At 43.1% G+C, this 72,089-nt stretch overlaps 3 protein-coding genes and 1 pseudogene across 6 annotated transcripts; 3 read left to right on the top strand and 1 right to left on the bottom strand.

The window, feature by feature from the left end:
* Positions 1 to 1,642: 1,642 nt before the first annotated feature.
* Positions 1,643 to 2,908, top strand: gjc2 (gap junction protein gamma 2). Its single transcript, XM_039003475.1, has one exon. The coding sequence runs from the start codon at positions 1,643 to 1,645 to the stop codon at positions 2,906 to 2,908; it is 1,266 nt and encodes a 421-aa protein (XP_038859403.1).
* Positions 2,909 to 23,034: 20,126 nt separating this feature from the next.
* iba57 (iron-sulfur cluster assembly factor IBA57) lies at positions 23,035 to 25,263 on the top strand. The gene is made up of 3 exons (XM_039004083.1): positions 23,035 to 23,546; positions 23,746 to 24,095; positions 24,525 to 25,263. Exons 1-3 carry the CDS (start codon positions 23,134 to 23,136, stop codon positions 24,914 to 24,916), a joined length of 1,155 nt encoding a protein of 384 aa, XP_038860011.1. The 5' UTR covers positions 23,035 to 23,133; the 3' UTR covers positions 24,917 to 25,263.
* Positions 25,264 to 25,942: 679 nt separating this feature from the next.
* LOC120055328 lies at positions 25,943 to 28,826 on the bottom strand (annotated as a pseudogene).
* Positions 28,827 to 29,001: 175 nt separating this feature from the next.
* Positions 29,002 to 35,294, top strand: LOC120055979 (synaptosomal-associated protein 47-like). 4 transcript variants are annotated; one of them, XM_039004081.1, is made up of 6 exons: positions 29,002 to 29,212; positions 29,708 to 30,236; positions 30,489 to 30,988; positions 31,642 to 31,766; positions 33,971 to 34,151; positions 34,614 to 35,294. In XM_039004081.1, exons 2-5 carry the CDS (start codon positions 29,731 to 29,733, stop codon positions 34,115 to 34,117), a joined length of 1,278 nt encoding a protein of 425 aa, XP_038860009.1. In that variant the 5' UTR covers positions 29,002 to 29,212; positions 29,708 to 29,730; the 3' UTR covers positions 34,118 to 34,151; positions 34,614 to 35,294. The 4 variants fall into 4 exon arrangements, with proteins under 4 accessions (XP_038860009.1, XP_038860010.1, XP_038860007.1 ...); XM_039004082.1 differs by having other exon boundaries at positions 31,645 to 31,766; positions 33,971 to 35,294; XM_039004079.1 differs by having other exon boundaries at positions 33,971 to 35,294.
* The last annotated feature ends 36,795 nt before the right edge of the window (positions 35,295 to 72,089 follow it).

Here is a 72,089-nt window from a genome sequence, read left to right as displayed (position 1 = left end):
GCTAGACAGACGAACAAGTCTCTCCTGTTCATTGTGTTCACTCAGATGGCAGCGAAGGGAGATCAGGGGAGATGGCATGTCCCACGCCAGGGAAAACAGTGCTGCTATATAGTCATGATACTATCAACTCACAAAGCGGGCAGTCAGCCTGCTCTGTGTGTGAGGGGAGTAGTAACACTAGTGGGACAACATCCTGGGGTATAGATGGTTTACTTTTGTTCAGCTAGAATTTGAATTTTTATTAGGATCCCATTAACTAACGCCATAGCGTCAGCTAGTATTCATGGGGTCCATAGAACTTAAAAGAGATTGCAAAAAATGACATTTACATTAAGACATTACAAACATTTAACAGGTCGACGTCTCTAGACTAAGATTCAGCAGTCGATCTGAGAGACCCAGGTCAACGTTCAAGGGAACCTATAGGGATTCTCTCTCAGAATACCGAGAGCAGCACACAGAGACACCTTCACATATGTGTTCTCTCTCTCCTCCTCCATATGCCTCCTATCTTCATATCACCCAGCTGCATCACTCAGTACACTCCTTTAACCTGGGGAGAATTAATCTAGTTATCCCTTCATTCAGTTATCAGAAGCTGCATCATTAAATAATATGAGAATAGTAGAAGCTTTTGAGTAATCTTTACAGTAAGTTAGGTACCCCTCACTATGTATGTATATGTTTGACTAGTCTAAGGTATAGCCTATGCAATGGATTACAATTTAAATGAGTTATATCATTGTCACACTGGTAGGAATTTGTGTGATATGTCATAAAACATTTTTGTGTTTTTAGCTAAATTGAATTGATCATTAACATTATTTAAAAAAGAATGCACTCCAATAGTTTTGTGCGTTTGATAATTATAGTGTATAAGAAAGGACATACAAGAAAGCCAAATTAGGACATAGTTTTTTTGCACATGGAAGTGAGTGGGAACAGTCTATTAATCATTTGATTAATTTCAAACTGGGCCCAGGGATTATCTTCATAGTTGTTGCTTTTAATTAACATTAGTCTGTTGTGTTGTGTCCCTCTGAGGTCTTGCATGTCCAACGCCTTGGTTGACACTGTAGTGTGAATTTAATTGGATTATCTTGACTGCTGATGGGCTGAGGATCATTAAATGCCTCAGCTTGCCTTACAAAGCAACTTTGGCATCATGTACTATTTATTATAGCAAAAGTTGTGTGAAAATATATAATTTTAATGCATTTATTTTGTGTTCATGTTGGGATTATCTCAATATCAAATAATTTCTGGGTAACCATGAATTACCTTACTATGATTGTTTTCAATTAAAATGCTTATAAAGAAACAACAATAGTTTCTTTGCAAAGAGCAATTTCTCAAGCAGAATTTTGCTATGACTGTCAGAGTGGAGTGAGTGGGGAGGGGAAAACCAAAAAATAGTTATTGGCAGAGAGCTTTGGAACCCTCTTTCTTATTGGTCTGTTAACTAATTGACCACCTGTTGACTTAACAGTATTATTCCAACTTCATAGTGTGAAAACATGTATAAAACACAGAAAATCACGTTTTTGACTGCACTGGGCCTTTAAAAGAAAAGCAGGTTTTAATGAACCAAACCCCTAATTATACTTATTCTGTGTTCCCAGATTCTAGTTGAAAAGCCTCTATGACCACCATGAGCTGGAGCTTTCTAACTCGTCTTCTGGAAGAGATCCACAACCATTCCACCTTTGTGGGGAAAGTGTGGCTCACAGTGCTCATCATCTTCCGCATCGTGCTGACTGCCGTGGGGGGCGAGTCCATCTACTCGGACGAGCAGACCAAGTTTACCTGCAACACCAAGCAGCCCGGCTGTGACAACGTGTGCTATGATGCCTTCGCCCCGCTTTCGCATGTCCGCTTCTGGGTCTTCCAGATCATCATGATCTCCACCCCCTCGGTCATGTACCTGGGCTACGCCATACACAAGATAGCCCGCGCTTCCGAGGTGGAGCGCCGGAAGTTCCACCACCGGAAGAAGCCCATTCAGGCCCACAGGTGGAGGGAGAGCCACCCGCTTGAGGAGGTGCTGGAGAATGAGGACGATGATGCAGAGCCCATGATCTACCAGGAGGACGTGGTGGAAGTCCAGGAGGTCAAGCTGGAGCCGGCCAAGCCTCAGAAACATGACGGCCGCCGGCGGATCATGCAAGAGGGCCTGATGAGGATCTACGTCCTGCAGCTTCTGTCCCGGGCCGTATTTGAGATTGGCTTCCTGGTGGGCCAGTATCTTCTCTATGGCTTCCGTGTTAATCCGTCCTATGTGTGCAATAAGGTGCCCTGTCCCCACAAGGTAGACTGCTTCATCTCTCGGCCCACAGAGAAGACCATATTCTTGCTCATCATGTACGTGGTCAGCTGCCTCTGCCTGCTCCTTAATGTTTGCGAGATGTTCCACTTGGGTATCGGAAAGTTCCGGGACACTCTCCGCAAGAGGAGGAACCAGGGGGGGAGACGGCCCTCGTACAGCTACCCGTATTCCCGTAACATCCCCACCTCTCCCCCCATGTACAACCTGGTCATGAAATCAGACAAGCCCAACAGGATCATCCCCAATAGTCTTATCACCCACCATGAGAAGAACATGGCCAACGATGCCCTGGAACATCACCAGGAGTGCACCAGTCCAGACGAGAACATCCCCTCGGACCTGGCCAGCCTGCACCGCCACCTACGGGTGGCCCAAGAGCAGCTTGACATGGCTTTCCAGACCTACAATACTAACAAGAACCAGCCCACCTCCAGGACAAGTAGTCCAGTGTCTGGGGGCACCATGGCAGAGCAGAACAGGGTCAACACAGCCCAGGAGAACCAAGGAGCCAGGCCAAAATCAGCTACTACAGAGAAAGCTGCGACCATTGTAAAAAACGGAAAGACTTCTGTATGGATTTAAGAATGATTAACTTCACGTGGTACAGTAATCATACTGAAAAGCCATTTTTCAATTTCCAGGACCATATTCTGCGGATACTGGAAGATGTGTGAGATGAGACAAGATATTAAAGGCTTTGGAGCATGAATCGATTGCACTGCCCGAATACACTGTAAAAAGTACAATTTCATTCAACATACAATTGTAAGGCAACCAGCTGCAATAGGATTGTGAGTTTGCTCAACAACATTTTCACACACAAATGTTTTGTTGTGAGTTTGCTCAACAACATGTTTGTTGAGCAAACTCACAATCCTACTGTACGTTGAATCAACATCTTTTTTTTTACAGTGTAGATTTAACTTTTGTCACCAGCAGAAACCAGCAGTGTGACATGTCGGATCAGGAGCACACAAAATAGGCACATCAGAACAATAGTAAACACTTTTTTTTAAACAAACAAACAAACAAACAAATACAGTAATATGGATCCTATTATTAGTATGTTATTGTGTGCTTTAAATGCCATAGCCTGAACATAATTAATATATGCATATGTTGCTTAGTCAAATTTTTATAATTTTAGCGATTTATAGGGAGATATAAAATAAACCATGCTGGCAATATAATTTTACCCTAGCTATTGAACTGGATTAATTTGACAAAATATATTTATAATGGCTTTAACTATAACAATTGTGGCCTCGTTAGCCTAGTTAAAAGCAATGCAGTGGTAAGCACTGTTTAATGGTACTATGCTTGAATCATGATGTTTGATAAATGGACAGTCAACCAAATGTGAAGATTTTTTTGTTGTTGAGAAATTCAGAACTGTTCAGATTTGCACTTGTAACTTTTTAACTCATTTTGAGTTGTATTATGACACTTAGAGAAATGATGCATGAATAATGTATTTGTTTAAGAAATTTTGGATGTAGTTAGTATAGGTTTTGTTGAAAGAAGAGATGTGACATGTTATAGGACAAATGGTGTTCCATCAGCAGCAAACATTTGAGCTACACTGTTCTCCATAAAGTCATATTTTAATTCACTCCACTTCTCAAAGCTTTGTCGTGTTAAGCATTGTCGGAATAAATTAGTTAAAGAAGAAAAAGGTAAGTTGTTGTATTGAAAACTTACCGTAAACCAATTTCTGATAATTTCTGATGTTTTTGTGGGGCATATAATGCATGCTTTAACTTTAAAACATTGCTACATTTTTACACATATGACATATACAATACAATGTACATAGTCAAAAATCTATCCTCATAAAGTTGACTCCATATTTTCCTATATTTAGGAATCTGTCTTGAATCAAGTAGTTTTCTGCATTGTTTTCATAGTAGATACATACTGTAATTCTGCCTTTAGCATTATGATACTCCAGTCCAAAGTGCCTCAAACGGTTAAGATTGTTCCTGTGTTTTATTCCCCCAAAAATAAACCTAGGTTATAATGATTGGTGTGTCTCTAATTATATGTCATTGTATATTGTATGTGAAAGGGAATACCTAGTCAAATCAAATGTTATTTGTCACATGCGCTGAATACAACAGGTGTAGTAGACCTTACAGTGAAATGTTTACTTACAAACCCTTAACCAACAATGCTTTAAGAAGTTAAGAAGAAAAACGTGTTAAGTAAAAAATGTTTAAGTAAAAAAATTAAAATAAAAGTAACAAATAATTAAATAGCAGCAGTAAAATAACAATAGCGAGGCTATATACAGGGGGTACCGGTACAGAGTCAATGTGCAGGGGCACCAGTTAGTCGAGGTAATTGCGGTAATATGTACATGTAGGTAGAGTTAAAGTGACCATGCATAGATAATAAACAGAGAGTAAATAATAAACAGATGAGTAGCAGCTTAAAAGAGGGGTCTGGGTAGCCCTTTGATTAGCTGTTCAGGAGTCTTATGGCTTGGGGGTAGAAGCTGTTAAGAAGCCTTTTGGACCTAGATTTGTCGCTCCGGTACCGCTTGCCGTGCGGTAGCAGAGAGAACAGTCTATGACTAGGGTGACTGGAGTCTTTGACAATTTTTAGGGCCTTCCTCTGACACCGCCTGGTATAGAGGTCCTGGATAGCAGGCAGCTTAGCAGCAGTGATGCCGAGGCCGAGCAGTTACCATACCAGGCAGTGATGCAACCAGTCAGGATGCTCTTGATGGTGTAGCTGTAGAACCTTTTGAGGATCTGAGGACCCATGCCAAATCCTTTTAGTTTCCTGAGGAGGAATAGGCGTTGTTGTGCCCTCTTCACTACTGTCTTGGTGTATTTGAACCATTCTAGTTTGTTGATGTGGACACCAAGGAACTTGAAGCTCTCAACCTGCTCCACTACAGCCCCACCGATGAGAATGGGGGCGTGCTTGGTCCTTCTTTTCCTGTAGTCCACAATCATCTCCTTTGTCTTGATTACGTTGAGGGATAGGTTGTTATTCTGGCACCATCCGGTCAGGTCTCTGACCACCTCCCAATAGGCTGTCTCGTTGTTGTCGGTGATCAGGACTACTACCACTGTTGTGTCGTCTGCAAACTTGATGATGGTGTTAGAGTCGTGCCTGGCCATGCAGTCGTGGGTGAACAGGGAGTACAGTAGGGGGCTGAGCATGCAGCCCTGAGGGGCCCCCGTGTTGAGGATCAGCGTGGCGGATGTGTTGTTACCTATCCTTACCACCTGGGGGCGGCCCGTCAGGAAGTCCAGTTAGTCCCAGGGTCCTTAGCTTAGTGATGAGCTTTGAGGGCACTATGGTGTTGAATGCTAAACTGTAGTCAATGAATAGCATTCTCACGTAGGTGTTCCTTTTGTCCAGGTGGGAAAGGGCAGTGTGGAGTGCAATAGAGATTGCATCATCTGTCGATCTGTTTTGGCGGTATGCAAATTGGAGATGGTCTAGGGTTTCTGGGATAATGGTGTTAATGTGAGCCATTACCAACCTTTCAAAGCACTTCATTGTAATTATTGTGATTATACTAGCAGAATAGCTTATTGAACATGTGACTAATGGCTGATAACATAATGGCACTGTAAAATTGTCTGAACACAGTTCAGCAACAATGGATAAGTCTGCCCTTCTTTCTCACCGGTACAGTTAGAAATATTAGTAGTATTATTGGGGACGAAGTGATACTCCTCCTCGGCTTCTCTCAGCTATGAAGACAGGTTATCAGTCAGAACTGCCTGTGAAAAAGCAGCTAAATTATGCAAAAAGTTTAACATGGGGGGAAACATAAAACAAATAATCAATAGCTAGGCTTCCATCCAATTTGCAACAAATTTTCATGCGAATATCGTAAAATCTGCATAAACAATACGTGCATTTTCCCACCAGAGATGTGTTTCCATCAAAATTACTTTTTGAGGGAAAAAGGTTGTGCGTGATGATGTTGTGCACATTGAAAAAAAGTTGACGTTAAATTCTCATGTACAAAATGAAAAATACAAGTGAAATGGGTTTCCATCACATTTTCAACTCTATTGATGGTGTTGTCCCAAAATATTTTGCATTATATAGCAAATGTGCCCACTCTGATCTTGACACATGCCTAGCCAACATCTTGCATATACAGTGCAGATAGGCTAACTACATTATGAGATTATTATGGATAAGAGCGATATTATTTGTATTTGTCAAACAGCAGCCAAGCATCGATCATCATATCACCAGAATAAGATCCTCAATATTTATTGGAAAGGAGCATCAACCTCATCACCACACAACATATCATCACGTGACTCCAAGTTTATTTCAATATGATGGTTATTATATCAATATTTGTGTATAAAGGTGTTTCCACCGTCATTTCTCAAATAATTAATTTTACCGACACACAAAGTTCCCACTATGTCAAACGAACAAATTGTCTGTCAGCATTTATAAAATTGTACTGGCATTTCATGTTTCCATCAGCCGGTTGTGACTTTTTTTCATGCATCAAATAATTAATCCACATGAAATGGTTTGATGGAAACATTGTTAATGTAAAAGGAACTAATAAGTGCACAAGTTACAATTCAATAACTCTTTTTTTATTGTTCACGATAACTACAGTGCATTCGGAAAGTATTCAGACCCTTTGACTTTTTACACATTTTGTTACATTACAGCCTTATTCTAAAATGGATTAAATAAATAAACATCCTCATCAATCTACACACAATAACCCCACAATGGTGAAGCAAAGTTTTTTTGATACTTCTGTGAATTTATAAAAAAAAAATATATATATAATTATTTACATAAGTATTCAGACCATTTGCTATGAGACTCGAAATTGAGCTCATGTGCATCCTGTTTCCATTGATCATCCTTAAGATGTATCTACAACGTGATTGGAGTCCACCTGTGGTAAATTCAATTGATTGAACATGATTTGGAAAGGCACACACCTGTCTATATAAGGTCCCACAGTTGACAGTGCATGTCAGAGCAAAAACCAAGCCACGAGGTCGAAGGAATTGTCCGTAGAGCTCCGAAACAGGATTGTGTCGAGGCACAGATCTGGGGAAGGGTACCAAAATATTTCTGCAGCATTGAAGGTCCACAAGAACACAGTGACCTCCATCATTCCCGAAACGGAAGAGGTTTGGAACCACCAAGACTCTTCGTAGAGCTGGCTGCCCGGCCAAACTGAGCAATCGGAGGAGAAGGGCCTTGGTCAGGGAGGTGACCAAGAAGCCAATGGTCATTCTGACAGAGCTCTAGAGTTACTCTGTGGAAATTGGGAGAACCTTCCAGAAGGACAACCCTATCTTCAGCACTCCACCAATCAGGCCTTTATGGTAGAGTGGCCAGACAGAAGCCAATCCTCAATAAAAGGCACATGACAGTCCGCTTGGAGTTTGCCAAAAAGCACCTAAAGACTCTCAGACCATGAGAAACAAGATTCTCTGGTCTGATGAAACCAAGATTGAACACTTTGGCCTGAATGCCAAGCGTCCCGTCTGGAGGAAACCTGGAATCATCCCTACGGTGAAGCATGGTGGTGGAAGCATCATGCTGTGGGGATGTTTTTCAGAGGCAGGGATTGGGAGACTAGTCAGGTTCGAGGCAAAGATGAAAGGAGCAAAGTACAGAGAGATCATTGATGAAAACCTGCTCCAGAGCACTCAGGACCTCAGCCAGCGGCGAAGGTTCACCTTCCAACAGGACAATGACCCTAAGCACACAGCCAAGACAACGCAGGATTGGCTTTGGGACAAGTCTCTGAATGTCCTTGAGTGGCCCAGCCAGAGCCCGGACTTGAACCCGATCGAACATCTCTGGAGAGACCTGAAAATAGCTGTGCAGCAACGCTCCCCATCCAATCTGACAGAGATTGAGAGGATCTGCAGAGAAGAATGGGAGAAACTACACAAATACAGGTGTATCAAGCTTTTAGCATCATACCCAAGAAGACTCGAGCCTGTAATTGCTGCCAAAGGTGATTCAACAAAGTACTGAGTAAAGGGTGTGAATACTTATGTAAATGTGATATTTCAGTTATTTATTTATAAATTTGCAAAAATGTCTAAACCTGTTTTGCTTTGTCATTATGGGGTATTGTGCGTAGATTGATGAGGGTAAAAAACGATTTAATCAATTTTACAATATGGCTATAACGGCTTGGGGGTAGAAGCTGTTCAGGGTCCTGTTGGTTCCAGACTTGGTGCATCAGTACCGCTTGCCATGCGGTAGCAGAGAGAACAGTCTATGACTTAGGTGGCTGGAGTCGGACAATTTTTAGGGCCTTCTCCTCTGACACAGCCTGGTATAGAGGTCCTGGATGACAGGGAGCTTGGCCCCAGTGATGTACTGGGCCGTACTCACTAACCCCTGTAGCGCCTTGCAGTCGGATGAAAAGTTGCTATACCCAGTGGTGATGCAGCCAGTCAAGATGCTCTCAATGCTGCAGCAGTAGAACTTTGAGGATCTGATGTCCGGTTGCAAATCTTTTCAGCCTCCTGAGGAGGAAGAGGCATTGCCGTGCCCTCTTCATGACTGTGACTGGACCATGATAGATCCTTAGTGATGTGGACACCGAGGAACTTGAAGCTCTCGACCCGCTACACTACAGCCCTGTCGACATGAATGGGGGAGTGCTCAGGCCTCCGTTTCCCATAGTCCACAATCAGCTCCTTTGTCTTGCTGACGTTGAGGTTGTTGTCCAGGCACCACACTGCCAGGTCTCTGACCTCTTCCCTATAGGCGGTCTCATCATCATCTGTGATAAGTCCAACCACTGTCGTGACGTCAGCAAACTTAATGATGGTGTGCGGCGACGCATTCATGGTTGAACAGGGAACTTAACACGCACTGCTGAGGGTCCCCCGTGTTGAGGGTCAGCGTGGCAGATGTGTTATTGCCTACACTCACCACCTGGGGACGGCCCGTCAGGAAGTCCAGGATCCAGTTGCAGAGGGAGGCGTTCAGTCCCAGGTTCTCAGGGTCCTTAGCTTAGTAATGAGCTTGGAGGGCACTATGGTGTGCTGTAGTCAATGAACAGCATCCTCACATAGGTGTTTCTCTTGTCTAGGTGGGAAAGGGCAGCATGGAGTGCAATAGATATTGAGTCATCTGTGGATCTGTTGGGGCAGCATGCGAATTGGAGTAGGTCCAGGTTGTCTGGGATAATGGTGTTGATGTGAGCCATGGCCAGCCTTTCAAAGCATGTCATGGCTACAGATGTGAGTGCTACGGGGCGATAGTCATTTAGACAGGTTACCTTGGCGTTCTTAGACACAGGGACTATGGTGGTCTGCTTGAAACATGTAGGCATTACAGACTGGATCAGGGAGAGGTTAAAAATGTCAGTGAAGACACGTGCCAGCTGGTCAGCACATTCTTTGAGTACAATTCCTGATAATCCTTCTTGCCTTGTAAATGTCAACCTGTTTATAGGTCTTTCTCACATCGGCTATGGAGAGCTTGATCACACAGTAATCTGGAACAGCTGGTGCTCTCATGCATGGTTCAGTGTTGCTTGCCTCGAAGCGAGCATTTAAGGCATTTAACTCGTCTGGTAGGCTTGTATCACTGGGCAGCTTGCGGCTGGGTTTCCCTTTGTAATCTGTGATGGTTTGCAAGCCCTGCCACATCTGACGAGCTTCAGAGCTGGTCTAGTAGAATGTGATCTTAGTTCTGTATTGATGTTTTGCCTGTTTGATTGTTCATTAGAGGGCATTGCGGGATTTCTTATTGGCACCCGGATTAGTGTCTTGCTCTTTGAAAGCGGCAGCTCTAGCCATCCATGGCTTCTTGTAATCCATGGGATATGTATGTATGGTCACTGAGGGGATGATGTCGTCGACGCACTTATTAATGAAGCCGGTGACTGACGTGGTAAACTCCTCAATGCCATCGGATGAATCCCGGAACAAATTCCAGTCTTTGCTAGCGAAACAGTCCTGTAGCTTAGCATGCACTTCATCAAACCAGTTCCTTATTGAGCGCGTCATTGGTACTTCCTGTTTGAGTTTTTGCTTGTAAGCAGGAATATGGAGGATAGAGTCATGGTGAGATTTCCCAAATTTGTGTGTGTGGAGTAAAGGAGTAAAGGCAACCTCCAGTTGCACAGGTAAAAAGCATAATATGTTCGGCGCTGAGGAGGGTGCGCATCTTTCCAGTTCCTGCTCGACTTAGATTTATTTTATTTTTTTTGCGTTATTGCTTTGTTAGCTCAGAATGTTCGTGCAATTATTTTCTATGACCGACAAACACTTCTGGATTTGTTCCCCGCGCAGCGGGCTTACCTGTTGCTCTTGGCCAAGATGACCTAAGGCAACGCCGGCAACGAAGAAGAGGAAGGAAAGGGGGACTCCAAGCTAGGCTATATGGCCTCCTCTTCTTAGTATCCTGATGGCCAATGTCCAATCGCTGGAAAATAAACTTTGTGAACTCAGAGAAAGGCTTCAATTGCAAAGGGACATTAGGTACTGATGTGTCTTTGTTTTTACTGAGACGTGGCTTACAGACAATATACTCGACTCTGCTATTCAACCAGATGGCTTCTCCATATTCCAAATGGATCGATCGGCGGCTCCTGGTAAGAGTCAGGGGGAGGGGTATGTTTCCTCATAAACAATTTCTGGTGTACTGAAGTTGAAAACATCGCAAGCTGTTCACCTGACCTGGAGTTTCTGATATTAAAATGCCGACCCCACTATATGCCGAGGGAATTCACTTGTGTTATTATCACAGCATCTACCGCCACAAGCAAACACCAAGGCGGAACTCGGTGAACTGTACAGGATCATTAGCCCACAAGAATCCTCTCACCCGGAAGCAGTCCTCATTGTCGCGGGTGGATTTAACCAAGCCTGTCTAAAACACATTTTCACAAAATATCACCAACATGTGTCCTTCCCCAGAAAAGGATCCGCTGTGCATGAACATGAATACACAAACATCTGTGATGCGTACAAGGCCATCCCCCGCCCCCACTTTTGCCAATCAGATTACATCTCTCTGTTCCTACTTCCCGCCTACAATCAGCAACTCAAGAGGGAGGCACCAACACAGAGAATAGTGAGGTGCTGGACAGAGGCAGACTCAATGCTGCAGGATTGTTTTGAGAATACTGATTGGAATATGTTCAAAGATTCAACCACCCTGGACTCATCCATAAACATTGAGTAATATACAGTGCCTTCAGAAAGTATTTACACCCGTTGACTTATTACCGTGTCTGAATTCTGGCTTTGGAAGGCCACCAAAAATTCTGAAATTTCCATCCCCAACTTCAACATTTTCCACCAAGATAGAACTGACAAAGGGGGTGGAGATGCAATCTACTGCAGAGATAGTCTGTAGAGTTCTGTCATGCTATCCAGGTCTGTGCCCAAACAGTGCGAGCTTCTACTTTTAAAAATCCACCTTTCCAGAAAAAAGTATCTCACTGTTGCCACTTGTTATATACCCCCCCCAGCCCCCAGCTGTGCCCTGGACACCATATGTGAATTAATTGCCCCCCATCTATCTTCAGAGTTCGTACTGTTAGGTGACCTAAACTGGGATATGCTGAACACACTACAATCTAAACTAGATGCCCTCAATCTCACACAAATTATCATGGAACCTACCAGGTAAAACCCTAAATCCGTAAACACGGGCACCCTCATAGATATCATCCTGACCAATTTGCCCTCCAAATACACTTCTGCTGTCTTCAACCAGGATCTCAGCGATCACTACCTCATTGCCTGCATCCGTAATGGGTCTGCGGTCAAACGACCACCCCTCACCACTGTCAAACGCTCCCTAAAACACTTCAGCGAGCAGGCCTTTCTAATTGACCTGGCCCGGGTATCCTGGAATGATATTGACCTCATTCCGTCAGTAGAGGATGCCTGGTTATTCTTTAAAAGTGCTTTCCTCACCATCTGAAATAAGCATGCCCCATTCAAAAAATGTAGAACTAAGAACAGATATAGCCCTTGGTTCACTTCAGACTTGTCTGCCCTTGACCAACACAAAAACATCTTGTGGCATACTGCATTAGCATCGAATAGCCCCCGCGATATGCAACTTTTCAGGGAAGTTAGGAACCAATATACACAGGCAGTTAGGAAAGCAGAGGCTAGCTTTTTCAAACAGAAATTTGCACCCTGTAGCACAAACTCCAAAAAGTTCTGGGACACTGTAAAGTCCATGAAGAATAAGAGCACCTCCTCCCAGCTGACCACTGCACAGAGGCTAGGAAACACCTTCACCACCGATAAATCTACAATAATCGAGAATTTAAATAAGCATTTTTCTACGGCTGGCCATGCTTTCCACCTGGCTACCACCACTACCACTACCACCTGGTCAACAGCTCTGCACCCCCCACAGCAACTTGCCCAAGCCTCCCCCACTTCTCCTTCACCCAAATCCAGATAGCTGATGTTCTGAAAGAGCTGCAAAATCTGGACCCCTACAAATCAGCTGGGATAAACAATCTGGACCCTCTCCTTCTAAAACTATCCACCGCAATTGTTGCAACCCCTATTACTAGCCTGTTCAACCTCTCTTTCGTATCGTCTGAGATCGCTAAAGATCGGAAAGCTGCCGCAGTCATCCCCCTCTTCAAAGGGGGAGACAGTCTAGACCCATACTGTTACAGACCTATATCTATCCTAACCTGCCTTTCTAAAGTCTTTGAAAGCCAAGTTAACTAACAGATTACCGACCATTTCAAATCCCACCGTACCTTTTCCGTTATGCAATCTGGTTTCCGAGCTGGTCATGGGAGTACCTCAGCTACGCTCAAGGTCGTAAACGATATCATAACCGCCATCGATAAAAGACAATAATGTGCAGCCGTCTTCATCGACCTGGCCAAGGCTTTCGACTCTGTCAATCACCGTATTCTTATCTGCAGACTCAATAGCCTTGGTTTCTCAAATGACTGCCTCGCCTGGTTCACCAACTACTTATCAGATAGAGTTCATTGTGTCAAATCGGAGGGCCTGTTGTCTGGACCTCTGGCAGTCTCTATGGGGGTGCCGCAGGGTTCAATTCTCGGGCTGACTCTTTTCTCTGATTACATGAATGACGTCGCTCTTGCTGCTGGTGATTCTCTGATCCACCGCTACGCAGACAACACCATTCTGTATACTTCTGGCCCTTCTTTGGACAGTGTTAACAAACCTCCAGATGAGCTTCAATGCCATACAACATTCCTTCCGTGGCCTCCAACTGCTCTTAAATGCAAGTAAAACTAAATGCATGCTCTTCAACCAATCGCTGCCCGCACCCACCCGCCCGTCTAGCATCACTACTGTGGATGGTTCTGACTTAGAATATGTGGACAACTACAAATACCTAGGTGTGTGGTTAGACTGTTAAATCTCCTTCCAGACTCACATAAACCATCTCCAATCCAACATTTATTCCAGAATCGGCTTCCTATTTCGCATCAAAGCATCCTTCCCTCATGCTGCCAAACACACCCTCATAAAACTGACTATCCTACCGATCCTTGACTTCGGCGATGTCATTTACAAAATAGCCTCCAACCCTCTACTCAGCAAATTGGATGTAGTCTATCAAAGTGCCATCCGTTTTGTTACCAAAGCCTAATATACTACAACCCACAACTGCGACCTGTATGCTCTTGTTGGCTGGCCCTCGCTACATATTCGTCGCCCACTGGCTCCAGGTCATCTATAAGTCTTTGCTAGGTAAAGCCCCGCCTTATCTCAGCTCACTGGTCACCATAGCAGCACCCACCCGTAGCACACGCTCCAGCAGGTATATTTCACTGGTCATCCCCAAAGCCAACTCCTCCTTTGGCTGTCTTTCCTTTCAGTTCTCTGCTGCCAATGACTGGAATGAATTGCAAAAATCACTGAAGCTGGTGTCTTATATCTCCCTCATTAACTTTAAGCATCAGGTGTCAGAGCAGATTACTGATCATTGCACCTGTACACAGCCCATCTGTAAATAGCCCACCCAACTACCTCATCCCCATATTGTTATTTATTTTTTGCTCCTTTGAACCCCAGTATCTCTACATGAACATTAATTTTCTACACATCTATCACATAAGTGTTTAATTGCTAAATTGTAATTATTTCGCCACTATGGCCTATTTATTGCCTTACCTCCCTAATCTTACTACATTTGCATACACTGTAGATATACTTTTCTATTGTGTTATTGACTGTACGTTTGCTTATTCCATGTGTAACTCTGTGTTGATGTTTGTGTCGCACTGTTTTGCTTATCTTGGCCAGGTCGCAGATGTAAATGAGAACTTGTTCTCAACTGGCCTACCTGGTTAAATAAAGGTGAAAATTTTATAAAAATTCATAAATTAATAAAAATTACACATTTTGTTGTGTTACAGCCTGCATTTAAAATGGATTGAATTGTCATTTTTGGCACTGGCCTACACACAATACCCCATAATGTCAAAGTGGACTTTTGTTTTTAGACATTTTTACAAATGAATGACAAGCTGAAATGTCTTGAGTCAATAACTATTCAACCCCTTTTGTTATGGCAAGCCTAAATAAGTTCAGGACTTCAAATGTACTTAACAAGTCACATAATAAGTTGCATGGACTCACTGTGTGCAACAATAGTGTTTAACATGATTTTTGAATGACTACTTCACAGAGTTGTGGACTCGAGTCACATGAATGAACCCCAATGACTCGTGATGTGTACAAGGAAAGCAGGTACGAGGTCCGCAAATCCATTAGGGACACAAAAAGACAATACAGACTCAAACTTGAATTGATGTTTGACAACTCAGACATGCATGTGATAAGGACTACAGACTATCACAGACTACAAAGCAAAATCCAGCTGTGCGGTGCCCGCCGAAGCCTCCCTCCCACACGAGCGTAACACATTCTATGCTTGCGTCAAGGCAGATAATACTGAGCCATCCTGGAACACGGTCGCTGCTCCGGATGACCAGGTGCTTTTGCTCTCTGAGGCTGACATGAGAAATCTCAAGAGTGAATACTCCCAAAGCCTCTGGCCCAGATTACATCCCTGGCACGTGCTCAGAGTGTGTTGACCAGCTGGCGGGCATCTTCTCAGACATCTTCAACCTGTCCCTCTCCCAGGCTGTAGCCCCCACCCCCACCTGCTTTAAGGAAACCACCATCGTTCCAGTACACAAGAAAAACAAGGTGACATGCCCAAATGACTATCGTCACGTCGCACTCACCTCAATCATCATGAAGCGCTGGTTTTAGCTCACATCAAGGCCAGCATGCCAGGCACACTGGGCCCATTCCAATTTGCCTAAAGCTCCAACAGATCCATGGAAGATGCCATTTCCATTGCTATTCACACGACCGTAACACATCTGGACAAGAGGAACACCTATGTGAGAATGTTGTTAACTGGCTACAGTTCAGCACTCCACTATTATTCCCTCCAAAATCGACACTAAGCTCAGAGCCCTTGGTCTGCACACGACCCTCTGCAACTGGATCCTGGACTTCCTGACGGGCAGACCACAGGCTGTGAGGATTGGCAACAATACCTCATCCACACTGACTCTTAACACAGGGCCCCCCTCTGGGGTGTTTCCTCAGTCCTCTGCTGTACTCCCTGTTCACCCACGACTGCGTGTCACAGTTTATGTGTTATTTGATTGTTGTTTCCTTAGGTTACCACTTCGAACTGCAGGCATCAACGTTTCCCACCGAGGGTTCCAGAGTGGCATACATTATCTCCTTGCTCTCAGGACGGTCTCTGGCCTGGGCCACGGCCATATGGGAGCAGCAATCAGAACGGACTCAGTGAGGTTCTCAAGGATGAACTGGCTTCCCCTGACACTCTGGATGAGCATATTGTTCTGGCCATCCGGATTGACAACCGGCTTCGGGAAGGTTGTCGTGAGAAGATGGAGGGGTTCTGAGTTGTTTCCAGTGTTTCGGGTTCAGCGGAGGGAGTCGGTTCTTTGTTTGTTCCACTGCCTTATGCTGTGTCTGCTTGTCCTGTACCCCGTCAGAATTCTCCTTCAGAGGAGCCGATGCAATTGGTACGCACAAGACTTTCCCCTCTGGAGAGAAGGTGCAGGATTAACAAGCAACGTTGTCTTTACTATGGACAGTCTGGACATTTCCGTGCCTCCTGTCCCGAGCTGATCGGAAACAGGATGACTCGTCAGTAGACGGGAGAATACTGGTGAGTCAGATACAGTCCCCAGCTGCCGACACGGTGTGCACCTTGCTTCTGGCCAACCTGCAGTGGGACAATGGGCAGTTGAACATTCCTGCTTTCATAGAATCTGGGGCTACTGGCTGTTTTCTGGATCGTTTTCTGGATACATTAGCTCGCCAACAGGGGCTGCCTCTCACTAAGCTGGACTTACCGTTGTCGGCCACTGTGTGCTGGATGGTCAACCCCTAAGGTCTGGGAAGGTGAAGCAACTCACCATGCCTATTCAGCTACGAGTTCTGGATTATCATGTGGAGTTTATCCAGTTACATTTGGTCTCCTGAGCTTCCCCTGGCTCTTGGACATCCGTGGCTTTCTATCCATAATCCTCAAATTGACTGGCCCTCGGGAAGAGTTCTGGGATGAAATCCTTGCCAGTCCACCCACCAGCAACTCTCTCCACACCTTTCCGGCCCTGCTTGTCTGGAGGCTTCCGATTCTCCTGTTCCCCCGGCTGGGGATGACAAGCCTGATCTTTCCCACGTACCTTGGGAGTACTGGGATCTGGGTCAGGTCTTTAGCAAACGAAGGGCCAGCGAACTGCCTCCTTACAGATCCTACAATTGTTCCATCGACATCCTGCCCGGCACCACCTCTCAGAGAGGAGGGCTGTATTCTCTCTCAGGTCCAGAGACTGCAGCCATGAACAGCTACAGTTGAAGTCGGAAGTTTACATACACTTAGGTTGGAGTTATTAAAACTTGTTTTTCAACCACTCCACAAATTTCTTGTTAACAATCTATAGTTTCTTGTTAACAATCTAAGTTTACATACACTTAGGTTGGAGTCATTAAAACTTGTTTTTCAACCACTCCACAAATTTCTTGTTAACAATCTATAGTTTAAAAAAAAATTTTTTTCCAACAATTGTTTACAGACAGATTATTTCACTTAAAATTCACTGTATCACAATTCCAGTGGGTGAGAAGTTTACATACACTAAGTTGACTGTGCCTTTAAACAGCTTGGAAAATTCCAGAAAATTATGTCATGGCTTTAGAAGCTTCTAATAGGCTAATTGACATCATTTGAGTCAATTGGAGGTGTACCTGTGGATGTATTTCAAAGCCTACCTTCAAACTCAGTGCCTCTTTGCTTGACATCATGGGAAAATCAAAAGAAATCAGCCAAGACCTCCGAAAAAAATTGTAGACCTCCACACGTCTGGTTCATCCTTGGGAGCAATTTCCAAACGCCTGAAGGTACCACATTTATCTGTACAAACACTAGTACGCAAGTATAAACACCATGGGACCACGCAGCCGTCATACCGCTCAGGAAGGGGATGCGTTCTGTCTCCTAGAGATGAACGTACTTTGGTGCGAAATGTGCAAATCAATCCCAGAACAACAGCAAAGGACATTGTGAAGATGCTGGAAGAAACAGGTACAAAAGTATCTATATCCACAGTAAAACGAGTCCTATATTGACTTAACCTGAAAAGCCACTGCTCCAAAACCACAATAAAAAAGCCAGACTACAGTTTGCAACTGCACATGGAAACAAAGATCGTACTTTTTGGAAATGTCCTCTGGTCTGATGAAACAAAAATAGAATTGTTTGGCCATAATGACCATCATTATGTTTGGAGGAAAAAGGGGGAGGCTTGCAAGCCAAAGAACACCATCCTAGCCGTGAAGCACAGGGGTGCTTTGCTGCAGAAGAGACTGGTGCACTTCACAAAATAGATGGCATCATGAGGGAGGAAAATTCTGTGTATATATTGAAGCAACATCTCAAGACATCAGTCAGGAAGTTAAAGCTTGGTCGCAAATGGGTCTTCCACATAGACAATGACCCCAGGCATACTTCCAAAGTTGTGGCAAAATGGCTTAAGGACAACAAAGACAAGGTATTGTAGTGGCCATCACAAAGCCCTGACCTCAATCCTATAGAACATTTATGGGCAGAACTGAAAAAGCGTGTGCGAGCAAGGAGGCCTTACAAACCTGACTCAGTTACACCAGCTCCGTCAGGATGAATGGGCCATAATTCACCTAACTTATTGTGGGAAGCTTGTGGAGGGCTACCCGAAACGTTAGACCCAAGTTAAACAATTTGAAGGCAATGCTAACAAATAGTAATTGAGCGTATTTAAACTTCTGACCCACTGGGAATGTGATGAAAGAAATTGAAGCTGAAATAAATCATTCTCTCTACTATTATTCGGACATTTCACATTCTTAAAATAAAGTGGTGATCCTAACTGACCTAAAACAGGGAATTTTTACTCTGATTAAATGTCAGGAATTTAGAAAAACTGAGTTTAAATGTATTTGGCTAAGGTGTTTGTAAACTTCTGACTTCAACTGTAAATTAACGAGGCGCTGGCGGCTGGATTTATTTAGCGGGTTTTTTCTTTGTTGGAAAGAGGCATGGGGGACTACGTCCCTGTATCGATTACCGGGGTTTAAATAACATTACCATCAAGAACCATTACCGTCTTCCTCTTATGTTGTCAGCCTTTGAGAGACTCCAGGGAACTACGGTTTTCTCAAAATTGGATTTACGGGAACGCATACAATCTGGTGCACATCAGACAGGGAGACGAGTGGAAGATAGCGTTCAACAACCCAAATGGACATTATGAGTACCGTGTCATGCCGTTTGGACTTACAAACGCTCCAGCCGTTTTCCAGGCCCTGGTTAATGATGTGCTGCGTGACTTCCTTCACCAGTTCGTGTTTGTGTACCTTGATGACATCCTCATCTTCTCCAGGTCCATGGTTGAACACATCCAACATGTTCGCCAAGTTCTTCAAAGACTCCTCTCTCACCAATTGTTTGTGAAGGCCGAAAAGGGTGAGTTTCACATTCCTCAGATCTCCTTCCTTGGGTACATCTTGTCTCAGGGCTGTGTACGGATTGACTCCCAAAAGGTAGAAGTGGTGGTCAACTGGCCGCAACTCAGCACAATCAAGAAAGTCCAGCGTTTTTGGGGTTTGCTAATTTCTACCGGAGATTTGTGAGAGACTTTACTTCGGTGGCTGCGTCATTGACAGCGCTCACCAAGGGCAATGCTGGGCATGTAAGCTGGACCCCTGTGGCTGAGAAGGCGTTCCAGAACCTGAAACGTTGGTTTTCTTCTGCACCCATTCTAGTTCATGCGGATCCTTCTCCTCCTTTTGTGGTAGAGGTGGATGCCTCTGCCGTTGGCGTGGTGGCGGTTCTGTCTCAGTGCTCGGCTAAAGATCAAAAGCTTCATTCCTGTGCCTTCTTCTCCAGGCGTCTCACTCCAGCAGAGAGGAACTATTATGTCAGCAATCAGGAGCTGTTTACAGTCAAAATGGCTTTGGAGGAGTGGCGGCACTGGTTGGAGGGTTTGGAACATCCATTTACGGTTTGGACTGACCACAAGAACCTGGCCTACATCCAGGAGGCTAAATGCCTCATTCCCCGACAGGCTCGTTGGGCTCTTTTCTTCACTCGGTTCAGATTCACGTTATCTTATTAATGTCCGGGGTCTAAGAACGTGAAGCCGGATGCCCTTTCTCGCCAGTTCTCCAGCTCCAGTGAGGATTGGCCGCTTGGATCCATCATCCCCAGGTCGCTCATCCTAGCGCCAGTGTCCTGGGGTATAGAGACTGTAGTGAGGGAGGCACAAGGTAGGGAGGCAGTTCCTGACGGCTGTCCATCTAACAAACTTTTTGTTCCTCTTGAGGCACAGTCCAAGGTACTTCAGTGGGCTAACTCATCGAGTCTCACCTCTCATCTGGGATGGCAGCGAACGCTAGAGTTAATGAGGAGGAGGTTTTGGTGGACCTCTGAGGAGGCGGAAACTCGGACCTTTGTGGCTGCCTGTCCGACATGCATCCGGAACAAGACTCCTCGTCAGCAGCCTCTGGGGCTTCTTCATCCGCTGACAACACCTCTTCGACCCTTCATCACGGGTTTTCCATCCTCAGAGGGCCACACTGTCATCCTGGTCATTGTGGACTGCTTTTCCAAGGCGGCACATTTAATTCCGCTGCCTAAGCTTCCATCTGCCCATGAGACTGATCAGCTACTTATTCAGCATGTTTTCCGCCTTCACAGACTTCCTCTGGACATCGTCTCCGACAGGGGCCCCCAGTTTGCCTCCAGATTCTGTAGGGCGTTCTGTACTCTTCTGGGGTCATCAGCCAGTTTGCCCTCGGGCTATCACCCTCAGTCCAACGGTCAAACGGAGCGGGAGAACCAGGATCTGGAGACCGCCTTACGGTGCCGTGTGTCTGCCAACCCCGCCACTTGGAGTCAGCATCTTCCCTGGGTGGAGTACGCACACAACACTTTCCAGTGTTCCTCCACCGGCCTGTCACCATTCCAGGTTTTGTTACGGATATCAGCCTTCTCTGTTTCCAGATCAGGAGATTGAAGGTGCGGTTCCATCCGCTCAATGTCTCATCTCTCGTTGCCGCCGGACCTGGCAGTGGCTAACCATATGATGGATTGCGGTCTCTCCTTTTCCATAAGAAACAAACATGTAAATATGTAATTAATTTGGGTGAACTATGCTATCCCTTTAAAATAGGACCATAGAAAATCCTGCCTCGAAGTAGCTCTCCAAGAGGGTTGGCTACCACTGATCTATGTTTACAAATACTGGGTGTTTCTACAAATTACTCCACATTCATGATAAGTCTAATGAATATCAATCTTCAGGTGGTTGAGACTGATTTGTAAAACATTTCCATCATCTTACTCTAGGCACTGGGCTATATTGTCATATTCTGTCAAAAGGAAGCATTCTGTGACTAATTCATTTATTGACAATTATGTGTACAAAACAGAGCTACAAGTTGCCTTACTACTCTTTTGACAGTTGAGTTCATCAACTTAGTTCAGAAGATAACAAACATGCCTGTCCAGTCTGCCAGTGGCTGTCTGCTTGACTCTAATCATGAGGGGTCTTTCATTACATTTATAAACTGGGTGGTTTGAGCCCTGAATGCTGATTTGCTGACAGCCATGGTATATCAGACTATATACCATGGGTATGACAAAACATGTATTTTTACTGCTCTGATTACATTGGTAACCAGTTTATAATAGCAATAAGGCACCTTGGGGGTTTGTGGTATATGGCAATATACCACGGCTGAGGGCTGTGTCCAGGCACTCCGCGATGTGTCGTGCATAAGAACAGCCCTTAGCCGTGGTATATTGGCCATATACCACACCCCCTCGTGCCTTATTACTTAAACGCGCACCTACTAAACCAAATCACAAGCTTCAATCTGTTGCTTTTCACAGTGCGGTGGCAGGAAAATGAATAAGAAAATAGAGGCAGTACTTTTTTCAATGCCTGAGAAATAAGAGGTGTGGTGTGTGAAGAGGGTCAAATGAGTGAGAGTTGGCAGCACTGAATCAATATTTCAGTTGTATGAAGGCTTAAAAATCCTTCTTCAGCCTATCTCCTCCCCATCATCTAAATTGATTGAAGTGGAAGTAAATGACATCAGTAAGGGATCATTGCATTCATCTGGATTCACCTGGTTAGTCTGCCATGGAAAAAACAGGTCTTCCTAATGCTTTGTACACTTTGTAGTAGACGGTCCATGAATCAGCGTACGTGAACGTGAGTGGATTACCTTGAAAACAACAGGTGGGCGGACATCTTGGAAGCAGTCTTATTAACGTAAACTCACTCACTTTTGTACATCGCCTTGGTCCATACAATTGACCTTATTTTAGCGCCCCAAAAACGTAATACTTCCAGATCAACTGTAATGTCAATACCATTGTAAAGCACAATTTCACCCCTTTCCAACAGAATCAATTACATGACCCCACGCTGCCCATTTCTGCATGATTCAAGAAGGCAATGAGCCCCGTCGGGTCTTTTTAAAAAATGGCCGGTGGGGAACGAAACTAATGCGTGATAGTGAGAAGGAGAGATGTTGTGTGGGAAAATGGCTTTTTTTCACTCGATCTGTCCAACTTATCACCTTATCGCCTCTAAAATGTAAATAAAACACTATAAAGTTTATATAATGTGTCATTACATACCTATTTGAAGGTTTGTGTCGAATTTGAATCGGGTTTTTAGGGCGGTGCTAAAGTGATCTTAGAATTAAACAGCGGCTTTGAGAATGATGATCGCAATGATGACGCAAAAAATGACTAGGTATCCATCCCCCTTACCCCCGTCACTGTCCATTTCTTGTTTTTAAAGGATGAGAGAAGTGCTACACCTGGTGGAGAGAGATTGTAAGACAGAAATATTTGCTTTATGCGTGCTGTACGTTATGACATGACACGTCATGATGTAACGGAGGGTCCGTTTTTTCAACTTTTCTCCAATACTATAGAGCCATTACCATGTTGATCAACGCTTGAATAGCAACGTAGTTCACACCGCTGATTTTGAAGTCAACACAGTCGCTACAGTCCCATTTGTTTTCTTTGGAGCCTCGTTTGAATGTTGCGGTTGCGCACATATGTACGGAATGGGGTGAGTTTACGGTTAACTCAGTGCTCTGAACACACGAATCTTCTGGAACGCACCCATCGTCGTGACGTAAACGCACGCAGTGCATTGTGGGATTCAAAATGGAGTTTGTTATCAAGATTTCAGCTGAAACGTCCCGTCTCGGACTTATTTAACGCATTTTATTTAAATGTACAGTTGCTGTTTTTCGCACACGTACCAAACAATGCACCGTATGGGATTGGTTTGTTTCGCTAGGGCCGCGGTTGGTCCAAACTCTTTACTTCGACTCTACTCACGCAATTTCAATGCTAGAAAATGTTCCGAACCCCGGTACCAGTGGACAGGTGCTTGGTGCCAAGCAGGATTGACCAACATCAATAATTACAGTCAGGAAGCACGTAAGAATGAATTGGGACAGTATGTTTGCTATCATCTTCCACACAGGACCTTACTGAAAGTTCAAGGGCAAGATACAAGATCGTTTCTTCAAGGTATTGTAACCAATGACATGGAGCTCTTTGCAAAAGAGGAACAGAACGTTTTGTATGCGCACATGCTGAACGTTCAAGGAAGGACACTGTATGACATTATCATATACAGGTAATGCCTTATTGTAACAGCTACATCTTGTTTACAGTCAGGCTAGCCATAACCTCCATTGTGGGCGTGGCTTGCTTATCTAACTACTAAGTTTCACAGTTAAGACCGTTTCAATTAGTTACTAGAAACCCAGGCATGATATACATTTGAAGCACTCCCACATGATGGCTGACATGTTCTTTATTTTATTGTTATTTAGGTTGAAAGTAGCAGAAGCGGGTTGTGGTGTTCTGGTCGAGTGTGACACCACCATAAAGGATGTAATTTTGAAACATTTGAAGGTGTACAAAATCCGCCGGCAGGTGAAGATCAGCACCTGTCCAGAGCTTTCTCTATGGGCTGTGTTGCCTCAGGGAACAGCCCCAGGCCACGAGAGGCCTAAGCCAGATCTCACTGCCCCAGAAAAAGCTCTGATGTGGGAGGAAGATCCGAGAACTGAAGCCATGGGCTGGAGGTTGGTGGTGGACAACAAAGTCGATCCTCTTGAAATGATTCCATGGTGTCAGCAAGGCGACTCAGAAGAGTACCACAGGCACCGCTATGCAATAGGTAGGATCAGCCAACTAGAGGTTTAAGTGGTGGAAATGGTTTGCTTGCCTCATCTAATACTATGTGGTGTAGCCAACTCTATGGTTGTATATTGTCAACTACTGGGTTGTTGTTATGCCATATACAATAGAACAGTTGGTTGCAGCATACGGTATGGGGTGGCAGGTAGCTTAGTGGTTAGAACGTTGGACTAGTAACCGAAAGGTTGCAAGATCAAGTCCCAGAGCTGACAAGGAAAACATCTGTCGTTCTGCCGCTGGACAAGGCAGTTAACCCACGGTTCCTAGGCCGTCATTGAAAGTACGAATTTGTTCGTAACTGACTTGCCTAGTTAAATAAAGGTAAAATAAAAAAATATGGCTAGCAGGGCTGTTGTATTGAAATTATTCCTGTAATCACCCTATGTTTCTATCTACCTGTTTCTCTTAGGACTTCCTGAGGGGGTGAAGGACCTTCCTCCCGGGGTGGCTCTTCCTCTGGAGTCCAACCTGGTCTACATGCAGGGCATCAGCTTCAGTAAAGGCTGTTACATTGGCCAGGAGTTGACCGCCAGGACTCATCACACCGGGGTGGTGCGGAAGCGTCTGATGCCTGTACGCATGTCAGCACCAGCCGAAGGCCTGGAGGAAGGAGTATCGCTACAGACCCAGTCTGGCAAGCCAGCCGGGAAGCACAGGGCCGGGGTTGGAGAGCTGGGCCTGAGCCTGATCCGCCTGGCTCACGCTAAAGAGCCACTGACACTCAAGGCGTCAGAGGACACCACAGTGACTCTAGAGGCCTCCGTGCCAGACTGGTGGCCCAAAGACACTAAAGCAAAATGAGGATAGAGGTATTTATTGACCCCAACAATATGAAACAATATGAATATGAAACAAACAATATGTTCAAAAGAGCCATATAATTTCTACATGGATAGGGTCCATAGTTACATCTTCTCATTCCAAATTAATCTAATACAGTATTTAACTGGTACCACTAGCAGCCATATCTGACAATAATTTTACTTTGTTTGCAGTATTGAAATTGCTTTAGATAGACTTTCTGAAATTATAATTTTCCTATCTTCCTTGAAACTATGCTGTTTGCCAGTTGTGCACCACCATTTACTAGCTATTGTCAGAAATATTACTATGCATCTCTGGTGTAATAAACATACAAGGACACAAAGTATGGATGTTTCTCATTTTCTCAACATCTCATTCACACAAAACATTCATAAACATATGTATTTAAAGACATCAGGCAAGTTATTTGGGCTACCTATCTCTGAAACCAAAGCCTTATCAACCAAATGTATTGATAAAGATGCTCAGAAAGGGATAGAGTGGCCTACTCCTGGTAAAGGGAGTGCTGCCCTCTAGTGGAGTGTATGGTTTCTTTAATCTGCTGCAGTAAAATTTCATTTATTTTATTATTATTTTTATTTCACCTTTATTTAACCAGGTAGGCTAGTTGAGAACAAGTTCTCATTTACAACTGCGACCTGGCCAAGATAAAGCAAAGCAGTTTGACACATACAACAACACAGAGCTACACATGGAATAAACAAAAATAGTCAATAATACAGTAGAAAAAGTCTATATACAGTGTGTGCAAATGAGGTAGGATAAGGGAGGTAAGGCAATAAATAGGCCATGGTGGCGAAGTAATTACAATATAGCAATTAAACACTGGAATGGTAGATGTGCAGAAGATGAATGTGCAAGTAGAGATACTGGGGTGCAAAGGAGCAAAATAAATAAATACAATATGGGGAGCTGTGAGCTGCTCTGACAGCTGGTGCTTAAAGCTAGTGAGGGAGATATGGGTCTCCAGCTTCAGTGATTTTTGCAGTTCGTTCCAATCATTGGCAGCAGAGAACTGGAAGGAAAGGCGGCCAAAGGAAGAATTGGCTTTGGGGGTGACCAGTGAGATATACCTGCTGGAGCGCGAGCTACGGGTGGGTGCTGTGTGAGCTCAGAGTTGAATGGTCCAGTTTCTTAGTCTTTGCAGAGCATGCATTCTAGAATGTGAGCCACCCTCTGCAGGTCACAGGCAGCACGGTCAGGGTATCTGAAAGATGCAGGGGGTAATTTGAGGAGGCGTTTCCAGAGCAAGAGCTCAAGAAAGACATGCGGTTGTCAGCGACGATCTTTAGGAAAGAGGCAAACTCCCTGTAGTCAATCCCAGAGAAAGACTTCATGATGACCTGGAAAACAAAAACAGTTACTACAGACCACACAGCTTTTTAAAAATAAATCTGCTTTTGACATACAGTATCTCCAAGTGTTACTCCACTATCTCCCTCTGGACAGCAGACAGCTCGTTCTGAAGAAACTGCCACATAATGTACACATTGCAGCCATTCAACCAGTTATGGTTGATAGAGATGGTGTCTTCCTGCAGGATTATGAAACAAAAATGGGGTTATTACAGTTCAAAATTAGCCAGATGAGCTTATATGTGCTTAACTGGCAATGATTTACAAATAAGCTCTTGCACCACATCCAAACAGCAGCACTTACCAAATTATAAACCTGATGGTGCCAACCACTGAGCACAAGAATGATCTCCCCCGGCTTCCTGAATGATCTCTAGTGGTTGGCAGGCCTCATCAGAGTGTGGGAACTGCCCCTTGTCTTGAAGCTCGGGGGCAGTGACGTCATAAGCAAGGTTGCCATGGCTGTCTCGTAGAAACTCTTCTTGGCCCGGGGGATATAGAAGGCATTTTTTCCTGCCACAGATATTCACTGACCAGCTGTAGGAGCGAAACGCATCAGTGTAGAATGGCGTCCTATAGTGATGAGAGAAACAAGCATATGATGTTAAGGGAGAGTGAGATAAGATGATATCCATATTAGGGTCTATAATGAAATATGTTTTGTTATACCATGAGTCTTTGGGTCCCATGTAGACGAAGCGGTAGTCGTCCACCTCCAAGGTATCCCAATACTCATTGAGCCAGTCAGAAGAAAAGAAGACTGGGGTGGTGTAAACGTGTTCAGGAAAATCCCTGTGGCAGAAAGGAAGGAACAGTTGAGCAATGTCTAAATCTAATCAAATTTAACATCAAATCAAATTTTATTGGTCACATACACATGGTTAGCAGATGTTAATGCGAGTGTAGCGAAATGCTTGTGCTTCTAGTTCCGACCATGCAGTAATATCTAACAAGTAATCTAACAATTTCACAACAACTACCTTATACACACAAGTGTAAAGGAATGAATAAGAATATGTACATATAAATATATGGATGAGCGATGGCCGAACGGCATAGGCAAGATGCAGTAGATGGTATAGAGTACAGTATATACAGTGGGGAGAACAAGTATTTGATACGCAAGGTCCCCCTGCTCAAGCCAGCGCATGTCCAGGCCCGTCTGAAGTTTGCCAATGACCATCTGGATGATCCAGAGGAGGAATGGGAGAAGGTCATGTGGTCTGATGAGACAAAAATAGAGCTTTTTGGTCTAAACTCCACTCGCCGTGTTTGGAAGAAGAAGAAGGATGAGTACAACCCCAAGAACACCATCCCAACCGTGAAGCATGGAGGTGGAAACATCATTCTTTCGGGATGCTTTTCTGCAAAGGGGACAGGACGACTGCACCATATTGAGGGGAGGATGGATGGGGCATTGAAGATGGGTCGTGGCTGGGTCTTCCAGCATGACAATGACCTGAAACACACAGCCAGGGCAACTAAGAAGTGGCTCCGTAAGAAGCATCTCAAGGTCCTGGAGTGGCCTAGCCAGTCTCCAGACCTGAACCCAATAGAAAATCTTTGGAGGGAGCTGAAAGTCCGTATTGCCCAGCGACAGCCCCGAAACCTGAAGGATCTGGAGAAGGTCTGTATGGAGGAGTGGGCCAAAATCCCTGCTGCAGTGTGTGCAAACCTGGTCAAGAACTACAGGAAACGTATGATCTCTGTAATTGCAAACAAAGGTTTCTGTACCAAAACAACTTATAAATGGGTTATTTGTTCATCATAACTGCAGCACAAATTATATCAGATAATTCCACAGACGATGACATATGGCTGTCAAATCACAGATCAGAACAGCCCTTGCATAGGTTAATCAAACTCGTTCATTTCACACCAACATTATGAATACAAAGTTACTGGGCATTGTAATAGATCTGTAACAACATTTATTTACCAAATTGCTGCAGCAGTTTCTGGAAGGTTGGTTTCCCCTCTTCAGTGACCCACTGTTTTCTGCATGTCCAGTCTAATGAATTTCCTCGAGAACATGCATGGGTGGTTGGAAAGTAAGTACTTTTTAAAGAATTTGGAATAGCTCAACTCCTTCTCTATGTAATCCACAAAGTGCGATGACCAGAATTGTTCATAGGATTGCCTTGGTATTTTGACAAGGCTGCAGCAGTTATAGTAAGACTCCTTTTCCATGATAGTCAATAATGTAAACAAATCCTGGATATAGCTAACTAGTTAGCAAGCAATTAAAACTGGCGACGTACCTACGATATAACTATATAATGTCATGATATGTCACGTCAATCCCTCTGCCACAATTTTTGGATTTGCATTACAAAGATATGTCGAAAATTTGGAGGGTCTGGTTCGTTTATTCGAACCTAAAAATAGCTTTCTATTTGACATGCTATGGCTATGATATTCAGTTTGCATTGCAGGGGAACACATGTATCGATGCACAAGCCCAATATTAATTACAAAGCTACATTTGTTAATTTTTTTTGCACCTTATTGTTTCCGTACATCTTGAACATTGTCTGCTAATTCAACGTTGTCTTAAAAATACAATTTATGTTGTACATATAAGCAACGAAATTAGACAATCATGTTAATCTACACATTTAAGGTAGCAGGATCATTGTTTCTAGACGGACTGTAAACATGTCTGTACTGAGAACCTGCAGTTGTTCCACTTCCTTAACAAATCAGTCGCCTTCAAACAGGTGTTTTTATTTAATTTTACGAATTATTAAACTGACAGATTGAAATATATATATTCACAGGACAACTGTACTCGAATAAAAATAACTTTTGCACAATCGATAATATTAGCGCCTTGCCCAACATTGCAGAATTGTTGCCATTGATTTCCTGGAATAGTCATAACCCTGCAGGAGCTCACGTGCCAGGTTTCTAAAAAGTAAACAAAAACATGAACGTTGAATGGTCGCTAGCTATTTTGTTTGGTTACAGCTATTCTTTAGTTTGCACACGAATGTAATTTAATGCAAAATACATTTTATTTTAATTTAGAGGTACGCTTATGATGATGACTGCTGGCTGGATAACTAGCTAACGTTAGATAGCTTCCTGGCGTATTATGATTATGCATGTTTTTCTTGCAAGCTAGCAATCTTAGCATATACACAGTGGCCCTAGCAAAGTAACGTTAACTAGTGCACGGTAACGTATGTTTCTAGCTGTAACGTTACTGCCCTACTGTAGGTCTAAATAGCTAGTCCAAAATTCATTGATTACCATGATGACATCTAGCTAGCTACTTGAAATACCTAGCTAGTAGTTCCAAAGGTTTAGGGTCTAATCTTTAATCTTGATTAACATCTTGACCTTGATTCAAATACTCTGTTATTTCTAATATGACATCTGAACTTATGTTCACCCCTCTTTACCTAAGTGAGCATCTGAAGCCAAGTCAAGATGACAAGCCCAAACCGAGACATCCCCATCCACAGCTGGCCAGGCTCCTACTACATCAACAGCGAGAAGCGCTGGGAGGCCGGGACCCTGTCCCTGACCCGCACCATATTGCGCTTCACCTCAGACCAGAGCAAAGAGAACCTGGTTGGCTTCCGCCTCACCAGGATCATGGAGATCAAGATGGAGTCGTCCAGCTTCATCTTCAGCACTCTGACTGTGTTGGAGCATGGGAATCTCAAGCATTGGTTCGGCTCACTGAGGCCCAACCGGTTGGTGGTCTACAATGTCCTGGAGCATTTCTGGAGGGAGAGGTTGTTGTCCCCCTCTACTGAGGTCCAGGGGGCCGAGGCACAGCCCACCAAGGGGAGGGGGCTGATTAATCTGGTGGCGGGGGCTCAAAGACGGCTAGAGGACACAGGGAATGTCCTCCACCACCAGGGAGAGCAGTTTGATAACGTCATGCAGGGCCTGGACAAGATCGACTCTGATATGGGCGTGGCAGACAAGTAAGGAGGATTTTGATATTGTATTCTACCTCTGGGCCTTGTCATGTAACTGTTTTATTGTTTTTATGTTTTCAAATATTGTAGCTTGCCATGGATATTGTCTGACGTTTTGATGCCTTTCTATTTACATATAGTAGTAAAGAATTGAGATTGGATAGCGATAATCCAGAAGATGTTTACCTTTTTTGATTTGTGTGAACCGTCACTGAATTAGATGGATTCCTCTAACTTCTGTCACCATTCACTCCGCAGGCTACTGTCTGAACTGCAGTCTCCCCCTTGGTGGCCTTTTGGCAAATTACCCTGGAAGAGTCAGCAGGATGCCAATGCTGAGCATGCTGCCAGAGAGGCCACTTGTAAGGGAAGAGCAACAGGCAAGCACAGAGTGATCACCAGCATACCAGCCATCGTTTCCAGAGGTGGAGACTCGGACCTGAAGCCTGGCTGCTTGATGGTGATGGTCTCCTCTTTAGAAGTCCGAGACACAAACTATGTGCTCCTCCACCGCTTTGAGAGGGACGAAGTGGATGACATCCGGGTGCACAACCCTTATGAGATCAGTGTGAGGCAGAGGTTCATTGGGAAGCCAGACATATGCTTCAGACTCCTGTCGGCTAAAATGCCGGAGGCCATGTCTGTGCTAGAGATGCAGTATAAGAAGAAGGTGGAGTACACGAGTGAGTACTCTGCCTTTAAGACGACCCCAGCCACAACCCCAGGTGACCAGGATCAAGGTTCAATATGGAATGCAGGTAAGAACTGTAGATTTCACCTCTGAAGTCACAGGCAGGTGTTCTTCTTTGTTTATTTTGTATTGCACATTGGTTTGTATTTGACCACCAAGTGGCAGTAAAGGTCTGTATTTTAGCATTAGTTTAATATACATCTTTGAAATTGCTTTAGGCTCTCTTGAGGCTCAAATGTCATGATACACTCTAGATCAGGGTTCCCGAATAGGCGGCCCGTGGGCCAAATTCGACCTGTGGTTGATTTTATTTGGCACCCCAAGTTTTCTGATTAAAAACATATATCATTTTTGTTGTTTGACATAAGACTGTAAAATCCCCAGGATATCAGCTCAAAGTGTATTTTAATTTCGGAAATCTGTTCCCAAGTGCTCCCACACATAACTGGTCGTATTCCAATGTAATCAAGGTTTTAAAGGATTCTGTGTTTGTCAAATACTATATCTGTTTGGGATTCTTGCAGTCAATTTTGCTGTATACAAATTATTTATAACTATGTTGACCCCTGCTCTAGATTATTGATTTATTACACAATTCTGCCTTTTATGTTATGAGCTTTCCCCCATACATTATCATGGGGATACTGTGACGCTCATAGGATGATAATTTGTTTGTTTGAGTTGCCTTCTCATTGTATCTCTGTCCCCCTTCCGGGGCAGCAGGCTTGCAGCAGTACCAGGAGACAGAGGTCCCCAGTACGGTCCCAGCAGGAGAGCTTTCCCAGGTGCATTTACATGTCCTTAAGCCAGAGGTTACTCAGGCTGAGGTTCAGGAGCTCCGACAGGTGAGAGATCTCTCCTTCTGTAACTAAAGCATGTGATCCTATGGAAGCCTAACCCTATAACAGTCTAAAGTTATACTGCCCTTACATTTTCTCTCTTTCTGCTTAATACCTGTCCTGTAGACACCTGTTTTGTATGTAGAGGAAATGCATAATTGAATAACCATGTTAAGATTCAGTAAAAGTATTCCATTTCAATAGCAGGTTTTAAAGAACAAGCATAACTTTGCCTATGGAAATCATGGGAAGATAAATGCTCTATTTCCATTCCAAACAGAGATTCACTGTAATGATTTAGATTTGTCAAATTATATTTTATATGTAAGTCGGTGAGACCACAAACCAAACTCCAATGGGTTTAAGAGAGAGAGAGGAGAGAGGGAAAGATACATGGCCAGCTATTTGGTCAACTTTTCTGGTCAGACAGTGTATAAAGTATTTCCATTCAAAGCCATAATGTTGAACAGGGTGAGCTCCATACATGGTCTATGGTCGCGAGACATAAACAGTGACGCAAATGCAGTCAATTATTTTTTATTTAACACATTATTATAAGTTGCTCAGAATGATGTATTCCATATTAAACCTCTTCAAAACACAACATTTTGTGTATATCTAAGACCACATATGTAATTGGTTGGTGAACCGTTACAGGTATGTTGTCATTTTCATAATCCTCCTGAAACATAGGCTACAGTCTCTCCAGACATGGATGTTTCTTACTGTCCCATAAGCAATTCTATAAAGCTGAATGAAGCTAAGATTGAATGAGCCTTTTGTGGAAACTGCGTTTACAACGGAATAGTTAGTTAGGTATTACAAGTTAAGTATTGAACACTTCAGAATGGTCTCAATACGATTGTATCTCAATATAGTTTTATATATAATCATTTTACAAACAAATCGATCATGTAAGTGACGTTTTTCTCAATTAGTCTGTGTACAATTCAGGGATGTGTATTCTTTCTCTATCAATGGATTATTATGTTGTGCTGATAAGTCTTAATGGTTCTTTTGAACTACAAAGCCTGCCACTTTCTCAAGTGATACAATAGTACACTTTTTGACACACCCAACGCTTCTCTTGAAGTCATTCATATCATGATTAGAACCTATAGTGAGAGCCCCTCGTTGAGAGCCACTTTCAACCTTATTTCCTACCCAAGTGTATAGCAAATAGACCCTTTTGTCAAAAGATATTTGATACAGATTATCAATAGGTTTATTGTTCAAATCAGTTAAATATTTACAGTTCTTTATGTCCTAAACAAATTCCTACGAGTCGAGTCACTTCACCTCACCTTTCATCAGTTTACTGAGGTTATTAGCCTGTTTTTTTTAAACTTGTGTGTATTTTACTAACATATCTGACTAAGTTAATACACCCAAACAAACCAAATTTTCAAGCAGTGGTGTGATGATATTGAACTTGAGCAGTAGGACTGAGTTAAAGGTCCTGTGCACATTGTTTCTGTGTCACTTACTGGCAGTTGAAAACGTACATAATGTCAATGGGTGTGTGTGTGAGCATGTGTAGGATAACATAATATTAGTTCAGAAACCACGATGGTGGGGTTTGGAGTGAATGTTTATTAGGTTTTGCTTGGCACAACGCAGTTTATTTTAGATGTTCCATTGACCATTACATACACAGTTGTTGGAGCTTGGAGATGGAGTTGCAGAATTCCCTGAACACATGGAAAGTTGAAATAACATTTAATTTGACTTGTTTGTTATCGATGACCAGAGGAGTACCTCGGTCAAACCACCATGTGCTTGAGTATCATATACTAGTCACATGAATATTGTTTCACATGGAGATTGTGTCTTCAACTAGCGATGTAAATTCAGTTATTATAGATTGTTTTCTTTCTGTCTCCTTGGCCCCGGCAGGCAGTGGAAGAAGAATTATGACTGAGAAGAAAGTGTTATTCCTCCTCTCTGCTCATCTCCCCCGTCTTTTCCACTGACTGACTCACTCCCTCTCCTCTCAGGACATAACGCCTAGACAAGACACTTTTCCCCCCACATCAAGAAACAGAATTACTCCCACAGACCTAGGTCAAATACATATGTCAAATACTTGAGCTGCACTTGATTTACTTTGCCCTGTAAAGTGAAACAGAAGAAATGGATCCAAAAGTGCGAACCACTAGCTAAATCAAGCGTGTGTGTGTGCCTATATGTTTCTCTCCCTGTTCTCTCAGATGCTAATGCAGCTGAAAAATCTTGCTCTGGAGGCTGAGACTGAGCTGGAGAGGCAAGACGAGGCCCTGGATGTTCTGACCACCTCTACGGACCAGGCCACCATGCACATAGACAAACACACCTGCCGCATGAAAAGGCTGCTGTAACTAACTCACTTACAACACAATGCAGAAATGCACTGTGAGCTTCTGTTGCCTTACGACAAATGTATTCCGTTAGAAAGTTGTTGTACTGTACCTCTATATTTGAGGTTCCATAACCATTGAAACCAGATTTTACCATCTGCTTCGTTGTAACACATCAAGTTATGTCTTAGCCTCAGGTGTAATCATACACCCTTACCTCATTGTAACATGTAAAATATAGAAATTGATGTTCCTCTCAATGTGGTAATTACTGACCAGTCCACTAGATGTTATTTACACCAAGGTGAGGAAGCATTCATTCTCATCAGCACTTTGTGGAGATATCGTCCTCTTAGCATTGACAAACCATGAATAGATCCAAATTTGGTTGTTGTTGACGGGAGGTTGGACAGACAGAATGGTCTCTGTCACACATGTAATCCATGGTTTCTGATGCTGTACTTAAATCACAGTGAGGAACGATTGTCACACGTGTTTTTTCCTTCTTCTTTTTCAGTTGCAGGTGTCAGTAAAGCCATCCCCCTCCCTCCATGCACATGGTTTCCCTCCAGCTCCAAGTGTTGCATGTTCCCATGTTTCTGCTGAGTAAAGCGATGCATCGAGTGGGATCTGTAGAACTGTAAGGTTTGCAGTGGGTATGTAACATGTAGCAACGTCCGTTGAAACTGTGTCCCTTGAAATACACGGAATACTGTACAGAGCCCCTACTCTAAGTCAATTCCTATTCCATAATGTTCCGTACTAGAGAAAGCAGGGAGTAACTCACAATAGGTTGTCTCTCTAACATTATCATTGGAATTAGGAATATCTGTATAATCTTGTGTATATGAATGACTTGCATATTTCTATGCTGTAGTATACTCGATGTTCTACTGAAATGTAATTATTGTCTCGCTATCATATGTGAACTTGTGATAAACTGTTATTTAAACTCAATATCTGGTAAGTAATGCTTTTCTCCGTAAAAATAATGCCCAAGGCTCCCCATGCTACTGTACTGTAGAGAGCAGAGGAAGTATGAGTGGCGTGTAATTATACAATAAAACACATTTACATAAAATACAGACGAATGGCTTTAAGTAGTACAGTACAACCCGCCCAGTTCATAAAAGGCAATTGACACTGAAACAAAATATAAATGCAACATGTTAACTGTTGGTTTCATGAGTTGAAATAAAAGATCCCATAAATATTCCATGCGCGCAAAAAGCTTATTTCTCTCAAATTTTGTTCACAAATTTGTTTACATCCCTGTTAGTGAGCATTTCTCCTTTTCCAAGATAATCCATCCACCTGGCAGGTGTGTTATATCAAGAAGATGATTAAACAGCGTGATCATTACACAGGTGCACTTTGTGCTGGGGACAATAAAAGGTCACTATAAAATGTGCAGTTTTGTCACACAACACAATGCCACAGATGTTTTGAGGGGGCGTGCAATTGGCATGCTGACTACAGGAATGTCCACCATAGCTGTTGCCAGAGAATTGAATGTTAATGTCTCTACCATAAGCCGCCTCCAACATCGTTTTAGAGAATTTGGCAGTACGTCTAACTGGTCTCACAACCGCAGACTAGGTGTATTCACGCCAGCCCAGGATCTCCACATCCGGCTTTTTCACCTGCGGTATTGTCTGAGAGAAGCCACCAGGGACAGCTGATGAAACTGTGGGTTTGCACAACCAAAGAATTTCTGCACAAACTGTCAGAAACCGTCTCGGGAAGCACATCTGCGCGCTCGTTGTCCTCACCAGGGTCTTGACCTGACTGCAGTTCGTCGTTGTAACTGACTTCAGTCGGCAAATGCTCAAACGCTTTTCACGGATGAATCACAGTTTCAACTGTACCGGGCAGATGGCAGACAGCGTAGCGTGTATGATGTCGCGTGGGCGAGCGGTTTGCTGATGTCAATGTTGTGAAGAGAGTGCCCCATGGTGGCTGTGGGGTTAAGGTATGGGCAAGCAAAAGCTACAGACAATGAGCACAATTGCATTTTATCAATGGCAATTTGAATGCACAGAGATACTGTGACAAGATCCTGAGGCCCATTGTCATGCCATTCATCCGCTGCCATCACCTCATGTTTCAGCATGATAATGCACGTCCCCATGTCGCAAGGATCTGTACACAATTTCTGGAAGCTGAAAATGTCCTAGTTCTTCCATGGTCTGCATACTCACCAGACATGTCACCCATTGAACATGTTTGAGATGCTCTATCTACGTGTACAACAGCGTGTTCCTGTTCCCGCCAATATCCAGCAACTTCGCACAGCCATTGAAGAGGAGTGGGACAACATTCCACAGGTCACAATCAACAGCCTGATCAACTCTATGTGAAGGAGATGTCTATGCGAATGAAATGTCGCACTGCACGAGGCAAATTATGGTTACACCAGATACTGACCGGCTTTCTGATCCACGCCCCTACTTAAAAAAAACTATAGTTTGTTAACAAGACATTTGTGGAGTGGTTGAAAAACGAGTTTTAATGACTCCAACCTAAGTGTATGTAAACTTCTGACTTCAACTGTAGGTTGGAGTCATTAAAACTCATTTTTCAACCACTCCACAAATTTCTTGTTAACAAACTAGTTTTGGCAAGTTGGTTAGGACATCTACTTTGTGCATGACACAAGTAATTTTTCCAACAATTGTTTACAGACAGATTATTTAACTTATAATTCACTGTATCACAATTCCAGTGGGTCAGAAGTTTACATACACTAAGTTGACTGTGCCTTTAAACAGCTTGAAAAATTCAAGAAAATTATGACATGGCTTCAGAAGCTTCTGATAGGCTAGTTGACATAATTTGAGTCAATTGGAGGTGTACCTGTGCATGTATTTTAAGGCCTACCTTCAAACTCAGTGCCTCTTTATGGGAAAATCAAAAGAAATCAGCCAAGTCCTCAGAAAAAAAATTGTAGACCTCCACAAGTCTGGTTCATCCTTGGGAGCAATTTCCAAATGCATGAAGGTACCACGTTCATCTGTACAAACAATAGTACGCAAGTATAAACACCATGGGACCACGCAGCCGTCATACCGCTCAGGAAGGAGATGCGTTCTGTCTCCTAGAGATGAACGTACTTTGGTGTGAAAAGTGCAAATCAATCCCAGAACAACAGCAAAGGACCTTGTGAAGATGCTGGATGAAACAAGTACAAAAGTATCTAAATCCACAGTAAAACGAGTCCTATATCGACATAACCTGAAAAGCCGCTCAGCAAGGAAGAAGCCACTGCTCCAAAACCACCATAAAAAAAGCCAGACTACGGTTTGCAACTGCGCATGGGGACAAAGATCGTACTTTTTGGAGAAATGTCCTCTGGTCTGATGAAACAAAAATAGAGCTGTTTGGCCATAATGACCATCGTTATGTTTGGAGGAAAAAGGGGGAGGCTTGAAAGCCGATGAACACAATCCCAACCGTGAATCACATGGGTGTAAGCATCATGTTGTGGAGGTGCTTTGCTGCAGGATGGAATGGTGCACAAAATAGATGGCATCATGAGGCAGGAAAATTATGTGGATATATTGAAGCAACATCTCAAGACATCAGTCAGGAAGTTAAAGCTTGGTCGCAAATGGGTCTTCCAAATGGACAATGACCCCAAGCATACTTACAGAGTGGTGGCAAAATGGCTTAAGGACAACAAAGTCAAGGTATTGGAATGGCCATCACAAAGCCCTGACCTCAATCCTATAGAACATTTGTGGGCAGAACTGAAAAAGCGTGTGCGAACAAGGACGCCTACAAACCTGACTCAGCTACACCAGCTCTGTCAGGAGGAATGGGTGAATTGTGGGAAGCTTGTGGAAGGCTACTCGAAACGTTTGACCCAAGTTAGCAAATTTAAAGGCAATGCTACCAAATACTAATTGAGTGTATGTAAACTTCTGACCCACTGGGAATGTGATGAAAGAAATTGAAGCTGAAATAAATCATTCTCTCTACTATTATTCTGACATTTCACTTCTTTTTTTTTTTTTTCCTTTTCTCCCCAATTTCGTGGTATCCAATTGTTAGTAGTTACTATCTTGTCTCATCGCTACAACTCCCGTACGGGCTCGGGAGAGACGAAGGTCGAAAGCCATGCGTCCTCCGAAACACAATCCAACCAAGCCGGCACTGCTTCTTAACACAGCGCGCATCCAACCTGGAAGCCAGCCGCACCAATGTGTCGGAGGAAACACCGTGCACCTGGCGACCTGGTTAGCGCGCACTGCGCCCGGCCCGCCACAGGAGTCGCTAGTGCGCGATGAGACTAGGATATCCCTGCCGGCCAAACCCTCCCTAACCCGGACGACGCTAGGCCAATTGTGCGTCGCCCCACGGACCTCCCGGTCCAGAGTGTCTGGTGGCACAGCTAGCACTGCGATGCAGTGCCCTAGACCACTGCGCCACCCGGGTTTGTGGTGATCCTAGCTGACCTAAGACAAAGTGGTGATCCTAGCTGACCTAAGACAGGGAATTTTTACTTGGATTAAATGTCAGGAATTGTGAAAAACTGAGTTTAAATGTATTTGGCAAAGGTGTATGTAAACTTCTGACTTCAACTGTAAATATCTGTATTCCCAGTCATGTGAAATTCATAGTATAGGGCCTAATGAATTGATTTAAGTTGACTGATTTACTGATATGAACTATAACTAAGTAAAATCTTTGAAATTGTTGCATGTTGCGTTTATTTTGGTTCAGTGTAGTTCCCTTTATTAATTTAAGAATGATAATGAATAGAAAACAAAACGGGCAACATAACAACACTCGGAGAAAGGCAAAGCAAGGCAACACCCAATAATAACAAGGTTCACATGTGACAAATTGGCATGGAGATTGTCAAAACTATGGCAAACGAGATGGAAGTGGAAGCTATTTACTATTGAAAGGTCTCCATGCGTGTCGGTCCCTGGCCTGTTGAATGAAAGTGAGTGCAGAGTAAACAGGCCTGGTGTTATTACATCCTGTTGGCACCAGGAGTTGGTTTGGTATCTGCTCACCGCCCCTGCTCACACACACATACGCACACCACCCAAGTTGTGGCCACGGGTAGGGGCCACTAGCTTTCACGAGAGAGGGGACAACCAGGAGCCAAAAGCCCAGATTAACCAGATTTGGTAGCATGCGATGGGGTGGCGGTACTCTCAATAATGACTCAGGAAGAAGATAAACTGGTTTGCAAAGAAGACTGGCGACCTCTCAAATGTCTCAGCCCGGGTCCATCACTGGGATGTGTTCCTACACTAAAGATGTAATAAATTGAGAATGAACACTTGTCATGAGTTACAGTGCCTTCGGAAAAGATTCAGACCCCTTGACTTTTTCCACATTTTGGTACGGTACAGCCTTATTCTAAAATGTATTAAAAAAAAAAAAATTAGCATCAGTCCACACACAATACCCCATAATGGCAAAGCAAAAACAGGATTTTAGAAATGTTTGCTAATAAAAAAAATAAATGAAATACCACATTTACAAAAGTATTCAGACCCTTTACTCAGTACTTTGTTCAAGCACCTTTGGCAGCTATTACAGCCTCGATACTTCTTGGGTATGACGCTACAAGCTTGGCACACCTGTATTTGGGGAGAGTTTTTTCAATTCTTCTCTGCAGATCCTCTCAAGCTCTGTCAGGGTGGATGGGGTGCGTCGCTGCACATCTGTTTTCAGGTCTCTCCAGAGGTGTTCGATCGGGTTTAAGTCCAGGCTCTGGCTTTGCCACTCAAGGACATTCAGAGACTTGTCCCGAAGCCACTGCTGCGTTGTCTTGGCTGTATGCTTAGGGTCGTTGTCCTGTTGGAAGGTGAACCTTCACCCCAGTCTGAGGTCCTGAGCGGTCTGGAGCAGGTTTTCATCAAGGATCTCACTGTACTTTTCTCCATTCATCTTTGACTTGATCCTGACTAGTCTTCCAGTCCCTGCCGCTGAAAAACATCCCACAGCATGATGTTGCCACCACCATGCTTCACCGTAGAAATGGTGCCAGGTTTCCTCCAGACGGGACACTTGGCATTCAGGCCAAAGAGTTCAATCTTGGTTTCATCAGACCAGAGAATCTTGTTTCTCATGGTCTGAGAGTCTTTAGGTGCTTTTTGGGAAACTCCAAGCGGGCTGTCATGTGCCTTTTACTGAGGATTGACTTCCGTCTTGCCTCTCTACCATAAAGGCCTGATTGGTGGAGTGCTGCAGATAGGATTGTCCTTCTGGAAGGTTCTCTCAATTTCCACAGAGTTACTCTGGAGCTCTGTCAGAGTGATCATCGGCTTCTTGGTCACCTCCCTGACCAAGGCCCTTGTCCTCCGATTGCTCAGTTTGGTCGGGCAGCCAGCTCTACCAAGAGTCTTGGTGATTAAAAACTTCTTCCATTTAAGAATGATGGAGGCCGCTGTGTTCTTGGGGACCTTCAATGCTGCAGAAATGTTTTGGTACCCTTCCCCAGATCTGTGCCTCGACACAATCCTGTCTCGGAGCTCTACGTACAATTCCTTTGACTTCACGGCTTGGTTTTTAACTCTGACATGCACCTGTCAACTGTGGGACCTTTTATAGACAGGTGTGTGCCTTTCCAAATCAATGTCCAATCAATTGAATTTACCACAGGTGGACTCCAATGAAGTTGTAGAAACATCTCAAGGATGATCACTGGAAACAGGATGCACCTGAGCTCCATTTTGAGTCTCATAGCAAAGGGTCTGAATACTTATGTAAGTCAGGTATTTGTTTTTATTTTTAATACATTTGCATACATTTAAAAAAAACTGTTTTTGCTTCGTCATTATGGGGTATTGTGTGTAGTTTGCTGAGGATTGTTTTATTTATTTAATCAATTTTAGAATAAGGCTGTAACGTAACAAAATGTGTGAAAAGTCAAGGGGTCTGAATACTTTCCGAATGCACTGTATATGACAAGAAAATTGTTGCCAGAGAAGAGGGGGTTATACCAAACACTTCTTCTAGTCTGATCAAAGATGGTAAACTGGAGAGCGTTTCTTCCGTTGTTGATTTGAGCGATAAACAGTTCCATTCATTTGGGAGACCCGGTGTCCCGAACTCCAGAAGCATACCACATGGTTATGTGCATTCTTAGCCTCTAAAAAAAGGCGAGGAAGGGAGAGAGTGAACACATACTGCCGTGGTTTCAAAGCAGCCCTGCTATAGAAGGAAGTGGTGTCGGTCTGGTCTGACCACAGATGCATGAGATCCGGCGTTGCCTTCCTAGCGGATGGTATGGAGACACCATGCAGGCCTGGACTTCCAAGTCTGTTTACTAGATTGTCCCTGTGGTGAGGTCGTTCTTTCCAACAAGGAGCATGTCTCAATTGAAAGCCAATCAATCAAGTTGTGCTTGGAAAGAGCTTCACAAAGGCTGTGGGATTCTGTCAGGGCACATGTGGGTTGCTCTCTGCTCTCGAAAATAAGGAGCCATGTGATTGTTATACCAAGTCAGAGTTGTCATTTCCCAAGGGCTTTGAGGTGGATGTTGTTTTTGCTTTCTGTAAAAATAGTGCTCAAGACATCTCTCATGACATCCTTTGTTATTTATTTACCATGGTTTTGTCTTTAGGTTACCTTGGCAATATTACCACAGATTGCATCAGTAAAATAATAGATGTTTTCAGTGTTGGTAAATGTAAAATATTTAACTGACAATTTTTCAGTTTATCATGCAAATTAAACTCTGTTAATGTTGGTAAGGATTTTGATGTTTATATTCATCAATGTGATTCATTTTGAGAATGGATTCCAAGGTCTCTAATTGGAAATGAGAGAAATACACAATATTATTTTATTCCTGTGTAGCACTATACTATTAAAGTATGTCTGTGTGTCTGTAATGGTTGGACTCTTGACTCACGTCCTGGCTGGTCTCCTACTGGTGCAGGTGTTGCTGCTGCTGTGTTCGTTTCACCACGCAGAGGGAGGCTCCAGTTTCAGGAAATTAGGCCTGTTGGTTAATGTTAGAACTGGGAGGAAAAGTTCCTGGAAGGTGGTTGAGTGCAACCGGGGGGGGGCTGAATTGGTTCCCTTTCTATTAGAGAGAAGATATGACACCCGCTTCTTATAGAAGGCTTTGGTTGAAAGTCAATTGTGGTATACACGTTTTACAATACATTTGCTGTAAACTTACAGTACATGAATTGCATTTTATGTGTTTTCAATCCATTTTTATAACATTCCTCCATAGCCAAGTTGACTTCAATGATTGATGTGATAAAAGTAGTGGTAAGAGTTTGGGTTCTGTTTGTGTACCTGTTGTTGTTAATGAGGATTTGGCTTCAAATTAATTTAACTTCCCATTGCAGAAGATGCCCTATGCCCTATGTTTTACTATTAATGTGGTACTTTCCCAGATGCTGAGAGACAGAATGATATCATATGCCTCTTGCACTTGTTATTGTTATCTTTTCTTTGGTCTTCAGACGGAGGTGCACTTTGTTGGATTTCCGTTTCTCTTTATTCAGAGAGTGACTCTCATCTCTGCTAGAGGGAGTTAACTGCGAGTCGCCCTGGCCAAAGTAAACTCCAACCATGGTCTGGTCTTTCTGAAGCAACTCGAATGAAGGTCTACTACTCCATAAGCATGGGTGTGTGAACAGCACCGGCCTACTGTATTGAACAGCTGAAATAATTGTGTGATCACTATTTTTGACATATTTCAACTTAAATTGACTTGTAGGGACTTGTATGTAGTGACAGGTAGGTTTTAGCTGAAAAAGTAAACCAATGTGGGATTGTTACTCATTATTTAATATTTACACAGTAAACATCTTAAAATATACAAGATTCTAATTGTTCTCAAGGAGCTGTGCCACTGTTCATGGTTAAATATAGGGAAATGTAATCATTGTTGTTGAAGGACTGATAATGGGTACATTTCCTTTGAGATAGTATCCTAATGAGTGGTGTCTCAGTTATGTATGATCATGACACTTGTTAGATGTAGATTCAGAAGAGGGCAGCAGTGAGTTGCTTATTCAAGGGAATGTTGGGCTGCAGTTAATTGATAGCCAATTATTAGACCTCCTGAAGTTTCAGTACTTGGGTCTGGTGTCTTATTTCTATTGAAGCTGTATGTAATGTTTTCACTATTTTGTTGTGATCGATTTGTGTTACTTTACATTCTAGATATGTTAACCGATGCTTCACTCTGAACTAGATTTGTCAATGGGCTTCTTATTGAGCAAACCTCATATTGTAAGCTAAAAAATCAACCCCCAATTTGACAGTCACTGTTCTTTCTCTATTTCATTCCAATTTTGGGTTCCTTATTTTCCTCTTCGTAATGATATAAAATTGTAAAAAATCTGCCCCATCCTCATTTCTACTCTTTCATATTATGGAACAGTTACAGGGAATTGGAAACCATTTCCCAAATAAACATCTTCTTGTTTTCTTTCTGAAACCTACCCCAAAAACGCCTCACACTTCTCTTGTGTCTGCTGAATGAAAACACAATGGTCAGGAGTGTAGCCTACCTTTGGCAAAGAGTTAGGAGCTAGGGACGGGGTCTTTTTGTGATGACTGGATTATGTATTCATTAAAATCACATCTATACTGCTCCCCAAACAGGTTGTCAGGCTGGGAGCCATCTCACACCGCATCAGTACTTTTACGAGTGGGCCCCCCAGAAACCTTCAGCGAGACTGTTTTTAGTGGCTCTTGCTGCAAATGGAAACACTTAGCTCCCACAATAAATTACCCTGCAGCCAGAGATGGTGATGCCACACTGCACAGACCCCCAGCCCTGCCACTCAGCCCTGCCACTCTGCCCGGTCAGAGAGATACTTGCACACGTAGCAGCAGAAGTGTTTGGATTGAGCAAAAGTATAAGTTATGGATAGTGGAATGATGATGGCAGACAGTGAACGGACATAAACAAGAAAAAGGAATGGGGTAATTAGACTAGGGTGTAGTGTCCTCTGGTGAGGAGTGATAAAGGCAGGAGATATCATAGTCTCCCCCCCCCCCCCCGGGGTTGAGATTGGGTTCGTGTCAGAATAGAGTCGAGTGTCTTGCTCTTCATTTTTTGGAGGGAAATAGATAAACAACCATTAGTGTTGTTGGAGTTCAGTGCTCTCCAGAGTAATACCCCCATCTCACCAAAGTACTACTATTCAATATAGCTACAATTATTTTGAATATGCTTTGTATGATTAATAGATACATTATAAAAGCTCTATAGGCTATTGTCAAATCAAGTAGCACTTTCTCGGCCAATCAATGACATACTCTCTTTCTACCAGACTCAGATGTGGTCAAGTTCAAACATTACAACAACACACTTACAGGTACTTTACTTAGCAGATGTTAATGCGAGTGTAGCGAAATGCTTGTGCTTCTAGTTCCGACAATGCAGTAATAACCAACGAGTAATCTAACCTAACAATTCCACAACTACTACCTTATACACACAAGTGTAAAGGGATAAAGAATATGTACATAAAGATATATGAATGAGTGATGGTACAGAACGGCATAGGCAAGATGCAGTAGATGGTATTGAGTACAGTATATACATATGAGATGAGTAATGTAGGGTATGTAAACATAAAAGTGCACAGTTTAAAGTGTCTAGTGATACATGTATTACATAAAGATGGCAAGATGCAGTAGATGATATAGAGTACAGTATATGCATATACATATGAGATGAGTAATGTAGGGTATGTAAACATTATATTAAGTGGCATTGTTTAAAGTGGCTAGTGATACATTTTTAAATACATTTCCATCAATTCCCATTATTAAAGTGGCTGGAGTTGAGTCAGTATGTTGGCAGCAGCCACTCGATGTTAGTGGTGGCTGTTTAACAGTCTGATGGCCTTGAGATAGAAGCTGTTTTTCAGTCTCTCGGTCCCTGCTTTGTTGCACCTGTACTGACCTCGCCTTCTGGATGATAGCGGGGTGAACAGGCAGTGGCTCGGGTGGTTGTTGTCCTTGATGATCTTTATGGCCTTCCTGTGACATCGGGTGGTGTAGGTGTCCTGGAGGGCAGGTAGTTTGCCCCCAGTGATGCGTTGTGCAGACCTCACTACCCTCTGGAGAGCCTTACGGTTGTGGGCGGAGCAGTTGCCGTACCAGGAGGTGGTACAGCTCGACAGGATGCTCTCGATTGTGCATCTGTAGAAGTTTGTGAGTGCTTTTGGTGACAAGCCGAACTTCTTCAGCCTCCTGAGGTTGAAGAGGCGCTGCTGCGCCTTCTTCACAATGCTGTCTGTGTGGGTGGACCAATTCAGTTTGTCCGTGATGTGTACGCCGAGGAACTAAAAACGTACTACCCTCTCCACTACTGTCCCGTCGATGTGGATAGGGGGGTGCTCCCTCTGCTGTTTCCTGAAGTCCACAATCATCTCCTTTGTTTTGTTGATGTTGAGTGTGAGGTTATTTTCCTGACACCACACTCCAAGGGTCCTCACCTCCTCCCTGTAGGCCGTCTCGTCGTTGTTGGTAATTAAGCCTACCACTGTAGTGTCGTCCGCAAACTTGATGATTGAGTTGGAGGCGTGCATGGCCACGCAGTCGTGGGTGAACAGGGAGTACAGGAGAGGGCTCAGAACGCACCCTTGTGGGGCCCCAGTGTTGAGGATCAGCGGGGTGGAGATGTTGTTACCTACCCTCACCACCTGGGGGCGGCCCGTCAGGAAGTCCAGTACCCAGTTGCACAGGGCGGGGTCGAGACCCAGGGTCTCGAGCTTGATGACGAGTTTGGAGGGTACTATGGTGTTAAATTCTGAGCTGTAGTCGATGAACAGCATTCTCACATAGGTATTCCTCTTGTCCAGATGGGTTAGGGCAGTGTGCAGTGTGGTTGTGATTGCGTCGTCTGTGGATCTATTGGGGCAGTAAGCAAATTGGAGTGGGTCTAGGGTGTCAGGTAGGGTGGAGGTGATATGGTCCTTGACTAGTCTCTCAAAGCACTTCATGATGACGGAAGTGAGTGCTACGGGGCGGTAGTCATTTTGCTCAATTACCTTAGCTTTCTTGGGAACAGGAACAATGGTGGCACTCTTGAAGCATGTGGGAACAGCAGAGCCCTGACAGTACAACCCACCTGTGAAGTCATTGTAAAGATGCACTTAAACATTTCCAATTGCAAGTTATACATAAAGAGACGGACAAAATCAGTTACAGGTTGTGCACAACAGAATGAATGCAGGGACTGCAGGAGCATGTTTGACAAAGTAAAGCTGTGCCAGATTAAAGGGTTGCGCCTTTAATGAGGGTGTGGACCAAGAAGGTCAGGTCAGAGAGACTGACGTAGGCTGAGGTTGAAATTGTATTCGTTTTCATTCAAACACTCCCAGTGTTTGATCGAAAATGCCTGGAGCGCCTGATGGGCAGGATTTTGCACTCATGAGACTATTCCATTGATTCCAGTGCGCCAGGCAAACTCAAGTAAGCACAGCTAAAGTATAAACACAAATAATATATAAACCCTTCCGTTCAAAGGTTTGGGGTCACTTAGGAAAGTCCTTATTTTTTAAAGATTTTTTTTTTTGTCCATTAAAATAACATAAAATTGATCAGAAATACAGTGTAGACATTGTTAATGTTGTAAATGACTATTGTAGCTGGAAACGGCAATTTTGGGGGGGAATATCTACATAGGCGTACAGAGGCCCATTAGCAGCAACCATCACTCCTGTGTTCCAATGGCATGTTGTGTTAGCTAATCCAAGTTTATCATTTTAAAAGGCTAATTAATCATTAGAAAACCCTTTTGCAATTATGTTAGCACAGCTGAAAACTGTTGTGCTAATTAAAGAAGCAATAAAACTGTGCCTTCAGACTAGTTGAGTATCTGGAGCATCAGCATTTGTGGGTTCGATTACATTGGCTCAAAATGGCCAGAAATAAAGCACTTTCTTCTGAAACTCATCAGTCTATTCTTGTTCTGAGAAATGAAGGCTATTCCATACGAGAAATTGCCAAGAAACTGAAGATCTCGTACAACGCTGTGTACTACTCCTTTCACAGAACAGCACAAACTGTCTCTAACAAGAATAGAAAGAGGAGTGGGATGCCCCGGTGCACAACTGAGCAAGAGGACAAGTACATTAGAGTGTCTAGTTTGAGAAACAGACGCCTCACAAGTCCTCAACTGGCAGCTTCATTAAATAGTACCCTCAAAACACCAGTCTCAACGTCAACAGTGAAGAGGCGACTCCGGGATGCTGGCCTGGAATCACATAGTAACCAAAAAAGTGTTAAACCAATCAAAATATATTTTATATTAGAGATTCTTCAAAGTAGCCACCCTTTGCCTTGATGACAGCTTTGCACACTCTTGGCATTCTCTCAACCAGCTTCATGAGGTAGTCACCTACTTTGTGGAATTGAATTTCCTTCTTAATGCGTTTGAGCCAATCAGTTGTGTTGTGACAAGGTATGGGTGGTATACAGAAGATATTCCTATTTGGTAAAAGACCAAGTCCATATTATGGCAAGAACAGCTCAAATAAGCAAGGAGAAACAACAGTCCATCATGACTTTAAGACATGAAGGTCAGTCAATCCGGAAAATTTCAAGAACTTTGAAAGTCGCAGTCGCAAAAACCATCAAGCACTATGATGAATCTGGCTCTCATGAGGACTGCCACAGGAAAGGAAGACCCAGAGTTACCTGTGCTGCAGAGAATGAGTTCGAGTTAACTGCACCTCATATTGCAGCCCAAATAAATGCTTCACAGCGTTCAAGTAACAGACACATCTCAACATCAACTGTTCAGAGGAGACTGCAGGAATCAGGCCTTAATGGTAAAATTGCTGCAAAGAAACCACTACTAAACGACACCAATAATAAGAAGAGATTTTCTTGGGCCAAGAAACACGAGCAATGGACATTAGTACGGTGGTAATCTGTCCTTTGGTCTGATGAGTCAAAATTTGAGATTTTTTGTTCCAACCGCCGGTCTAATGTCCATTGCTTGTGTAGAGAAGGTGAACGGATGATCTCCGCATGTGTGGTTCCCACCATGAAGCATGGAGGAGGAGGTGTGATAGTGTCACCAGCAAAGCACCCCCACACTGTCTGATTTACAGTTGAAGTCGGAAGTTTACATACACTTAGTTTGGAGTCATTAAAACTTGTTTTTCAATCACTTCACACATTTCTTGTTAACAAACTATAGTTTTGGCAAGTCAGTTAGGACATCTACTTTGTGCATACACAAGTCATTTTTCCAACAATTGTTTACGGACTGATTTCAGTTAATCACTTAATTCACTGTATCACAATTCCAGTGGGTGTCACGCCCTGGCCATAGAGAGGTTTTTATTCTCTATTTTGGTTAGGCCTGGGTGTGATTAGGGTGGGCATTCTATGTTTCTATTTCTTTGTTTTTGGCCGAGTGTGGTTCCCAATCAGAGGCAGCTGTCTATCGTTGTCTCTGATTGGGAATCATACTTAGGCAGCCTTTTCCCACCTGTGTTTTGTGGGTAGTTGTTTTCTGTTTTGTGTCTGCACCTGACAGAACTGTTTCGTTTTGTTCTACTTTGTTATTTTGTTTCAGTCTTCTGTTTCATTAAATATCATTAACGCTTAATACGCTGCATCTTGGTCTCCTTCTACTTCAAACAACGAACGGTACAGAACTACCCACCACAAAAAGACCAAGCAGCGTTGTCAGGAGGAATGGACGTAGTAGGACATTTTGAATGGGAAAGGATCCTGGACGTGGGAGGAGATCCTGGCTGGGAAGGATCGCCTCTCATGGGAGCAGACGGAGGCAGCAAGGAGGGAGCAACTTTACAAGGGGTCACGGCTAGCACGGAAGCCCGAGAGGCAGCTCCCCCAAAAATTGGGGGGGGGGCACACGAGGAGATTGGCTGAGTCAGGTTGGAGACCTGAGCCAACTCCCCGTGCTTACCGTGGGGAGCGTGTGACTGGTCAGGCACCGTGTTATGCAGTGATGCGCACGGTGTCTCCAGTGCGCACTCATAGCCCGGTGCGCTATATTCCAGCATGGAAACAAAGATCGTACCTTTTGGAGAAATGTCCTCTGGTCTGATGAAACAAAAATAGAACTGTTTGGCCATAATGACCATCGTTATGTTTGCAGGAAAAAGGGGGAGGCTTGCAAGCCGAAGAACACCATCCCAACCGTGAAGCACGGGAGTGGCAGCATCATGTTGTGGAGGTGCTTTGCTGCAGGAGGGACTGGTGCACTTCACAAAATAGATGGCATCCTAAGGAAGGAAAATTATGTGGATATATTGAAGCAACATCTCAAGACATCAGTTAGGAAGTTAAAGCTTGGTCGCAAATGGGTCTTCCAAATGGACAATGACCCCAAGCATACTTCCAAAGTTGTGGCAAAATGGCTTAAGGACAACAAAGTCAGGGTTTTGGAATGGCCATCACAAAGCCCTGACCTCAGTCCTATAGAAAATGTGTGGGCAGAACTGAAAAAGCATGTGTGAGCAAGGAGGCATACAAACCTGACTCAGTTACACTAGCTCTGTCAGGAGGAATGGGCCAAAATTCACCCAACTTATTGTGGGAAGCTTGTGGAAGTATACCCAAAACGTTTGACCCAAGTTAAACAATTTGAAGGCAATGCTACCAAATACTAATTGAGTGTATGTAAACGTCTGACCCACTGGGAATGTGATGAAAGAAATTGAAGCTGAAATAAATCATTCTCTCTACTATTATTCTGATATTTCACATTCTTAAAATAAAGTGGTGAACCTAACTGACCTAAGATAGGGACTTTTTACTAGGATTAAATGTCGGGAATTGTGAAAAACTGTATTTGGCTAAGGTGTATGTAAACGTCCGACTTCAACTGTAGCCACCATCAAATGACCCACCCGCCCCGCTAAATGTCATTATAGCCGTCTAATTTGTATTTATTTTATTTTAGCTGAGAGGGATAGGCTCTATAGCCTAACCTAGGCCTACTAACCTTTCAGCCTACTTTTATTTCCCCTTTAAAAAATTTTTTCATTATTTGTAGTTATCGTGTTCACATAGGCCTCCACCATTTATAGGCTGTCAATTACGACACATTTACAGACCTAACGAAAGGGTCAATGTGTCATTTTTATACCTATGGGCTTATCCTGTTGATATTTAGTTTTAATAAAAATTAACAACTTATCGTATAGATCTCTCTTAAGGATTTGCCCCAACATTTATGTTTTATTTGGTCCAAACGATTAGCCCTATGTTCTTTGGGGGAGGTAATTGTAGGCTGGGCTATTGATTTTATTTTCTCCCTCTTTTTTTTTACCGTGGTCTGGACGGTGGCTACGTTGTCACTTACTTAGTGCGTGGCGGAGAGGATGAGGCATTTCTTTGGGGGGGGGGGGGTGTTTTTTTCCGGAACACAGAATTGAGACTGAGCGTGGGGTTAAATAGATCCAACGGGATATGTCGAGTTGTTTGGGAACTCGGCTGGGATGTTCAGAGATTCTTTTATGTACACCATTTATTTTTATTTTGTGTGATCACAGCTGTAACTATTATCCACCTATACCCAGAGATGACTTGCACTAGAGTTCAATTACTGTTCGATGACGTTGAGTAGTACATTTAATCTACTGACATGCAACTGCCATGGTCCAGGTCATGCAATAAAACGGAAAAAGATACTATGTGCTCTAAAAAAGGAAAAAGCAGACATCGCGCTATTACAAGAGACACACCTCTGTGATGCCGAACATGCTGAACTCCGCAGAGCTTGAGTGGGACAGGTGTATTTCTCGTCTTTCAAATCCAACAGTAGAGGTACAGCCATACTTATCCATAAGAATGTTCCATTCATAATTGACAAAAACATATCTGATCCGGAGGGGAGATTTATTCTGATAACTGGGTCACTGTGTGGGCAACCAATTACTATCTTAAGTATTTACGCCCCTAACACAGATACTCCTGCTTTCATGTCAAAAATGATAACCCTGTTCAATGAGCATTGTGTTTCCTTTGGAGTGCTGGCTGGAGATTTTAATTGTACCCCTCAACCCAACCCTGGACAAATCATCTCAAGTCCCCACCACAAATCCTAGATCTGCAAACATGTTGAACTCTCTTACTAAAGAGATGGGACTGATAGATATCTTGAGAGAGACTAATAGCTCGTCTATGGACTATACATACTACTCTAATGTCCATAATACCTACTCCCGTATAGATTACATTTTTCCCCAAAAGATTTTCATAAATTCAGCCACGTGTACAATCGGACCCATAGCACTTTCAGATCATGCATTTGTCCACCTCCGCTTGGACCACTGCAAAAACATCCCGAGGTCAAAGAGCTGGAAATTCAACACCTCCATGTTATCAAACAAAGCTTTCCATACATTGTTTACTACATGGATAGACAACTACACACAAGACAACAAAGACTCTCCTGTTTCTCCAGCCACAATGCTGGAGTTTTCTTTACTAAACAGAAATACCATGAGTATAGCAATAGGCCTTGTAGATTGCTTGCTTACCAATTAAAACAAGAGCAGTCCGAGCGTACAATCATGGCCATCCGAACAGCAGAGGACGAGGTCACATATGACCCAAATAAGATAAATTAAGCTTTTCATGATTTTTACTGCAAACTATATACTTCTGAGAGAAGACATACAGATGCAGAACTCTATTCCTTCCTAGAGGGAATCTCGTTAAAACCTCTTGGAAATAGGGGGCGGCCTTTTCACTTCTGGATAAAATTGTGCCCAATTTAAACGGCCTCGTACTCTGTCCTAGATCATATGATATGCATATTATTATTACTATTGGATAGAAAACACTCTGACGTTTCTAAAACTGTTTGAATTATATCTGTGAGTAAAACAGAACTCATTTGGCAGGCAAACTTCCAAACAGGAAGTGAAAATTCTGAAATGGGTCTCTGTGAAAGGCTTCGCCTATTCAATTGTCTTGTATTTATGGATCTGTATGCACTTCATACGCCTTCCACTAGATGTCAACAGGCAGTAGAATGTGGAATGAAGTGTCTAGCCTTCTCTGGGACCGGATGGGAGTCGTTGGAGTGAGAGGTCAGCCATATTGGCAGTATTTGGCTACGCACTTAGGGCTTGTCATATCGTTGTCTGCAATGCGTTAGGTAGACACGAAGAAATGCTCCGTCTGGGACGTTATTGGATATATTTGTGAAAAACATCCTAAAGATGGATTCTCAACTGAGTTTGACCAGTTTATTCGACTTTTATTATCACTTTTTGAATTTTTCGTTCATGCGTAAAATCTTCATGGACACGTGAGCTACACATGCTAGCCATAGTTGCTAATTCGACAGAAGAAATGGACATTCTAAAACTAAACAACGATTTATTGTGGAACTAGGATTCCTGGCACTGCATTCTGATGAAAGTTCATCAAAGGTAAGGGAATATTTATGATGTTATTTCGTATTTTTGTGGACTCTTTGGACTCCAACATGGTGGAGAATGGCTGAGCACTGTCTCAGATTATTGCATGCTGTGCTTTGTACTAAAGTTATTTTTTTAAATCTAACACAGCGGTTGCATTAAGAACCAGTGTATCTTTAATTATATGTGCAACATGTATTTTTCAGCAAAGTTTATGATGAGTTTTTCTGTTAGATTACGTGGCTGTCTAAAATTTCTCCGGACATTTTGGTGCCATTTGTGACCATGGCGGCAATGTAAAACCCCGATTTGTAGCTATAAATATGCACATTTTCGAACAAAACATAAATGTATTGTATAACATGAAGTCATAAGACTGTAATCTGATGAAGTTGTTCAAAGGTTAGTGATTAATTTTATCTCTATTTGTGGGTTTTGTGAAAGCTATCTTTACGGTGAAAAAATGGCGTTGTGTTTTGGGCTATTGTGGTGAGCTAACATAAATAGATGTTGTGTTTTCGCTGTAAAACATTTTAAAAATTGGACATGTTGGCTCGATTCACAAGATGTTTATCTTTCATTTGCTGTATTGGACTTGTGATTTCATGAAATTATATTATATGATATCCCTGTGGCGCTAGGCTAGGCTATGCTAGTCAGCGTTTCTGATGAGAATGATCCCGGATCCGGGATGGGTGGTCCGTAGAGGTTTTAATCACTCTTCTTCCCAAAATAATAAAAGCGGACCAAACTGGATTTATTAGAGACAGGTACTCTTCTGATAACATTGGCCATCTTTTTGATATTATTGATCAAGTAAACGCACAGAAGACCCCTGTCCTGCTGGCTTCACTGGATGCTGAGAAGGAGTTCGACAGGATGGAGTGCAGCTTTCTGTTCTGTCTTAGAAAAGTTCAATATGGGCCCAAACTTTATTAAATGGATAATGTCCCTATATTCTCATCCAAATGCCATGGTGACTACTAACGGTCTGAACTCTGACAGACTCCCTTTGGGACGTGGCACAAGACAGGGTGCTCGCTGTCCCCCCTGCTCTACTTGTTGGGGGCGGCTGCTTTGGCAGAGTTGATAAGGAGCAATCCAAGTATTATGGGTGTTTCTGCAGGCCTGCAGCACAAGATTTCGCTCTAAGTGGGTGATGTCTTGCTCTACATATCCAACCCTGAGAAATCCCTCCCATTTTTGACACAATTGCTCAGTATGACAAGTTTTCAGGATATAAGATACATTTGAACAAATCCTCTTTTTGCCCTCTCAAGCTTACACTCACAGCTTTATGAAGACACTCTGTCCGTTCCAATGGAAGACACAGGGGTTTCAATACCTTGGGATCTTTGTAACACCAGATCTTAATTGCCTTTTCAAGGAAAATTATCTCCCACTCCTGGATCGAATCAAGAACGATCTCCAAACCTGGATCTCCCTCCCAATTAGCTTAGTCAGAAGAATCAATGTCATCCCTATGAACATCCTCCCTAGATGGAACTATTTATTTCAGATGCTCCCATGCTATCTTCGTTTCCTTTTTAAAACAACTAACCAAAGCATCACCAAATTAATATGGGGCAATAAAAACCTAGGATCAAGTTCTCCACTCCATTGAAACCTGAATCTAAGGGTGGTCTTGCCCTTCCCTCCCTTCAATTGTACTACTGGTCTGCCCAAATCCGCAACATCCTAACATGGATCACAAACAGACTACTCAATGTGGATTCAGATAGAAGCCCAATCCTGTGGTTCATTGCCCCTAAGCTCAATTATATTCATTAATAACTTTAGTGAAGTGGGACACATAGCCAAAACCTTTGTGATTTACAGCACCCAACTAACATGGAGGGACTGTAAGAAATACCTTGGCATTTCCTCCCAAATATGTTCTCACTCGCCTATAGTATGCAACCCAGACTTGAAAAAAGCCCTGAGTGATGCCAACTTTAATCTTTGGCATACTCTCGGAATCAGGACCTTTTCAGACCTGTTTCTTCAGAAAACCACTACACTGAAATATTTTCAAGAGCTCTTTTTGGCCTTCCTGTGACATCGGGTGGTGTAGGTGTCCTGGAGGGCAGGTATTTTGCCCCTGGTGATGCGTTGTGCAGACCTCACGACCCTCTGGAGAGCCTTACGGTTGTGGGCGGAGCAGTTGCCGTACCAGGCGGTGATACAGCCCGACAGGATGCTCTCACAAGTTTGTGAGTGTTTTTGGTGACAAGGCAAATTTCTTCAGCCTCCTGAGGTTGAAGAGGCGCTGTTGCGCCTTCTTCACCACGCTGTCTGTGTGGGGGGACCATTTCAGTTTGTCCGTAATGTGTATGCCGAGGAACTTAAAACGTTCCACCTTCTCCACTACTGTCCCGTCGATGTGGATAGGGGGGTGCTCCCTCTGCTGTTTCCTGAAGTCCACAATCATTTGTTTTGTTGACATTGAGTGTGAGGTTATTTTCCTGACACCACACTCTGAGGGCCCTCACCTCCTCCCTGTAGGCCGTCTCGTCGTTGTTGGTAATCAAGCCTATCACTGTAGTGTCGTCTGCAAACTTGATGATTGAGTTGGAGGCGTGCATGGCCACGCAGTCATGGGTGAGCAGGGAGTAAAGGAGAGGGCTGAGAACGCACCCTTGTGGGGCCCCATTGTTGAGGTTCAGCGGGGTGGAGATGTTGTTACCTACCCTCACCACCTGGGGGCGAACCGTCAGGAAGTCCAGGACCCAGTTGCACAGGGCGGGGTCGAGACCCAGGGTCTCAAGCTTAATGACGAGTTTGGAGGGTACTATGGCGTAAAATGCTGAGCTGTAGTCGATGAACTGCATTCTTACATAGGTATTCCTCTTGTCCAGATGGGTTAGGGCAGTGTGATTGTGATTGCGTCGTCTGTGGACCTATTGTGGCGGTAAGCAAATTGGAGTGGGTCTAGGGTGTCAGGTAGGGTGGAGGTGATATAGTCCTTGACTAGTCTCTCAAAGCACTTCATGATGACGGAAGTGAGTGCTACGGGGCGATAGTCATTTAGTTCAGTTACCTTAGCTTTCTTGAAAACAGGAACAATGGTGGCCCTCTTGAAGCATGTGGGAACAGCAGACTGGGATGAGGATTGATTGAATATGTCCGTAAACACACCAGCCAGCTGGTCTGCGCATGCTCTGAGGAAACGGCTGGGGATGCCGTCTGGGCCGGCAGCCTTGCGAGGGTTAACACTTTTAAATGTTTTACTCACATTTGCTGCAGTGAAGGAGAGCCCGCAAGTTTTGGTAGCGGGCCGTGCCAGTGGCACTGTATTGTCCTCAAAGCGAGCAAAGAAGTTGTTTAGTTTGTCTGGGAGCAAGACATCGTGGTCCGCGACGGGGCTGGTTTTGCTTTTGTAGTCTGTGATTGACTGTAGACCCTGCCACATACCTCTCATGTCTGAGCCGTTGAATTGCGACTCTACTTTGTCTCTATACTGACGCTTAGCTTGTTTGATTGCCTTGCGGAGGGAAATATCTACACTGTTTGTGTTCGGTCAAGTTTCCGGTCACCTTGCCCTGATTAAAAGCAGTGGTTTCAGTTTTGCGCAAATGCTGCCATCAATCCACGGTTTCTGGTTGGGGAATGTTTTAATAGACGCTGTGGGTACAACATCACCGATGCACTTGCTAATAAACTCGCTCACCGAATCAGCTTATTCATCAATGTTATTGTCCGACGCTATGCGGAACATATTCCAGTCCACGTGATCGAAGCAATCTTGAAGCGTGGAATCCGATTGGCCGGACCAGCATAGTTTCTGTCTATAGGCTGGGAGCAACAAAATGGAGTCGTGGTCAGATTTTCCGAAAGGAGGGCGGGGGATGGCTTTATATGCGTCGCGGAAGTTAGAATAACAATGATCCAGGGTTTTGCCAGCCCGGGTTGCGCATTTGATATGCTGATAAAATTTAGGGAGCCTTGTTTTCAGATTAGCCTTGTTAAAATCCCCAGCTACAATAAATGCATTCTCAGGAAATGTGGTTTCCAGTTTACATAGAGTCAAATTAAGTCATTTCAGGGCCGTCGAAGTGTCTGCTTGGGGGGGGATATGCACGACTGTGATTATGATCGAAGAGAATTCTCTTGGTAGATAATGCGGTCGGCATTTGATTGTAAGGAATTCTATGTCAGGTGAACAAAAGGACTTGAGTTCCTGTATGTTGTTATGATCACATCATGTCTCATTAATCATAAGGCATACACCCCCGCTGGACATTGGCGGGTAGAATGCTCGGGAGCGGTGCGCGATGTGCCCGTCTACGGAGCCTGACCAGAAGACCGCTCCGTCTGCCCCTTCTGCGGCGCCGTTGTATTGGGTCGCCGGCTGGGATCCGATCCATTGTCCTGGGTGGTGGACCAAACAGAGGATCCGCTTCGGGAAAGTCGTATATCTGGTCGTAATGTTGGTGAGTTGACGTTGCTCTTATATCCAATAGTTCCTCCCAACTGTATGTAATAAAACCTAAGATTTCCTGGGGTAACAATGTAAGAAATAACACTAAACAATAAACAATAAAAATATATTTTTAACAATAACAATAAAAATAACAATAAAAAACAAAATACTGCATAGTTTCCTAGGAACGCGAAGCGAGGCGTGCATCTCTGTCGGCGCCGGAACCCGTTTACACAGCGGGAAATGCAGAACAATTTTATTTTTCACTATGATCAGCGTGCCAAAAATGTACAGATACAAACTTGAAACAACTGATCATGACAATGAGGTGAAACTCCCGGACAACAGCTGTGATTGTCGATTCCATATTGTCCATTTTACTTTGACCTGTCCTTTTTCTTAGGATATGTTGTTTGTTAACATGACAGCACATTTTTTATTTGATTGAGCACCATTTAGGTTAGGCTATTTGAGTTAAGCTATTTGATCTGAGAAACCTGCATGATCATTACACTGTCATACATTTTATCTCCAGTCTGTAGGCTACAGAAAACACCACTTACTCTTTATTTCATTTCCTATATCTGCTACATGATTTACGTTAGATCATTTTTTTGATGGAATGTTGGTGGTGCACTGCAGAGATACATCTCTCCAACAGTACCCTGGAGAGGCACGCTGGGAATGGACATGCAAAATATTTTGCACCTCTGACAAAGTGGGCACTGCTTATCTAAGGGCGGCATCAGCGCTCACCTAAAAAGCCCATATGCCACTGGTTGAGAGAATTTGGCATTGTTTTTGTACATAATTATGTGAGGTTTTATGTGTTGTTGTTGGAGGTGCGTCTTGGTCAGTTTAGCTCAGAAAATGCTGCCTTCGTCAATCTGCCACTTAATCCTGCTTAATGAGTGGGCCGGCCATGGGCACTCTCATTTTCGTTTGTCAGATTTTTACAAATGCACTTCTTGTAATGTTTTCACCTTATTCCACTCTCCCTGAGTGTTTCTTGCCATGGTTTTGTAATGCGTCTGTGTGTAGCTGGTGATGAGTCAGGCGCAGGACAGCAGATATGAGTAATGAAAGCAATTTTACTCAAATATATCACAATACACATCGTATAAATACAAGGCCTCAAAGATGGACCGCAATACAAAAAACCTATTACTCACAAACAAACATGGGGGAACAGAGGGTAAATAATGAACAAGTAATTGGGGGATTGAAACCAGGTGTGTAAGACAAAGACAAAACAAATGGAAAATGAAAAGTGGATCGGCGATGGCTTGAAGGCCGGTGACGTCGACCGCCGAACGCCGCCCGAACAAGGAGAGGAACCGACTTCGGCGGAAGTCGTGACAGGTTTTCACTGTTTTCTTAGAAGCACAGATGATTAGAATATTCCTTTTATTGTAATTTTGCATTTATTTGTGAACATCTTTCAAGCTTTAACACATTGTGACAGAGGACACAGTAGGGTGAAGGAGAAAGCAGAACACATGGTAGATAGATTGATTCCATTTTAATTATAAGATTTCTTATTTTTATATATTTTTCTTTCTACAAAATACAAACTTATACATACGAACAACAACTCACAGATGCCCACAAACAACGACAAACAACGCAAGCAGGCACATCTCTAGTGCCTGCATTTTTACAATAAATCAGAAAATGTCCCAGATTTACTATTCATGTACCATGCAGGTCTTTCTCTATCTGTCTGTCTCTCTCTACCATCCGTCTCTCTCCATCATCTTCTCTTTCTGTGGGTTTATTTCCATAACCGCAAGGAATTTTTGGACAACACCTATTTTGTGGAAACCCCTTCCACAATCCCAAACGGTTTGTCCACGTAACCTCAGAGGAGCAGCCAGCAACTATGTAACTGGAGAAGATTGAGTACACACACACTAGACCGTAGCCTGGTGAGACTATTGAGAAGCTAAAACAAAGATTAGCAGATGCTTACCCAGTCCAGTCCTACCATATGTGAGTGAGGTTGAGGATACTGTGCAAATGTGGTAGAGGGAGTGGGAGAGAGAGAGAAGAGGCGTGTGAACCTTTGACCTGCAGTGTTCATTACAGATTGAAAAAAAGAAAAAGCCCTGAATGTCTATTGACCATAAAGCTAATGGAAAACAATGACGTGCTATGTCGTCTGTCAGTTGGTTGGTTTTCCTCCTGAGGAAATGTAGTTTTCCTCTCAGGATATCACTCAGGAATCCCCTTCTTCACTGATGTAAACCATGGAGCAGTCAAAACAGTTGCTCTGTAATTCCGCATGCGGCCTGGTTTCAATTAAAGCTTTGGATATCAAAGACAATCACTCCCATTTTAATGTGCCTTTTTTTATGTGTACCCAGTATATTTTGATGGAACATTTGTGGGTGGAGCACTTGCTAATTGGTATGGAAAACTTGCACCTGTGGTAGACCAATGTTTTGAGAGTCAGAAAAATTAAATATTTGCGTTCTTTTGGTCTCTTTTGAGGAGGAGTTTGAGTTTATCCCAAAACATTTTCAGACCACAATCGCATCTGACCATATTAGGCAGTCAGACAGTGAACAATAGACATATTTGGTGCTTCTGCTCCAGCTCAGTTATAACTGTCAAGTAACCTACCAAAACCCCAGCTGGCCCTAATGATATACATTTGCCTTGCACCAAGTTCGGGAACAAAACATGAAAGTAAACAGAAAACTTTGGGAATCGGGGACGAGGGCCACTTGCCATTAAGAGACAACTGTGCTGCCAGACTCCCAGGACTGCCACAGTGGCTAATCCCTGTGCCACCACCTCATTAGTGGTAATCATGAATGAACGAAATGCCAAGTTCCTTTAGATCAGATCATCTTGTTTCAGAGTTGAGTACTAGCAGGTTGAGGGAGGATATTATGTCACTGTTTTCACGGCTCAAAACACAACCTTCTGGGACGTCATTATATGACCCACTCTTACACAGCAATGTCACAGATGACAGCGATGTTGAATGAATACTACTCTATGGGTTTATACATCATTCTAGTATGTTAATTTTGAACAATAACCAACTGTACCAACCCATTAGAATAGTCTAATATCGGGACCCTGTGTTGTGCAAAATTAATTAACAATAGGCCTACTTGTATTTTGACCAGCACATAAAATGAAACCAAAATCCCCTATTCTACATTTTTCTGATGAGGTTGTCACAGTGAGTGAGTTGTTTTTGTTTTCTTCCTCTGCATGCGTTCGGCAGGGGAGGATCCATCAAGACATTCTTTCCATTCTGGAGGAAGGAGAGGTGGAATCACTCCGTCTATATATATGACGATGTGCGTCATTCTCCTCCCTCCTCTCCTGCCCTGTGGTTTTCTGGACTGGGGATATCTATATTCTATGATGTTAAAGTTACTGTGGTGATCTCTCATTTGTGGTGGAGCCCTAATCCCTAAATTAGAGGGGCAATATCATTAAATATTCCTTACATCTGCAAACCGAATGAGAGAGAGAAGTTTCCCTTCTAGATAGAAGGATGGTAGAGGGTTCATATGGCCCACTGGGTCAGGTACACTGTAGACCACATATTTACTGTACATAATGGCTGCAGTGGTGAAGCCTTTGTGGTTTATGAGTTATGATGCAGGGGGAGATGCTCTCTTAAGAGATTTACCATAAGGATTTACAGTGCAGATGCAGAAAACATATTCTCTTAGGTAAGAGATATACTGAAATGAACCTCTAAAGGTTTCATCCTTATTGGAGCAGTGTATAGCAGGCCTACGGGCTGGGAGATCCGGGTTTGAGACCTGCAGCGGGCGTACGTTGCGAAATCGCTACAATACTGTAAGAGAAGGATTTGCATCTCTTCTTGGATTGTTATAGTCAGCTGATGCATCCGTCATCAACTTGAGTTGACCATCATTTTAAACAGGCTTAAAGCATCTGCATATTGGCCATGTCAGGTGCACAATGGGGATATAATGTGTTTGGATATTTTTCTGCAAGACTCAACCACTACATTTCTAGTCCTGACCTTTTCACGATGCTTGAAAAGAGATCTGGCTGTTACATTGTAATAACATATTCATCTTTTCTGCATACCAAACATGATTTTAATGATAAAATAACACTTAGTTAAACCCACCATATCCCTTGTTCAACAAAACCCTTCCTTGAGTGAATCGTGATTTATTTGAGTATGAATTTAATGGCATAAAAACAATTCTAGTTGTGTGCCATCAACTGTTCCTTCAAAGAATCCCGTTCCATTGAAAATACAGCCTGGAAAAAAATGTAAATCAATTGTATAAGCATAGTATTCTGACAGATACATTAGAGCACTGCTCTGCTCAGCACACTACAACAATGGGTGCTGGCTGTGGCCTAGGAATAGCGCCACCTGTTGGAGGACAACATATTACTGTAACAGTACTATTAGTAGGGTTGCACAATTACAAGAACTCAGGAAAAGATTTGACCTCCACAAGTCTGGTTCATCATTGGGAGCAATTTCCAAACGCCTGAAGGTACCACGTTCATCTGTACAAACAATAGTACACAAGTATAAACACCATGGGACCATGCAGCCGTCATACCGCACAGGAAGGAGATGCGTTCTGTCTCCTAGAGATAAACGTACTTTGGTGCGAAAAGTGCAAATCAATCCCAGAACAACAGCAAAGGACCTTGTGAAGATGCTGGAGGAAACAGGTACAAAAGTATCTATATCCACAGTAAAACGAGTCCTAAATCGACATAAACTGAAAGGCCGCTCAGCAAGGAAGAAGCCACTGCTTCAAAACCGCCATAAAAAAGCCAGACTACAGTTTGCAACTGCACATGGGTACAAAGATTGTACTTTTTGGGGAAATGTCCTCTGGTCTGATGAAACAAAAATTGAACTGTTTGGCCATAATGACCATCGTTATGTTTGGAGGAAAAAGGTCGGAGGCTTGCAAGCCGAAGAACACCATCCCAACCGTGAAGCACGGGGGTGTTGTGGGGGTGCTTTACTGCAGGAGGGACTGGTACACTTCACAAAATAGATGGTATCATGAGGTGGGAAAATCATGTGGATATATTGAAGCAACATCTCAAGACATCAGTGAGGAAGTTAAAGCTTGGTCGCAAATGGGTCTTCCAAATGGACAATGACCCCAAGCATACTTCTAAAGTTGTGGCAAAAAACAAAAAAGTCAAGGTATTGAAATGGCCATCACAAAGCCCTGACCTCAATCCTGTTGGAAATTTGTGGGCAGAACTGAAAAAGCATGTGTGAGCAAGGAGGCATACAAACCTGACTCAGTTACACCAGCTCTGTCAGGAGGAATGGGCTAAAATTCACCCAACTTATTGTGGGAAGCTTGTGGAAGGCTACCCAAAACGTTTGACCCAAGGTAAACAATTTAAAGGCAATGCTACCAAATACTAATTGAGTATATGTAAACTTCTGACCCACTGGGAATGTGATGAAAGAAATTAAAGCTGAAATAAATCATTCTCTCTACTATTATTCTGACATTTCACATTCTTAAAAGTGGTGATCCTAACTGACCTAAGACAGGGAATGTTTACTAGGATTAAATGTCAGGAATTGTGAAAAACTGAGTTTAAATGTATTTGGCTAAGATGTATGTAAACTTCCGACTTCAACTGTATATATGTATGTATATATACATATATTAAGGATATTTCATGCTGAAACCCTCAAATCAAACACCAATGGTATTCACTAAGTTGATGGTTTATATTTAGGTAAATGTTTTACAGCTTGTCATTCAAATGTTTTTATTTTTGTATCTTTTTTTATTATTTTATATGTTTTACATGTGATAAGGCCGCACAGAGGGACAGAAATAATTACAAACACCTGTGATAATCTGAAGTACCCAAAAAGGCCACTAGATGTCATGTAATGAAATACCCCCCAAAAATGGAAAGTTACCATATTCTGGTAGTTTACTGGTAAACTTTGAAAGTTACCAGTAATATACCCTTTCTTTGCAACCCTAACAATTAGCAATAGGACAAATGATCTCAATCCTCATTCAAATGGAAATGGTGTTGTACACTGATGCATTTCTTGAGTATTAGATGAAGATCTGCTTCAATTTTGCCACACAAATGAGTCAATTCATTCACATGTGAATAGGAGGGCTTGAACTTGCAGCTGGGTGATGACATAGAATGACATACTTTGTGTATATCAGTCATCAGAACAATAGGTTATGACACAGCGTTGTAATATTCCATCTGGACCAGAGATCTGAGTTTAAAAAAATATATTTCTTATTGTGAAAAACATAACAACCTTATTTTGAGCACATTGCCTGGTATCTAAAACACAGTGCTTCAATTTACTCCAACAGAACCCCAACAAGTGAAACCGCAGTCTTTTGTGGGTCACTCCACTCGCTCACACCCATTGTCACAAGTCTCTTAACGTGATTTATAGGGGTCTAGCATTTCACAATAGAATTTATTAGTTTGGTCCTCGTCAATTTGTTTTCCGCCAGAGACGCAGCTGACCTTTTGTGAGAATATGAAAAATAAATGTTGGGCTCGTTTAGATTAGTTACAGAACCATTAAGCCGCTTCCTCCCATAGGTTCCACAAAGTCCTAAGAGCACACAAACACGTTGCTCAATGATCGCATTAGAGCATTACTATATACTGAGGTGATATCAAAACCCAATCCACCACCTAGTAATAATTAGCCCTAGGTCATCATGTCTCGGGTACAACTGGGCCAAGAGATATGTTGTAAGCAATTTTGTGTCAGCATGCTCTTCATTATCATGTAGAAAATATCTCCCTTGGTTCTCTAGTCCAGACATCTAAAGGAACCTGAACCTGTTGGGGGTTCCTTTCCATAATATTTCTCTTACACTCTCCTTGGGCCATTTTTTTTTTCATATACCCACTGTGCTGTATTATGATAATTTATTGTGTTCCAGGTGTTGAATGAAGTTATTTAATCTCCTCAGTTTTTCTGCAAAGTCATATTGCTGGGATTTAGGAATGGTTTTCATAATGTGTGCACACCTGCTCCAGATGCATCGTCTGACTCAAGGTCTTTGATTAGGCAATAACGACTGTTGATATTATGGGAATTCATGGGAAGGACGCATACAGATGTAGGATCTTAATTTAAGCCAGTTTGCTATGGAAAGGAAATAATCCTGCAGAACAGGAAATGTGAATTATTATGTGGATTATAATTCTTTGACATTTTTGTATGGGTTGATACATTTTTCATAAGAGAAAATCAACTATGACATTTCAAAGTGGAAATTAAAAACTTCAGAAGCCTTTTTAAACCTCAAATACACTACATGCTTTAATTTCTTTGATTGCAGGAAAGTTTTCCTGCAACAAGGTGACAAATTAAGATCCTACATCTGTTCTGCTTTTTACAATCCATACAAGAATTCTTCAGAGGCATAGATATAGTAAATTAGTGTTCTCAACTATTAACATGTCTGGTTGTGTTAGTAGAAACATCAGCCATAACCTTCAGAGCTTTTACAATCCTATTCAAGGTCTGTTTCTCTCTTATTTTGTTTTTTACAGTAGATTACCTGGAGGAATTTGAATTAGCTTGTGACCTCTGACCCCACCCAATGTAATCATCTTGCCTATTTTGAAAGGAGAGAAACATGTATTTTAATATCTCTGTTCAGTGCCAGGCATTAGTTTAGTGTCTTTCTCTTAACTTTTTATGGCTGCAGGGGCAGTATTGAGTAGCTCTGTTTAAGGTGCCCATTTCAAACGGCCTCGTACTCAATTCTTGCTCGTACAATATGCATATTATTGTTATTATTGGATAGAAAACACTCTCTAGTTTCTATAGCCGTTTGAATTATGTCTCTGAGTGGAACAGAACTCATTCTACAGCACTTTTCCTGATATGGAGTGAGATTTCAGAAATCTTGGCCCCTGCTCCCAGGTCAGTTCATAAGTCCCTGTGAATGCTATGATGCTACAAACACTGCCTACGCCTTCCTCTAGATGTCAGTAAGAGGTGACAATTTGAATGGAGTCGATTGCGCAATCAGGGCCTGTATAAAAGGCCAAAGACCGGATGTACCGTTCTTTTCCTGCTGCGCCTGACGCACGATGTACGTCGGACCTGCTCTCTTTCCAAGCTTGGGTTTAGCCAGTAATATTTCGCCGGTCATGTTTTTACTCGTTATAGGTGTTAAAAACATCATAAGGTAGTTAATTTAAACCGTTTTATAGCAATTTATATCCGTTTAGTGCGATTTTGAGGCATTGCTTTGTGTTGCACTTTGAAGCGCCGGGCACATTTCGGGGTCCCGGTCGAACGTTAGTGGGCATTTCGACGGACAAGAGGACATCTTTCGACCAAAAGAAGATTAGACCCAAGAAAGGATACATTGCCCAAGATTCTGATGGAAGATCACCTCATAGTAAGAAATATTTAAGATGATAAATCGTTGTTCTGTCGAAAAATTTTAAACGCATATTCCGCCATTTTCTTTGGTATAGCTTCGCTTGGCGAACCCTGTATTGCACAGTAAGGATAATTTTAGAAATGTAATTCAGCGATTGCATTAAGAACTAATTTGTCTTTCGATAGCTGTCCAACTTATATTTTTTTAGTCAAGTTTATGAATAGTTATGCATGAGACAAGATCACTGTTAAAGATGGCGCCCGACATTTTCAGGCTAGTTTTGCTAGTATTGTCATTGTATAACCACGGTTTTTTGTGGCTAAATATGCACATTTTCGAACAAACTCTATATGTATGTTGTAATATGATGTTACAGGAGTGTCATCGGAAGAATTCTGAGAAGGTTAGTGAAAAAATTAATATATTTTGGCGATGATTACGTTATCGCTCTCTTTGGCTTGAATCAATGCTCGGGTAACGTTTGCACATGTGGTATGCTAATATAACGATTTATTGTGTTTTCGCTGTAAAACACTTAGAACATCTGAAATATTGTCTGAATTCACAAGATCTGTGTCTTTCCATTGCTGTGAGCTGTGTATTTTTAAGAAATGTTTTATGATTAGTAATTAGGTAATCCTCGTTGCTCTCTGTATTTATTCTAGTCGAGTTGTGATGGTGGGTGCAATTGTAAACTATGATTTATACCTGAAATATGCACATTTTTCTAACAAAACCTATCCTATACAATAAATATGTTATCAGACTGTCATCTGATGAGGTTTTTTCTTGGTTAGTGGCTATCAATATCTTTATTTGGCCGAATTGGTGATAGCACCTGATGGAGTAAGAAACTGATGGAGTTAGAAAAGTGGTGTCTTTTGCTAACGTGGTTAGCTAATAGATTTACATATTTTGTCTTCCCTGTAAAACATTTTAAAAATCTGAAATGGTGGCTTTATTCACAAGATCTGTATCTTTCATTTGGTGTCTTGGACTTGTTAATGTGTGAAAGTTAAATATTTAAAAAATATATTTTTTTGAATTTCGCGCCCTGCACTTTGAGCTGGATGTTGTCATAGGTGTACCGACCTCGGGCTTGCAGCCATAAGAGGTTTTAATACGAGCCAAAGATCTCATTCATTCCAATAAAATACCTTCTCCACAGTACCATTAGTTACCCTGAGAACTGGGGGGGATTTTTGTGGAGTAACTTCCTTCTCATTGACTCCTCAAACTAAATGCACATATGGGGCTGTTTCTCTGCAGTGAGCATCAACCCAGGCCTGTAATTTAAGACTTGTGACTGACTGTTGGGGATGGTGACCTCCTGTGTGTGTGAGTAAGCCTGTGCAGGCTGCTAGCGCGAGGCGGGCCAGGGCCAGAGAGAGGGGGACAGGACAGGGGTTTTACTAGGCCCACCCGCTAGGAGAATGCAACAATTTCCTCTTCATAAATCAAAATGGACACAGTCTGTCTGGGGGCCTTCAATAGAAACAGACTAGAGAATGTCCAGTTTCCTTTATAGGGTCTGAAATTAACTTCCTTGTTTGGAGGATTGCCAGCCATTTAATACGTTTTTCACTTTGGACCAAAATGTACACATCTCCCACTTAGATAAATAGTCCTAAAACCTACCCAATCTTCCCATTTATCTTCAGCCCTTTTGAATAACGTACGGAATCCTGAGCAAACCGTTATCGTAAAAGGAATGTGCTCTAGCAGAGAAGACTAGGGCATAAAAGCTGCATCACAAACTAAACCGAGTAATTTAAAACTAATTAGATTTATCTCACTGTTATTTATGATTCTTGTTTTTGTAAAGTTGCGAGAGGCATTCCTATGAAAGTGTAACTGTCTTGGTTAACCTCACGTCTGCTCCGCCAGTCCCTCCCATTGGTTGTGTTTGGTCATTAATATTACTTTCCACGAGTAAAGATATTGTCATTTTCAACATTTACGGGCTCCTAACCAACTGTGCCATTTTGTTTGTTTTTTCGCATTGTTTTCAACTTATTTTGTATATAATGTTGCTGCTACCGTCTCTTATGACTGAAAAGAGCTTCTGGACATCAGAACAGCAATTACTCACCTCGAACTGGACGAAGATTTTTTAGTTAATGAGTCCGACGCGAAGGATTTACTGCTTTGTCAAGCAAGGCCCAAATCCCCGTCATCAGTGTGAAGAAAAGACGGAGAAAAAGGGGAGGAGGTTGGGGTGCCTTGTAAGAATTCTCCGACGAGTAGGTAAACCTCCACTTCCTTCCGTATTATTGGCTAACGTGCAATCATTAGAAAACAAACTGGACGATCTACGATTAAGACTATCCTACCATGGGACATTAAACTGTAATATCTTATGTTTAACTGAGACGTGGCTGAACGACGACACGGATAATATAGAGCTGGCTGGCTTTTCCACGCATCGGCAGGACAAAGCAGCTACGTCTTGTAAGACGAGGGGTGGGGGTGTTTGTCTATTTGTCAATAACTGCTGGTGCGCGATGTCTAATATTAAAGAAGTCTCAAGGTATTGCTCACCTGAGTTAGCTGTAGACCACACTATCTACCAAGAGAATTCTCATCTATATTATTCATAGCTGTCTATTTACCGATGCTGGCACTAAGACCGCACTCAACGAGCTGTATAAGGCTTCTGGACATCAAACAAGAAAATGCTAATCCAGAAGCGGCTCTCCTAGTGGCCGGGGACTTTAATGCAGGCAAACTTAAATCCGGAACGAAAAAACTCTAGACCACCTTTACTCCACACACCGAGACGCATACAAAGCTCTCCCTCGCCCCCCATTTGGCAAATCTGATCATAATTCTATCCTCCTGATGTTAGGATTGTGTATTGGAGGCAAAGTCAGGTGCAGGAGAGCAGAGTGTAGTGAACAGGCACACTTTTTATTCCGGTCAAAATGACAGCACAAAGTAACATAAAATGTGCCAAAACACGGAACATAGACAAAAAGTAATGCGCGTAACAATATCCACAATATCAAAATACACGTAACACAAAACAATCCTACACAAAGACATGATGGGAAACAGAGGAATAAATACATATGAATTGATTGGGGAATGAAAACCAGGTGTGCAGGGAACAAGACAAACAAATGGATACATGAAAAATGGAGCGGCGATGGCTAGAAAGCCGGTGACGTCGACCGCAGAACGCCGCCCAAACAAGGAGAGGAGCCGACTTCGGTGGAAGTCGTGACACCTGATTCCTGCATACAAAGAAAAACTAAAGCAGGAATTCCAGTGACTCGCTCAATACGGAAGTGGTCAGATGACCACTCCAACAGACTGGAGTATGTTCAAAGGATTCATCCAATGGCATTGAGGAGTATACCACCTCAGTCACCGGCTTCATCAATAAGTGCATCAACGACGTCATCCCCACAGTGACCATATGTACATTTCCCAACCAAAAGCCATGGATTACAGGCAACATCCGTACCGAGGCCAGTGCTGCCGGTTTCAAGGAGTGGGACACTAATCTGGACGCTTATAAGAAATCCCGCTATGCCCTCAGACGAACCATCAAACAGGCAAAGTGTCAATACAGAACTAAGATTGAATCGTACTACACCGGCTCTGATGCTCGTCGGATGTGGCTGGGCTTGAGAGCATCAGCTGTGCTGGACGATTGCGCTCTCCGTAGCCAATGTAAGCAAGACCTTTAAACAGGTTAACATTCACAAAGCAATGGGACCAGACGGATTACCAGGACGTGTACTCAAAGCATTTTCAACCTTTCCCTGACCGAGTCGGTAATACCTACATGTTTCAAACAGGCCACCATTGTCCCTGTACCAAAGAAAGCGAAGGTAACCTGCCTAAATGATTACCGCCCCGTAGCACTCACGTTGGTAGCCATGACGTGCTTAGAAAGGCTGGTCATGGCTCACATCAACACCATCATGCCGGAAACTCTACACCCACTCCAATTCGCATACCGCCCCAACAGATCCCCAGATGACGCAATCACAATCGCACTCCACACTGCCCTTTTCTACCTGAACAAAAGGAACACCTATGTGAGAATACTGTTCATTGACTACAGCTCAGTGTTCAACACCATAGTGCCCACAAAGCTCATCACTAAGCTAATGACCCTGGGACTAAACACCTCCCTCTGCAACAGGATCCTGGACTTCCTGACGGGCCGCCCCCAGGTGGTAAGGGTAGGAAGCAACACATCTGTCACGCTGATCCTCAACACTGGGGCCCCTCAGGGATGTGTGCTTAGTCCCCTCCTGTACTCCCTGTTCACTCACGACTGCGTGGCCAAACACGACTCCAACACCATCATTAAGTTTGCTGACGACACAACAGTGGTAGGCCTCATCACCAACAACGATGAGACAGCCTATAGGGAGGAGGTCAGACACCTGGCAGTGTGGTGCCATGACAACAACCTCTCCCTCAACATGAGCAAGACAAAGGAGCTGATCGTGGACTATAGGAAAAGAAGGGCCGCACAGGCCCCCATTAACATTGACGGGGCTGAAGTGGAGCGGGTCTAGAGTTTCAAGTTCCTTGGTGTCCACATCACCAACAAACTATCATGGTCCAAACACACCAAGACAGTTGTGAAGAGAGCACGACAACACCTTTTCCCCCTCAGGTGACGGAAAAGATTTGGCATGGGTCCCCAGATCCTCAAAAAGTTCTACAGCTGCACCATGGAGAGCATCCTGACCGGTTGCATCACTGCCTGGTATGGCAACTGCTCTGCATCTGACCATAAGGCGCTACAGAGGGTACTGCGTATGGCCCAGTACATCACTGGGACCAAGCTTCCTGACATCCAGGACCTATATACTAGGCAGTGTCAGAGGAAGGCCCAAAATATTGTCAAAGACTCGACTCACCCAAGTCAGAGACTGTTCTCTCTGCTACCGCACGGCAAGCGGTACCGGAGCGCCAAGTCTAGGACCAATAGGCTCCTACCCCACAAGTCATAAGACTGCTGAACAATTAATCAAATGGCCACCCGGACTATTTACATTGCCCACCCCCACCCCACCTTTGTTTTTACACTGCTGCTACTCGCTGTTTATTATCTATGCATAGTCTATTTACAAATGACCTTGACTAACCTGTACCCCCCGCACATTGACTCGGTACCGGTGCCCCCTGTATATAGCCTCATTATTGTTATGTAATTTTCTTGTTACTTTTTTTTACCTTTAAAAAAAATATATGTTTTACTTAAGTTTATTTAGTAAATATTTTCTTAACTGTATTTCTTGAACTGCATTGTTGGTTAAGGGCTTGTAAGATGTAAAATGTGATTTGATTTGTCTGTGACGACGTATCTTGATGTCTCCTCCCATCACAAAAACAGAGCCATTTTCCCTGTAATCAGATTCTCTACAGGGACAAGAGGATACGGAACACACGTACAGAGCAGTCATATGAGTCACTTCACCAAGCTCTGTGTGTGTGTGTGTGTGTGTGTGCGTGCGTGCGAGAAGAGAAGAGAGAAGAGAGAAGAGAGAAGAGAGAAGAGAAGAGAAGAGAAGAGAAGAGAAGAGAAGAGAAGAGAAGAGAAGAGAAGAGAAGAGAAGAGAAGAGAAGAGAAGAGAAGAGAGAGAGAGATGTCAACGACACTGTCTTTAGCCATTAAAAGCTTTCACTATCCACAAAGAATCCAGACAGTCGTTAGTCATCCCACATCTCCTAAGAGATAAGAAATTAGTTTGAATGTTTTGGCTTCTCATTGAAATGTACTGTCTGGGCTGTGTCATCAAGTATTTATTAGTAATGAGTTATGCAATGATTATTCATCTTTGCAAATGTGCAGCGTACTTTTAGAACCTGTAGTAACACATGCTATAATTAAGGAATAAGGCCAGAGGAGATGTGGTATATGGCCAATGTATCACGGCTAAGGGCTGATCTTAAACACGACACACAGCCCTTAGCCGTGGTATATTGGCCATATATTACAAACCCCCGAGGTGCCTTATTGCTATTATAAACTCGTTATCAACGTAATTAGAGCAGTAAAAATAAATGTTTTGTCATACCCGTGGTATACAATCTGATATACCATGGCTGTCAGCCAATCAGCATTCAGGGATCGAACCACTCAGTTTATAATGTGTCATAAGTCACAATTCGGACATTGACATTCATTCACATAGGGCTGTTTTTTATGCTCATATCCTGAATATGCCAGTTATATACCAACGAGTAAATGTCATAGCATAAAAATTAAAACAAAAGTATGGGAAAGACTCCAAAGGTTTAAGTTGGAGATAGAGCCACTAAATTGGCATGTGCAAAATCAATCTTGAACATCCGCCCCACCTTGTCTCCTTGCCTTCTTTTTCAAAATATTGGTGGTAAGATGAAAAAATGTCAGTCCTTGGCAGCCCATATTTCCAATGTAAACCCACAGGAAGGATGTACTGGAGCAATTCACCCTGCAAGGCATCTGGCTGAGAATCTGCAGGGCTGTGTATGTGCGTGCGTAATTGGTCCAGCAGCAGAGCAATGACCTTAAGTTTAGTTTCAGGCAGTTGGGAGACCTTGGAGACAGACTGCATCAATCCCAGAGCCTGGGAGATTCAGGTTTCCACTAGCTTCTATAGCGACAAAGTCAGATTTCAGAGCCACAAAGCCAGATTTCACAGACAAAAAGTCAGATTCCACAGCCACAAAGTCAAAATTGTCTACAATTTTAATTTTTTAAAATCTTAATTTAGGGTTAGGGTTAGGCATAAGGTTAGCGCTGTCATTAGATTTAAAATAACATTTTAAGAAGAGAAATTGTAGAAATGGGC

This window comes from Salvelinus namaycush, chromosome 11 (genome assembly GCF_016432855.1).
Source record: "Salvelinus namaycush isolate Seneca chromosome 11, SaNama_1.0, whole genome shotgun sequence".
Classification (NCBI taxonomy): Eukaryota; Metazoa; Chordata; class Actinopteri; order Salmoniformes; family Salmonidae; genus Salvelinus; species Salvelinus namaycush.
Note: the sequence above shows the minus strand (reverse complement) of the source record. Positions and strands in the feature narration are given on the sequence as shown.

What these genes read in the sequence shown, in the direction of transcription:
- iba57 (XM_039004083.1), top strand. Translation starts at nt 23,134, where the DNA reads ATGTACAGTTGCTGTTTTTCGCACACGTACCAAACAATGCACCGTATG. An exon ending in TATGACATTATCATATACAG is followed by an intron (nt 23,547 to 23,745) that starts GTAATGCCTTAT and finishes ATTGTTATTTAG; the next exon opens with GTTGAAAGTAGCAGAAGCGG. An exon ending in CAGGCACCGCTATGCAATAG is followed by an intron (nt 24,096 to 24,524) that starts GTAGGATCAGCC and finishes TGTTTCTCTTAG; the next exon opens with GACTTCCTGAGGGGGTGAAG.
- LOC120055979 (XM_039004081.1), top strand. Translation starts at nt 29,731, where the DNA reads ATGACAAGCCCAAACCGAGACATCCCCATCCACAGCTGGCCAGGCTCC. An exon ending in GATATGGGCGTGGCAGACAA is followed by an intron (nt 30,237 to 30,488) that starts GTAAGGAGGATT and finishes TTCACTCCGCAG; the next exon opens with GCTACTGTCTGAACTGCAGT. An exon ending in AGGTTCAGGAGCTCCGACAG is followed by an intron (nt 31,767 to 33,970) that starts GTGAGAGATCTC and finishes CTGTTCTCTCAG; the next exon opens with ATGCTAATGCAGCTGAAAAA.
- gjc2 (XM_039003475.1), top strand. Translation starts at nt 1,643, where the DNA reads ATGACCACCATGAGCTGGAGCTTTCTAACTCGTCTTCTGGAAGAGATC.